The sequence below is a fragment of the Cygnus olor genome, chromosome 13 (assembly GCF_009769625.2).
Source record: "Cygnus olor isolate bCygOlo1 chromosome 13, bCygOlo1.pri.v2, whole genome shotgun sequence".
Lineage (NCBI taxonomy): Eukaryota > Metazoa > Chordata > Aves > Anseriformes > Anatidae > Cygnus > Cygnus olor.
Window position 1 is genome coordinate 10,485,217 of NC_049181.1, and position 57,085 is coordinate 10,542,301.

The window sequence follows — 57,085 nt, forward strand, 5'->3', positions numbered from 1 at the left end:
TCCCTTGAGGCTCAAGCAGGTGGTTAGCCATGGGAGAACAGGGATTAACCAAACAAAAACTACAGCTTACCGTTGTCTGTATTTGCAGACAACTTAGAGATATGGGTGCCCAACTTCATCACGCAGCCTCTGGTGCTGGGAACGGGAGGGCTAACAACATGTTTTTTTTGCAACATCGCCTTCAGGTCTGCTAAGTCATTGCGAGCGTTACGCACATTACCTCCAGCTACTCTGACCTGGGTCCACAGCTCTGTTCTTGTGCCATGGATCTGCCCATCTCCTCTCCCCAAGCAATTTCAGACTTGTTTCCCCACTCCCAGAGCTCTCTAAGCAATTTAATTTGTTTTGGCAGAATTTCTTAAAAAAAGGCAGCTGATACGATTACGCTGTTTGCAGCTCCTTTCCCCTCCCACTCTCAGTAACTTCTGAGCTTGGTGGTTAATTACTATGAGACCTCTACGCCTCTATCAGTGTTAGCTGGAATTATGTTTTTACACCCTGCATGTCAAGAAGAAACTAGATGGAAAAGAAACCCACTTGTGCTCCTACAACGGGGGAAAGCAGGGCATGGGTTCTGGCTCTATCACAGATCCAAATCCACAGGGACTACGGCCGCAGCCTGCTTCTGCAGGAGAGCTCTGACCACCAAGGTCTGCGCTAGGTTCTCCTGCATCTAAGTGCCTGTATCTAAGGGTTGGAGATCTAAGACCTAAGCTGATAAGAGGCAGAAAGAGAAAGCAGAAGCAGGCCTGCTCCTTTGGATAGCGAAGGTCTTGCTGCAGACCCATGGCAGAGTAAGTCACAGATCCGAGTTCAGGCTCCTCTTCCTTCAAGAGACACAGCAGTGTGAGAGAGGACAAACACATCCTTGTGACTGGAAAGCCACATGACGGTGACGAGTCTGCTTCTGACTCACAGCAGAAGCGGTGCTGTAATATGGCACCGCTGGCCTGCTCCGACCACCCCAGTGCCCAGGCAGAACCTAAACATTCACTCCAGGATCTCCTTTTCCCACCAGAAGAGCAACTCCAAATCACACACTAGCTGGTAGAAAAGCAGACGCTGCTGGTTTCAAGAATGCAGTCTTCAAATTCCCTTGCTTTTGTTGAAGAAACCCCAGACCAGGTGGTTTTGCTTCAGACTGAATGAAGGATTTCAGGTTGTGGGAAACAACATCACAAAGTTTCTCTGGGCAAGGAAAGAAGGACTCGGAGTCTTTACCTCCTCTCTTTGATCCAAGTTGAATGTTACAGTTGTGCTGCTGGTCCGGAAGGGGTGAAAAGAATCAATTTACTTGCAAAGCCCAATTTACTATTGGGCAGCTATTCACTGGCTGATACGAAACAAGCCCATTTGCACTTGGAAAGGCTTCCGCATCCCAGAAGGCACACCGACCATCAGCTGTCAGCCCCAGCAGCAGTGCCAGCAGCTGACTGCAGGACAAAGAACAAGCTGCTTTCCCGGAGCCCCCATGCCAGCGGGCTGCTGCCCGGTCTCCAGGGCCAGGTGCCGCGAGAGGAGGCAAAGGGCTGGCCTCAGCTGCTGGCCTTGGGGGGCCTGAACAGCTCCAAGCCTCACCAACTCACGCATCAACACTTTGTCCACTCAAGCATTCTTTTTTTTGCTTCTTTTCCTTTTTAAAGGGCATATAACTAGCAAGTAGGTTCTCTCTTTTGAGAGCTTTCCTCCATTTTTGCCACAACGCTGGACGCTGGCTGTTACACAGAGCACATCTTTGGAACAAGGAAAACTATAATAAACTGATACGTAAGTGGTATTTAAGCTGGTCCACAATGCTTCAAGGGAGAACAATGCCGACAGAAAGAAATCTAGCTTGGTAAATGCTGCCCAGGAACATCCCCGACCATCCTTCCGCTGCACTGCACAGCCTTCATTAACTTACAAATGAATTCCTCCTGCGTCTCATGGCTTTCTTCAGCTGTTATTATTCCAGCCTCCAAGGACATAAACAGTTCTCTTGATTTAAGGAACTAGCCTGAGATGCTGCTCGACTATGGCTTGGGGAGGGGCAACAGAATTGGAGAAGATGTTTTATTCAGGAAAACAAAAAAAACTACTTCCAAATAGAAGCAGAGGTCTTATTTAAACCCACAGAGCATAAGCTGGGGAATTCACAGTTACAGAGAGCAGCAGAGACAGGGTGTTCTCATTCAGTCCCCACAGCACAGCAAACAGTTGATCAACTTCATCTCTCTCTTATCTGAGTGCTGGTCCAGACAACCTTCTGGATGATGAAACCCTGGCTCTTCATCCAGGAGACATCCTGGCCCGGAGGTAGCACCTTGCTGCAGAGTAAGAGCAACTCTAGTCTCATCATTTATCTCAGATTATTTTATTTATTTATTTTTTAATTAAATACAACCAAAACATGCACCCAACAACAAGATGTGCTCTAAATGGGGAAAAGAAGGGAGCCAAGAAGGCGCATACACGGTCCTAGACGCAGAGGTGGCATTCGGCGTTGCAGCACGGCAGCTGACGCCACATACTTCACGCACTAACTCTGCTTACCCTGAAACAGCCGCAGCAAGGACGGCACAAAGTCAGGCTGCATCTGTGAGGGTTTGTGGTCTGCGGCCACGTTTCCCCCTCCTCCCGCACCAATTCCCCTTTCTTCCCGTGCTGATGAAAGTAATTGCTGTGTGCCACCTTGAGCTGACCCTGGAGCGAGACAGGGTTCCCGGCTCAATAGATCTGTGCAACCTTAGCTCTCAGCTTCTCTTGGAGACCTCATAGCTGTTCCAAGCACACTTCCCTTTCCACAGCTTCTCTTGGCTCAGTATTTCTAGGGCTGGTGACACTCTAACAGAGGTACTTAATCTGTCCTGAGCTCTGTCTGCTCGGACCTTTCCCTTCAGCATAGTGGTTTTAAGGAACCTCGATACTTTCCCTCCTCTCCCTACTGCGCTTTTGCCCAGCACACCTCACTTCCCCACCATCCCTGTCTCTCTCCATCACCACACACCATTCAGCCTGTTGCTCGCTGCCTTACAACACAGTTTCGGCTCTACATGACCCCAGCCCTGACTTCCCACAAGGCCTCCAGTGCCCACATCCTTGAGCACCCCCCCGCACAGATACACCCTCATCCAGGCCGGGTGGCGAGGTACTAAAGGCAAATCACGATGAGGGTGGTGCTTGGTGGCACACTCAGTGTTTTGTTGAGGCCACCAGAAGCCACGCAGCCCGCTAAATCACACTGACACTCAAGCCTTCTTGCAATGCCCGTGACACAGAACAAACCAGAAACATTTCTCACCTTGTCAGAGCTTCCCACATCCGGCCATCACCCAATTACTTCTTGAATCACCCCGGGCACAATGCAGACAGCCCCAAAACCAAGACAAATCACATATCTTCCAGCTACCTTACTGCTCCTTGCACAGCAGTCATACCCCCTTTGTTTTTCCCCTCCATGAACACAGCACGGGCTCTTCCTGCTAGCTGTGCACTCGTTTAACCCCCCGGATGGGGCCCTTTGACTCCCAGGTAGCTGGGATCAGCTCAGGTGAGACCAGGCAGAGCTGGCCATCCCAGGCGAAGACAACCCCTGCCTCCCCTTTATGAATTTGCCTGCTTGCCTCAGTGCCACCTGGGGCTCTGCCTGAGGGATAGAGCTGCAGGAACCTTGGGGTAGAAAGTTGTTGGTCAGGAGAACCCATCGCCTGCGTCCCCAGCCTGAGAAAAAGGCATAATCTCCTTAAAATTTAACGAAATCCACTGTATCCATCCCCATTCCTATCCCTCCCCTTTTTATACAGCTTTCCAATGGGTGAAGAACTTTCCAGAAGATTTTTCTTCTCTGCCTTGCAGCTGCAGGAGACAGGCGGCCAAATGCAACCGAGCTGCCTTAGCAACCTTTGCTGGGTTGTGATACCACCAAGTTAAAATAACTTGGATTATCAACATCAGAAGCAAGCTGACAGGCTGCTGGGATCCACAAAGGAGGCTAATAATTAAAGAGAGATGGTCTCCAAGGATTGTAGGTGGACAGCATCAGCTAGCATACTGGTAAATTCCTATGATCTTCTCTTCAGAAACGAGTGCATGAAGACAGGAAAGAGATGAAAAGGAGACCTTGAGTTGAGAAAGGCCAAAGTGGTCAAAGATTTCATTGGATTGAGAGAAATATTCCAAAACCAAAGGCGTTCCTGTGTTGTCTGTGTCACTGTTGCCGTGGGCTGGATCTCAAAAACTTCTTTAAGTACCCTGCTGGGACACGCAGAGACATATCAGGAAGCAAAAGGAAACTTTCAGGCTTTGGGAAAGGCTGAAATGCTGAACGATTCTGGCTTTTTCTGGATGGGCTCACTATTTGCACCAGGGCGGTGTGGGGCTGGTCGTGTTTGAGGAACAGACGCACGCTAGGCTTGTCTGTTAGAGGGGCCCCTTCCCATTTTTGCCCAGGCTCCTTGCACAGCTCTGCCTTGGCCTGCAGCCTCAGACCTTCGATGTAACTGCCTAATGCACTTCGGGTTCTGACCTGCAGTGCTGCGGTGCCCCCTGCACGCATGCGGAGCAGACGCAGAACAAAGCTTCAGCCCTGCGTTAGGCTGGGCGAGGAGAGGTGGATCAGGCACTTCGCCAACATCTGGCACGTCCAGCCAGGGTCAGATGTGCCGAATGCCACCTGTGGGGAGACTGGTGAGACATGTCCGAATGTGAGGACAACTGGGGGAAGTGAGATGAAGCACTCAGGGGAGATCAGAGTCCCCTGAAATGAGACTGGAACAAATAACTGGGAGGGAAAGGGAAAAATGGGGCTGCTCGGCATCACAATCTGCATGTAAAATCTGCCTGAAGGAGACAGAATGAGTGAAGAGGGACAAACAGAGAAGTTGTCCCGTTTGTGCAGATTACAGGACAGAAACAAGCCACCCGCAGTAGATTCAAGGCACCTTCCCCGGGTCCAAGACAGCAGACTGACCAACTGTGCCTGGCAGCAGCTCCTGAAGGAGATCCCAGAGAATAAGGGTAAATCCAAGCTGCAGGTACCACAGAGAAGAGGGTAAAGGTCTGCTAACACCAGCAGGCCCAAAGGCACCCACTCTGGTGTGAGACGGTGCATGGGCAGTGGTTGTATGAGCGCTCAGCGAGCACGCTGGCCACGCTCAAGCCACTGCCTGCGTGGCTTGGTGCTGCTGCGTGCTCTTGCCATCAGACTGCCTTGCTGTATATCTGGGAGCTCAGGCTGCCAAACATCTGGAGTAGGTACTGCTAAAAGCAGTCCCCTGCTGCCTGAATGAGACAATCTGGGATGTCCTGGGGACAGTACTTCACTGAAGGCTTCCTTTGTGTATTGGTGTTCCTCTGCCAGTGCCGGCACTGCAAGCTGCGAGGGGCGCTGGGAAGCTCCTTCTGCCCCCAGGCGCCCAGTCACACACAGAGCACTGGGGGCCAAGGCTAGATGGGAGAGACGGAAGCGATACTGATCTTGTCTCCTTACCTTCTCCATATGCTGTAGGGGAGTGAGAGATCCGTCTGTATACCGAGTTAGTTATTAGATCCAGCTTAGCTATTTCAGATAACCTTTATCTGGTGGGAAGCAGATACTGATAAAACAGTGTGTCACACAAAGAAAGAAGTACGTAGAAAGTCTGATACAAACTTTATGCTGAACAGCAAAAATGTGAAGTAATTTTTGTTTTAAAACAAATACAAGGCCTATAGCATGCTGCTACCTGGAGAAAGATAGAAATGAGAACAGTCCAGAAGCTAGTCTGCACGTTTAAAGGAAAAATCTAAATTTAAGTTGTTGTTCTGTCTCAGGCACTTATACGGAACAACTCCTCTAGTTTTTCTGTTTCTCAGGCTGTAGAATGAAGAAGGTAGCTTTGCCTCAGAAGTTCAACATGTAGGCAAAAGTGAATGTGAGGAGAACAGAAACAGAGCAAGCTGGGCTGTGTGCTTTAGCACAAGACCGTGGTTCAGATGGAAGGCAGGAGCAAGTCAAAATGGGAGCAGTGACTCTGCCACCACAACTGGAGGACGCAATGCATGACCGAGGCAATACAACAACCTGCAGTTTATCGGAATGCTACTGTAAACAGCCTCTATCTCATTTCCACAGCTACAGTACCCTCTAGTTAACTGCAATACATTTAATCAAGATGTTTCTTAGGGAACCAAATAAAGCTTGATGATGCTTAATGGCTGGGGCTTAATGGCTGGGTTGTTTAACTGGGCTCATAATTTTGATTAATTAAGATGCCTGCAGGTGTTGGAGTGGTACTTAGGCAATAGCTTTGATGTTCAGAGGCAAAGGGGGTTTTGTATCCCCTTCAAAAAGCATTTCTACCAGAGCTAGTTCAGCAAAGCAAAATTGCCTTCAAACACTTGCAAAAAAGTTAACTCTCTTGTAGCCAGCTGTACCTCCCAATTTTCTGGGAAAGTTAGCTTGCATGTCCCTTTGACCACCTTCCTCTTGGGATGATCTGCAGAAAAAAAACTGGTTTTCTAGGGCAGCCTCTGTCTCCTTGATGAAAAGAAAGTAAGAACACAAGAGGATCTCCAGGTGGTGATGGCAGTTGACCTGACCAGAACAGCAATCTGCACATCTCTGGGCAGATGTTTCTACTGTCTTGAAAGCACAACAATAGTTTGTCCTTTTGAACACTGGAAAATATGAAGCCTGGCTTCTACTGAGCTTGTCCCCTGTGTTTGGATACCCTAACACTGCAGTTTCAGCGTGCCCTGCCCTGCAATATCCTCTCTATCCAGTTATGTCACCAACTCGCCAGCTTCCTCCCATGGACTGGTGAGGATGATCTATTGTAGCCTGGAATATGGGTGTAGAGTGACTGGCCAGCATATAAAAAAAATACAAGCCCCAAAATACACAAGAACTTCCCTTTAGGCAGAACTAAATTGTATTTCCCTCCCATGTATTTGTATTCAGCAGCCAACTTTCTTATAAAACATATGTACCTTTGAGATTTTTGTCTCTTGAATGCAGATGAAATGTACCCAGGTTAAAAAAAGATTTGGGGAGAAAACAGGACATGAATACCAGTGTGGCACATTCTCATTTCCTATTAGAAGGACTGGAAAGAGGCACAATGAGCCAAACTCACCTTTGTAGTCAGTATCGAGCACTAACATTAAATTATGCAGAACTTATGATTGAAAGCTTAGGTAATTACTACATCCAACTATAAGGGGAATATTGCCTCGTGGTTGGAGGACTGGAATAGGGCTCAGAAGAGCAGAGCTGTACTCTCTGCTTTGCCATGGACTTACTGAATGACCTTTGGCAAATGTTATGTTCACCTGTGTATAAAGACAGCGTCAACCTTCCATTTTGTAATGTACATAAAAAATCAACAGCATAACAGCATATTGTCTCAGTACCTCAAGGCAACCTTTTTTTCCAAGAAACAGCATTACTGTAACTTCTTGGCAACCACATGCAGTACAAACTGAGTCAGGAGGAATGATCTCAGCCTCTTCATACATCTGCATTGTTCCCCTCCACCATGGCTTCCCTGGAGTACGAATAAGAGACATTCAAATGCAATTTATGGAAACTTTAGCAAATACAAACTGGAGTAGCCCCTTAGTGTTGTCAGCATATCCAACTGCTTTTAATGAATCATAACAACTGAGGTACCCATTTTCCATGCAATCCAGTGCATTAACACTAAAGCAGAGGTTGAGCAGTATTATTCAGACCCAAGGAATAGGTCTGCTTTAAGGGAAGTGGTTGAAGCATACAAACATCAGCTAACTTCATCCTAGAGTTATAAGGAAGTATATTACAAACAAATTCTGAAAATTCTAATTGACCAAAAAGATGTCTGAAAAAATCACCATCAGTGTCTTTCATCCATCATGAAAAATTCATCTTCTCAGTTGTCTCAGTTCTCAGTCACAAATTTCCTGTCACAAATATAGCTGCATAGATACTATCCACAATCTAGCTAGTCTTTATTTATTTATTTAGTTATTTTTATGCCAGGCAAATTCAGGACCCAATCTATTTTGTCGTTAAAGTGATTACAAGATTTTAGTTAAGCGTGCTTAAATTCCATCAAAGTGTAAGTCCTGTTTGTCCTCACCTCTTTGATCATTGAGCAGATATCTTTGCTTGCTGCATGACTAACAATGCTAAGTGAATGTATTTGCCCAGAAGCTGGTAACATCATGGTTACTCGTCTCTGTTGCTCTAGATTAGACCCAAAGGCCAAAAGAAAAGCTCCTGTGCACTTCTGCCCTTTAAGAAAGTGGTACTTTGTTATGCAAAGTTCCTCTCATTCCACGTTTAGAAGTCTCTCAGGACATAATGCGGAGAAGGCAGAGTGAAAGGTAACTGGAACAGTTCATTAGAGCACATTCTTTTATTAATAGAAATCAGAAGAATAGCTGGAGGGGCAGCAGATGACAATAGATGACATCGAACCATACATTGTCAAAAATTGTTCGAAAGAGCCAAGTTGTTCAGCAACACAATTGTAGTTGGTTACCTTGTTCTGCCAGGGTAAAGAAGCCTCGGAGGTGTGGATACGGATTCCTGAAGAGCTTTGATTTTCTCACCAAATAGCTAAGAGTGGGTTCTGAACTGGTCCCAGTGCCAGTACTGGAGGCCAAACAAATATCACTTGCAAGTCTTCTAACAGTAACTAAGAACCAGCGTCAATGGCCAGGGCACCATTGTGCTACTTATCAGCCATAACCAAAAAAATACTTTCCCTGGCTTACAGAATTTGTAATCTCCTATCTTCTAATTCACAGAGCCTGTAACAGACTGAAGGAAGCAGAATACTAACCAGATCAGTGCAAGAGCCAGACAGCTCCAGCTTACAGAACCTATGGGTGCTATAAATAAGTCTTTTTTCCTCCCGACCTACTGAATTTATCCAAGGATGTTCCCCTTGGACTGTTCAAGGGGAACAATCTCCTATTTCAGGACCACTTAGATTTTGCGAAGACTTCAAATTTAGAGATTACTGTTTGAAAACTTTCTCCACTTCTCTATCCGTCAGGCAAAATTGATGAAATCAAACTCCCTTGTCATCCTCAAGGTGACTTCTAAGATCTCCTCCTCAGAGAGGAAACGAGCTTTACCATTCTTGCTGTCTACGGGGCAAGGGAGATGCAGCAGCAGCTTCCTGTAAAAGAGGACACTGAGTTTTAATGTTCCAAACTATGTGAGCAATTAAGATGACACTGAAAGTTACTCTTGCAATTCACCAATCAGTATACCAAGGAAAGTCCATTCAGTATATCCTTCTCATGATTGATTGTGGAGTACCTGCAATACTTGATGCACAGCTATACAGGCCCTGGAATATTTCCAACGCTTCCTTTCTTTTCTCTGTGGCTACGACAAAAGCTTCCAATGACGGATTGTGAGCTCTCTCCACTGTTCTTGCTTATACACAATGCTGCATTTTAAATGCAGATGAAGAGCTGCATTGATAACGCTCTCCTGGTGGTAAAAATCTGAATAATGCCTAAAGCCTGAAAGTGTCTTTAGGAGCTTGTCTTATCAGAAATAACTAGCACAGCTGGAGATTCTGGACAGTCCAGTTTCACAAAAGATATATCTACAGTGCAAAACACAGTTACAAGAGCGAACAGAGTTGTAAAGCTGTTGAAATTCTTTTTTGTAACCTACATTGAAGATTAATTCAGTGATCCCCTACCTTTGCTCAGGCCCATACTACACAAAGGTTAGATATTTGACTCAGGAGTTATTTGACATTCCCTTGCTATGGCAGACATTCCTGGAATGTCTGACAATACTTCTGGTTTATCTCCTCATGAGGATGTCTAGGTCTGGACTCCTTCAACTCTAATAGTTCAAGCTTACTTGCTCATGCAGAATCTGGACTCTTTCCTCTTTATCACAGGCTTATCTATTAACGATATGAATGATTGGCCAGTCTTGAACCTCCACTGATTTGATAGTGCAAAAGAGAAACAAGTAGACTTTAGAATAAAGAAATTTGCCCAGCCAAACACTATAAAGCCCTACAAGACAACATGGTAGCCTGGATAGGGGTTACTTCAAACTGGGGTTTAAAATCATGGTGACTCTTCCAGACCTTTTCATCTGTGTAACAGCAGCCATAGATGAAAGCAGCACATTCCAAACATCTTTGCATCCCACCTACTGAAGGCAACAAGTTGTTATAATTTGGAAAAGTCCTTAAAATCAGCTGGGCTTAGAATCAACCCCAGGACTACAGAATTGGAAACAATTCCTTTGAGCTTTCCCATACATCCGTGAGATCACAATGTTTTTTGGTATGGAGAACTTGAAATCTTATTTGTTTCTTTCATACTGAGAAGATTTGCACTTAAATTTACAAAAGCAGCACTGGCTCAGGCTGTACCCAAGCAACCATTAGATTTACAACAAACTTTGATTTGCTAGGCTTGTGACAGCTGGATACTAAGATAATGGCAGATCTGAGTCACCAAAAAGACAGAATTGCAAAAGAAAAAGGAAGCTGAAGCTTTCCTACATCTGCAGTATTGCATTAAGCTACCTCTTTTAGTAACTACAGGTCATGCTAGTTATTAGCTGGACAATTATTCCTCCTGCTTTACCTGTTTCAGAGCCAGAACTTTCAAGCATTCTTTTAGTACTGTTGCATCTTCAGGTTAAATTCATGCAAGGGGTAACTGACTCAGGCTGGTTTTGTCCGTGAGAAAAGTGACTTTTCTGCAGTTAGTTCTCTAGGGAGAGAATTTATTTTGGCCTTAATCTATGGTGCACACCTTGAACTGATTTGCAGGAAGCTATTCACATATGAATCTTCCCACATCCCATTCAGTGCAGAAAGGTGCAGGTAGAGGGTCGAGCTTTCTTATGAAAACACTTTATTGTGAAGAATTTAGAGCAGAACAGACATGGCAATTACCTGTGCATCTCAGGCAGGGCAATTGCACAGATGGAAATATGGAGGAAGATTGTGAGAAGCCTGAGTATAAGTCAGTTCGTTATCTTCATAGTTTTGAAATAGCTAGTCCTGTAACAAACTCAAAGGGAATCTCTTCAGGGAAACCTTGTACCACTTCCATGTCTGCATCCATGCCTAGTTATGTCCAGAGTTTCAACACCTGAAAGTGTCTGCACATTTTTGAGCACCTTCAGTTGTTCATTTGTACAAATTAGTATTTAAAAAGCTAATTCCCAAGAAGTCCTTAAAGACTGGGCAGTTTTTTTGCCAGACATTTTGGGCCCTTGAAGCCCTACTGCTTAGATAACCAAAAATCTGTTTTAAAACTATTTTTGCTTGAATAGTATCACAGATTTAAAGCTAGCAAACTATAGACATAAGGGTGAAATATAGTTGTTTATTTCTTCTGTGTAATTAATAATCCCATCTTTGTCTCTACCTTTGATTTCCAGCATTCTCTGGAAGGCTTGGTTAATCTTCCTTTCAAATAATATATTACTTGTACTTCTATCAATTATGTTTCACTTACTTTTGGGGAGTTCGAAGGTCAAGAACCTTGTCCTGGATATCTAATGTGATGTCTGAGACCTTTGTCTCCGGCAGCTTGATTTTAATCTGAAATGACAGGCAGAGGCAAAACTGTGATTAGAAATATAGACCTACAAGCCATAAAATACACCATCTCCATGAACATTTTGATGCTAGTGTCAGAGCAACATTCTGAGTAGGTAATATGTATTAGAGAAAATATGACAAAGCGATAATTGTTTTCAATAGCTTAGTGATGTGTGTTGATACCTTAATTTTCTACAAAATCCTGGGCTGATAGTATACTTGGCAGGTATTCTTTACCCACCAAAAGCCCCTGGATTTGTGTATTCCAAGGACAGCTTGCTTCAGCGAGAAAAATTGCACAGCAGTTATACCAGTCATGAAGTTCAGAAAGCAGGGAAGTCTTTGATCATATAATAATGGGACAGAATCTGTTCCCTGTAACTTGAAAAACTGTCAGTACTGTAGCATTGTGCTAACGCACACACGGTAATAAATGCAGACAGATGAAAACTCTCAGTCCCTCTCCACCCCAAAACTGTGTCCATGATGAAAACTCATTTTAGAGTTACTTTCATTTCCCTCTAGTCTGTGTGGCACACACTTTAGCACAGATTCTCTCGGACACACTAGGTCCTTGAGGAGATATACATGAGTTCCTCAGGTTAGCAAATGTAAATATCTACAGATGCTTAGATAACTGTAAGAAAATCCTACAGGAAGCCAAAGACAGCCATACAGCTTGGTGTTTACATACTCTCTCTCAAGAAGAAGGACAGACTGAAGACAACTCTTCAGAGAAAGGGCACAAGGAAAGGATGGGAGATACAGGTTTAGCTCACCACCATATCTTCACAGCAGGCCGTGGAAGGGTCTTTCCTGCTCATCCCAAAGAAGACATCTTCTGTTCCAACCTGCTGTTTGAATAAAATCTCATACCTGAAAGAGAGAAGTAGTTGCCTAATACCAGAGAAGAGGCAGGAAACCAAAGGAGATTGTATTTCTCCGGGGACCATAAACCTTTGTATGAATGCTGATATCCTTATCACATTTCCTCCTACTTTTCAGTCTCCCTTCAAGCCTTCAAGCCAACCGCACTGGAATTCTGTCCAGAGTCATGACAGAGTTAGCTACAAGACATGTGAAGAACATTCACTCCATCTTTTAGGATAGTCACTTTGCTGTCTCTACTTAACTAACCAGCCTTTGCAGGATCATGGAACAGAAAATGCATTCCAAGTGAAAATGATACTTATCAACTAGTCAAAACCCAAAAACTCTTGAGAAAAGGCTTTGAAAAGGATGCTGTCACAATTACACGTGTTCTGTTCTGTCATTCAGCCTATTCTTGCAGCCCGAGAACACCACTGTTATCTTGTCTAATTTTAATTGCTTTGCATTTGGCCAACATCGATTTTCTTCCCCTCGAAATCAATTTGTTTAATTTAGAACCCTACAAAATCTAGAATCACATGTTCCCTTCCACTTGATATTTAATGAATGAGGAAATGCAAACTAAAAGAATGTATTTAGAACATATTACTCCTGCTAAATTGAGCAAAATAAATGGAGTCGCTTCTCAAAGCTGTTGGAAAAAGTGTATGGAAAGTCTTTTTCACATCTCCAGTGTTCATGTGCATATGTAATAATTCCTAAGTCAATGAGAAATCTGTCTAACCACTCTGGATGCACCTCTAACCATCTGTTTTCCTTTTGGGCCTTTTTCCATGATTTAATTTGATCAACTATTACAAAGTTTTATATTCTCTTCTCATCTGCGCAACACAGGACAATTACTTGAGGCTAGAGAAAGACCACACTTTACCCAGCAGAGAGGGGAAGGTCAAAAATAGCATGAGAAAAGCCTCTGTTGTGCCCCCACACAAAGAAAACATGTTCTGTACCTCACAGGTGACAGTTTCAAGAACAAGCACACAACAGTATGTAAGGATGCAGCTGAAAGCCAAACCATTTTTGGAAATGCTGAGCCTAACTTCAGACTGGGCTCAGTCCAGTTTTTATATCAGGAAATTGAAAAAATAATGGCATGACTTATGTGCAGAGAAAAGTGATGATTCTGGACTACGATCTCGTGTGCAATATGCAGCTTCCTGGATTTCAGTGCATCTGTTCTGACATCTCAAACTCTGGCACAGTGCATCAGAACACAATGATTATAAATTCAAAGTCTTCTTTGTGAATTACTTGACCCTGAAGGCTTTCTGACCTCTACAAACTGCAGCATAACTTGCCTCACTACCTATTTCAAAAACATTGTATTTCTATGACCAAAGGAAAAGACTGGTTTTAGGCTGTCCCTTGACAGACTATGATTGAATAACAAGATTTTAAAAAGTTTAAAACTGCCTGCATGTAGCCTTCCTTCCTACTGTAGTATTTGTCTCTGAAGAGTTTAATTATTTGAAATATGAACATGAGTTTTAGTATTTTATGAATTTGAGAATGAAAAATGAACATGTTTCAGTTGCAGCAGGAAGAGCCAGGTATTTCACACAAACTTGGCATGTTTCAAAGATAGTAAATCACTTTGCTGGTCTCCTTCCCCTCCTAATCCCATTTGGTACAAGTATCTGACACTGCAAATAATCTTATGACAGCAAAAACCAACTCTACATTTCTGTTACGAGATCAGAAGGCTTCCAAGGGAGAAGTTAAAATCCTTCCTCGCTTGTTGCTTTAGCTGAAACACTGATATCATTCCTTTGCCCTTTCATGACTAGCTTTTCAGACTGCTATTTTTCACTCACATTGAAGTTAACTCATTTTTCCAATGAAATTATGTAAAACCCATGCATGCCGTCTCAACTGACTTACTCTGGCTGTTCTCTAGGATCCCAGGTATCATCAAATTCAGATCCTTCTGGGACCTCCTCTGTATTCCAAATAGTTTTCTTGTTTTCAGATTTCACTTCAGAAGTACCTGTAAATGATGAGAAAAATCACACTGTCATGTTTTATAGAATGTCTGTTTCTCTAGGTTTTCAGCAAACTTTCATTTTTCTAGACTTAAGAAAAATCTTTGTATCAAAAAAAACCCATTATAATTACTGATTACAGTCTCCTTCCCCTTGATATGATATGAATCAGAATTTGCAGAGGGAGGATGTTTTCTATTCTATTCCCTTAAATCTCCTTCACTCAACCTCTGTGTCAAGGAAATTGTCCTATCAGGCATGAAATATCTAGTCCTTCAAAATGTGTAGAAGTATGAAGTATTAATCTTTCCCCATGCCCCTGACGTGAGATTTTAAGTGAGCAGAGTCATTTACAAAAGGATCTCTTCCTCACATATAAATCCAGTTCTTCCCATTAACTATTGAGCACAGCACAGATAAGGTACTGAAGGCTCATGAAAGTCCATGGGAAGAATAACATGGTTTATACCTATTCCACAACGAAAAATACATTTTCTAGTTAGCTGGTAAATCTGCAACCTGGAGGTTTTTATAGTAAAATCTCTGGTTATTTCTGGATTCCAAGCAAAAACTGTTGGTTGCATTTACGACAGTTCCTTTCCTGTTAATTTCATCCCGGTCCTTCTTAAACTGTCTTACGGGTTTAAGCTGTCCAATTATGTGACACTGTTAGTCCCAGGAAGAACTTCACATTAACTTTGCTAAGACTAGACTTGACTTCTTTTCTCTCCTGAGTACAATTCAAGGTGTTGACACAAATTTATGAACCTTCAGGGTATTTGTTCTCATTGTCGGAGAGTCCGCCTTTCTATAGGATGCCAGAACACCTGGAGTCAGATAGCGAATTTAGTTGAACTGGGTTTCAAGGCAAAGAACAAGGTGCAGTAAGGAAAAAACTGAAAAACAGCTTTCGGTTTGTTGAGGGCAGCCCTGAACAAAGCTTATTTTCCATCTCACGTGTTGTCTAAATAGGGTTGTGAAACTTTTGGGAGTAACAACGTGTCTGTGTTTCATGGTATATTTCATAACTCTTTAACACTACAAGCACAGACTCAGTTCCATGCAGTTTACTCCATGAAGATCCTTTAGGATGAGTACTGAAAGTCCATCTTCCGTGTTTGCTCTAAGTAAGAAATAACAATTCCATGAGAGTGCTTATTTGGAGCCTTTTGCTGCTCGGTTATGACTCACCCCCCCCAGCCCATGACCAGGCTGCGTTCTCTACTCAGGTTATTATCACCACTTGAGGCTGGTACCCTCTAGAGTTACCCTTTCTGCTGCTCTTTGTATGCTTTGTGGTTAAGTTTTCAGGAAAATGAGAATTTTAGCGTAACCAAAATGCAGTGCTATTTCCATCTCAGAAGTCCACCCACTTACTGAAGCAAACTATTTGTGGTAATTTACTGCAGCTGTTACAGTCTGCTAACACGCAACTGAACGCTAAGACATACAAACACTCCTTCTTACCAGAGGTCTCTTTCTTTACTGGTCCAATGCTACCAGGAGTCATAGCACTAACAGAACAGCGTGGCTGCAAAAAAAGCCAAATTGAACTCCAATTAATTTTCATAGACAGCAGCCCCATAACAATGAGTATGTATGGCAGTAAGTATAACATTATCTGAGGCCAAGTAAATCACTGCTAGAAAAAAAAAAAGAATTCTCCCAGTTTCAAGCCTGAATCACTGAACATGCCCTCTTACTCTCACTTTGCGGAGAGGAGCTTTGATAACTAACTGGGTTTAGACAGGACTCCCAAAAGTAGCGTTAAAGCCAGATGTGCTTCTTGAGCATTAGTTTCTATGGCATTTTGACAAAATTGTCTTGCTTTGCCTGCCATGAAAATATTGAGTGAAAGCAAGGGGGCTACATGCAAATCCCATCATAGCATTTAGATTCCTTTTAACAGTAGAGATCATATGAGGCAACAACATTTTCCTCTAATTATGAATCAATTTAGTGTTAATAGGCCAATGTGAGGCATATCTATACATAGAGAAATTCCTTGGTTTGATAAAAAGTGCCTCATATGCACAGAACATTAAATTAAATCAAAATAAAGATTTCAAATTACCCAGATTGACTCAGACTTAATTGACATCACTTGTGGCAATTTTCCATTTCTGCCTCTGAAGTGTCATTCATTTTATTAATAAGATGTAAACAAATTCTTTTAAAATCAGGATGTTTACTGCAAAGATGTACAGCAGTAATGCTAGCTTTAGAAATCAAGCATTAAAAGCTGAAGTGTAGCTAGAGTATGATGGACCACATCTATCATCTACTGAAAGAAACTTCAAGAGATGCATCTCTTTTCCCCCAAACAGTCCCATTGCCACTACTAGTGCACAACTGCTGGGTCAGCCAGCTGGCTCCTGGAAGAACTGATGCCACAGAGGAGCACTAAGACTTTTGCCAATTTTTGTTATTCGTGTCGCCATACAACTTGTTGAAAATCCTCAGACTTGCCAAAGTTTTGAGCTTTCACTGAGGCCGCGCACATTGTGATTGGTGGTACCTGTGGTCTTCCCTGCGCATGACAGACCTAGGTATTTCTCCCCAGCACATATACATGCCTAAATTAAAGCAGCAGTTGTATATTGCAGGAGAAACAGACATTTTTCCAAAATATGTGATTTTCTTCTAGTCCTGAGGTGAACTAATAAAAAAGAATAGAGATATTTCTCTCATTAACCGTTCAGATCTTTCATCTTAGCATGGTTACTCACTCTACCATATTCTATCATCTCCAACATACCTACTGTACTTCAGTGATCAGTTATCTCTACAGTCCTCAGATGTCAGATTTAATGCATTCAGTTGCCTCTGGATGTTTTAGTCTTTATGCAGAAATTGAGAAGCAACTTTTTTTTTTCTTCATATGAAATCCTAACCGTAATTGCCTTCACCTCTAACAGACTTCAGGGAAAAGTAGGTGGAAATCTAAGTAACTATAGGTCTCTCAAGTACGTGTTCTCATTTCCTTTAGGATGAAAAAAGTGAATATCCCTCCCATTCTCTGGTCACAATCTCTCCTCATACTCCTGGGACAGCATCTTCCTTCAAGAGCGTATTATGTTAAAAATATCTCCTATCTGTTTCAGTCGCTCCAAAACCTTCTAAGGTTTTAATTCTCTTTTTACTCAGACTGGGAAAAAAGGGATTTGCATCTCCGTAGCTACCACGGATCGGCTGCGGTGCACCAGGTGGAAGAGGCACCAGTTCTCGTGACAGACTCACCCCTTGGTCGTCGTCATCATCATCGTCGTCAGGTGCATCACTGAGCAGTTTGGCGAGGGCCTGCAGGGACGAGGCTGAGGAAATACAGTCCAAGTCCATAGCCGCTGCTGTAGGCAGAGAAAACCACGGGTCAGAGACGGAAGGAGCAGCGCTTTGTTCTGTACCGTCACTCCTCGGGGGCTTTATGTCCTAGGGGCATTGCTCTTGATTTAAATATTGTGTGTGTCAATACACGCATAAGGGGACCCGATCTTTTTTATGAGGGACCCAAACTGCAGGTTTTTGCCCCCAAAAGGCTCTCTGGCTGCAGAGAACAGGGAGCGGCCCGGGCCGGGCCCAGCAGCACCTCACGGCCCCCCCGCGCTGAGGCCTGCACAGCGCCCCCGGCCCCGCGTCCCCGTCGCCATAGCAACCGCTCTCCAGCTCCTCCCCGCTTCTTCCAGCCAGCCAATCCGGCGTGGCGACTCAGGAGCGACGGCAGGCTCAGCCAGTAGAAAATGAAGGCGGTGAAAAGCTGGGCGGCGATTGGGAGGCTGGGCGAGAGGGGCGGGAGCAGGGACTCGAAAGCCGCCGGGCGCGTGCGCGGAGCGCGTCATCAGCGCGCGCGGCGGGGCCTGGCCGCCGGTGGGTGCTGCGGGCGGGCTCCGTGACGGGGCCGGGGGAGGCCGCGGGTCCCTCCCGTCCCGCTCCGCCCGGGCCGCTCCGCCATGAACCAGTTCAGCTTCGGCTCGGCCTCGGCCGGCGGCGGCGGCGGCTTCACGTTCGGCACGCCGAAGACCGCCGCCACCACGACGGCCGCCGGCTTCTCCTTCACGCCCGCCCCGTCGGGGGGCTTCAGCTTCGGCAGCGCGGCGCCGACGCCCGCCAGCAGCCAGCCCCCGGCGCTCTTCTCCTTCAGCACGCCCGCCACCACCGCGCCGCCCGCAGGCTTCAGCTTCGGGACGCCTGCCGCCGCCGCGCCGGCAGCCGGCGTGTTCCCAATGGGGTGAGCGGCGCTGCCGGGGGCGGGGGGGCCCCCAGCGGTCGCTTTGGTGCTCCGGGATCCGCCGTGCTTACTGCGAGCGGCGAGGCCTGCCCGCTGCTTGTCAGTACCGGTGCCCGGAGCTGGCTTTAAGAGCTGCTCGTTCTGTAATTCACCCTGCCGTTGAGTTGTGGGAAAGAGGGCTAAGGCTTCAATTGTGAATATAAAACGTCTTTTGTGATCCGTATCTGAAGCATTGAGTGCCCCCTTGCTCAGGTGGGGCTGTTTTCTCCTGAAGGTGACTGCCGAGCTTTGAAATGTTTCTTCTGATTTATTGTTTCGGAAGCCTGCTACGTCACAGCGGTGGGAAGGGAGCTCAACTTGGGGCTAGTTGTGATGCGTAATTACAAGAACAGGCTTGTGTGGAGGAAGTGGAAAAGACGCTTAAAAGCTGAGAGAATAAACAGCTTTATTACGCTGCTCTAAATGTCTTATAGCGTATTGATAGGCAGAAGTAATTAAGGGGGTGTCAATATAAGGAGACTTAACAGTATTGCAGTTGACAGGACTTATAATACAATCTTTGTCAAAACAGAAATATGATCCTGGTAGAGTGCCTGTCATTTTCAAAGATGCTTTCTGTTGTTTTGTCAGCAAACGGTCCGTAAGAGAGCTGACTCAGTATTCACTGGATGTGTCTTAAACAGCCTGACTCACTACTTTTTTTTTCTTTTGTAGGGGAAATGCACCCAAATTGAACTTTGGAAGCAGTAGCACAACTCAGGCTACTGGAATCACAGGGGGGTTTGGGTTTGGTAGCTCTGTACCAACCAGCACACCCTCGAGTCAAGCAGCAGCCCCTGCTGGCTTCGTGTTTGGAGCTGCTGCCGCCGCCACCACCACGACGACGACAACCACCACCACTCAGTCTGGGACAACCGGAGGCTTTACTTTCGCTAGCGGTACCACGACCCAGGCGGGAACAACCAGCTTCAACATCGGTGCTGCAAGCACCACGACTCTGCAAGCAGCGCCCGCGGGGCTGACCTTTGGAGCAGCACCCGCTGCTGCGGCCACCACTGCGGCCGCCTTAGGAACCACAACCCAGCCTGCAGCCCCCTTCAGCCTTGGGACACAGTCCTCGGGTGAGTGCCTGGGCTTGAAACGTGAGCTGTCTTTGGCGGAGTTTGTATGTGTAAGTGAACTAATGAGCTTGCCTCTTGGCTAACAGTGTGGCTAGCAAAGTATCTATGGAGAAGTTGCTCAGAATGGCACCTTGCTCTGGCTTTGACAGTATGTCTGGGCTGTTGTGGGTAGGGCTTGAGTGCCATGGATACAGGCTTCTAAGCTGAGTGGTGTTTTACAAGTATTACTTACGTGATGGGTTTGAAAAGCGAGGCTGAAATAATATTAAAAGGGTGTGTAGAGGTGCCAGCTCTCTTTGAAGCCTTATAAAAATGTTTTTGGTGGCTTTCCTAATGTGAGGGGAAAGGGCTGGAAGCAGTGGGGAAGGAGTGCTGCGGGGTGTGCACGAGCCTGTTTGCTTCTGTAGAATTGGCAGAAATTCAATTTGCAGCTTTTGATTTACTTGGTGATAGTTCAGGCCTCTGAAGGAAGATCTGGGGTTAGGATGATGTTCATCTGCATTAAATCATTTGTTAAAGCCTTTTAAGTAATCTTCCTAGCTCTACTTCATTTGCTGGATAATGCAGAGTATTCGTTACATTAAACATTAATGTTTTGCTTAAACTGTTACTTCTGCTGACTTGAATACTGTGATCGGTTTCTCTGTGGTAAGAGGTTCATCTTTCCTTTTCTATGTATCCTGTTTTGTTCCAGGTCTAAACTTTGGATCGTTGACTTCAACAGCAGCCACTAGTGCACCGACGGCAACTCAGACTGCTACTACCAGCCAGGGACCCACTCTGTCCTTTGGAAACAAACTGGGAGGTAGGAATAGATTTTAGGAAACGATTACTCAAACTCGGTGAATCTGTTGCCCTTCTGGGTATAGTTTTCTAAACTGGCTTCTGGAGGTGGTCTGGAACTGTTACTGTGAGTTTGCAATGGCATCAGTACTCTGTGAAAGCTCATTGAATGTAGTTACAAAGCTTGATTAGTGTGCTGTATTGTGTCCCGTGCAACATTCTGTTCTGCACATCTTTCTGGAGTGTAATGGAAGGGAACTACAAGTTTAAAGGGTACATTGGAAAAGAGAAAATGGAAGCAGAACACAGCAAAAATAATTTAAAATTCTCTTGTACCCATGCAAAAGATGGTCTAATTAGGCAAATTTGTGTCCCTCTCGTAGCGTGGTTCTTCTGAAATGTGTGAAAGCCCCAAGGGCTCTGCTTGTACAAAATCTCCACTTTTCTGTTTGTAGTAACATCCACAGCTTCCACAACGGCGGCTACCACCACAGCTTCCCTTCTTGGTTCAACGGGCCCTACTTTGTTTGCATCTATAGCAAGTTCTTCAGCACCGACCTCATCTACCACCACAGGCCTCTCACGTGAGTCACAGTATGCAGATCTGGTGTGTTGGGGGAATAAATGACTAGCATTTATTGATGAGGTGCTGTCTGTCTGTAGCGAAGCATCAGTTGCTGAGATAATACGGGACAAGGCTCTTCTTGCTGCTTGGTGCCTTCCCTCTTTAAATTGTGGCAAAACTTCTTCAGTAGCAAGGCACAGAAAATTTTGTACGAAATAGAGCACGCTTTAGATTCAGTGGGCAAAGCAGCAAGTGGGAATTTAATCTGTACGTGAATTTTTGTCTGCGTAATACCACAGCTGAGCTTTCTGGTGATGCTGCCGTTTTCCCAGACCAGTGCCTTGAATCTGGTTACATCCGCCTTTGACTCTTGTATTAGGTGCTCACGCTTAAAGAGCAGAGTGGCCTGCGACAGTGGAGGTGCAGTGTGGTAAAAACACACTGTATTCATACAGCTGTACATGTACAAGTTCCTCTGGTAATAATTGACTTGTTTCCTCTTGCAAAATTATTTTTGGCAGGAAATAGTATCTGTTTTCCGACAGCTTCAAGGCAGAAGCTGAAGTTTAAAGTGAGTCCTAACAGCTTCCGTTCTCAACCTGCAAGGACATGTTAACACTGTGGTTTCCTTTGATTATGGAGACTAGCTACAGCAAATGTTAATGTTTACTAGAGTTAATACAACTTTTCCATATAATAATACTGCCTTACACCTAGCTCTGAAAACTTAGATGCTCCCAGGGAGCTTCAGAAGTTTTGTTAGTCGTTATTTTTAATTAATCAGTTGTAGTTTGAGTTAAATGTCAGATAATTCAAAGTAAGAGAAATGGTTGTAGTTTGACAGCTGAGCTAGTAGTTTTCTGTAAGTATCATAAGAACAACAATGCCACTGGCTATTTTATGACTTCAGCCTACCTCTTTTCATGTGTCTGTATGATCCTCCATGTAAACAGTGATCATGGCTAATGCAAACAGAAGACCCAGTGAAGGTGGGTGGACAGGCAGGGTGGTTTTTCAAAGGGGAACTGTATTTAATGGGACATGCAAACTCCTAATGTTGTCTTCGGTTCACAGTTGGTGCTCCTTCCACTGGTACAGCTGGTCTTGGAACTTCTGGATTTGGCTTAAAAGCTCCTGGAACAACAGCTGCAGCAACAAGCACAGCCACAAGTAAGTAGATGCTGATAAAAGATGAAGAGAAGGAAGCCTGACTTCCTTCTAGGAGTGGTGTAAAGGCCCATGCTAGTGTAGCAGCACAGCAGTGCTAATTTCTAGTGTCCAGTGACTGAAAGTAATACAATATTTCTTTGTGATCCTCCTTTTCCATATCCACAAGTCCGCAGTTACTTATGGCTTCTGAGAGTGCCCACAGCAGGGTGTGCGTGAAGGCCTTCAGGGCTTTGATGTTCTAGTCTGGAGTAAGCAGGTACATTAGCTGCTTCTCCTCTAGCCTGTCTGTGTAGATGCAAAATTGCTTTAGATTTCTCTATTTCGGATAGAAGGGAAGGGAGAGGCCAAAGATTTGTGGGGAAAGTTAGGGAGAAATGTTTTATGTTTTGATTCTGCCCTATTAAGCTGTTTTTTCCACATTTTAAGTTTAAAAGCATAGGATTTCACTAGCTTTTCTTCCCAAAAATGTGGTGTTAAGTGCTACATTGAAATGTTGACACTCATGTGAAGATCTGCAGTGCTGCACAGTGTTAGGATTCAGGACTGAGCATCCTTTTCGGGCTGCAGTTACCTGTCAGTGTTCACTGTAACAATATGGATGCTGCTCAGCTCAAGGCATTTCTCAAGCTTGTTTCTAGAGCGACTGAAGAATTTAGTTCAATACCTAAAGTGTTGTATGACTGGCTGGCGGCAGCATCTGATAAATGTTCCTTAGCTTTGTAAAAACAGAAATCAGTCTCCTACAAAGCGCACTCTAGCAGCAATGGTTCAGGGCAGGAACTGGATGTGCTGATGGATTTTAGATCTAATATTGAAACACAGATTGAGAGGGGTGTTGGCTCTGTTTTTTTGAATAATGCACAGGTTAAGGGCAGATCGTCAGTTCCTCATTTGACTAGATCTAGCAGTCAGGTATTTACAGTCCACTGTTGTTAATTGTGTCAAGATGTGCTTGGTTTCCTTCTTGACACACGCAGGATTTGCTTTTTGTTAAAGGGACATTTGAGCTCATAAAGCATTGCATTAGAGTTGTGTATTGGATCTGTTCTCAGTTTGTTACCGGATGTTCTCTTTTGTTGTTTGACCTGAATCTCTTCATTCAGGCACTTCTGCTTCTAGTTTTGCTTTGAATCTTAAGCCATTAACTACAACGGGTGCTATTGGAGCTGTGACTTCTACAACTGCTATAACCACCACAACAACCAGGTGAGTCTTATTACAACTATTTCCTGACTGGGACATGAGTCAGTATTAATGCTGGTATCTGGTGGAGGAAGGGGAAACGGGCGTTACCACACTTGGACTTTTTTGATCTTATATTCTGTACTGTCTCACGCTTCCTCTCAGTGCGCCTCCAGTGATGACTTATGCCCAGCTTGAGAGTTTGATAAATAAGTGGAGTCTAGAACTGGAAGATCAAGAGAAACACTTTCTTCATCAAGCTACACAAGTTAATGCCTGGGATCGGACACTGATAGAGAATGGAGAGAAGGTAAGGTGATATCCAGTGTGAACTCATTTTGCTTGCTTAGATTGTTAAAGGCATTGTGCCACAGATGCAGCAAGCCCTCTGGTAAGACTTTCTGCTTTTAAAAAGATAAATGTGAAATGCCTTTGAAAACCTCAGTGTCTAGTCTTTATTTTTTTTATAGCCAAAACTCCATTAGTAAACTTTTCATCTGTAAACATTGGTGCAACTGTTTCGCTTTTCTAGTAGATATTTTTATGATAATAGCTTTCTCAGTTCCACTCATTTTCTTTTGAGATTACTTTTTGAGTATTCCTGCTATAATTGTCTTCTGCTTACAGATTACTTCATTACACAGAGAAGTAGAGAAAGTGAAGCTTGATCAGAAGAGGTAAGAAACACTTGAGAGAATTTTTTCACTTTTTTGCATCACTTTGCATTGTGTGGAAGTTCTAGAATGTATATAGCCTCTAAGCCTGTTCTAAATTGTAGGTCTTTTTTTCTTTTCAGATTGGATCAGGAGCTAGACTTCATTCTGTCTCAGCAGAAAGAGCTTGAAGACTTGTTGACCCCTCTGGAGGAGTCTGTGAAGGAACAGAGTGGGACTATCTATTTGCAGCATGCAGATGAAGAACGGGAGAGGACGTAAGACAAAAATCTGTTTGAACATGTGCTAAAACAGACTAATATGATGATGATCAATCAGAATTATAATTGGGATGCATGATAATACATAACTATCAATGGCCTTTTTCAAATATGTAATCCACTTTTACGCATGGCAACTTATATTTTACGCATTAGAAATATGAGAATTGCAACTGGAAGCCCCTTAATGAGCATGAAAAGAGCTTTGTTGGATGTTCTAATCAGCTGTCTGGGGAAAGGTTTCTAATTTAGGCTTAATCTCTAAAAATTAATGATTATTCAGTGATAAAAGTGATGAGAACAGAATGCACTATGTGCAGCTCAAGCTTTCTTCTAAGCATAAGTGTTGAATTTTAGCAAGATAATTAAAGAAGTGTTTTGTTCAAGAGATAATCTCGAAGAATCTGGACAGGTGGTTCAATTCTGACAACCTTCCAGAAAGAGCTCAGCGGTTTTGCATGTCTGTCTCTCTATATCTTATAGAGTGAAATACATTAGGAGTTACTTCATCTGTGTAATAAAATGCCTCTCATGGTGTTCTTCGCATATCTGCTATGCCCTGGTTAAAAGGCACGAATGCTAGTTCTGATTGACTGAAGTTAGTGTGATCGGTCGTAGGTCTGCTGAAGTACACTTTAAATGTTCTGACCTTGGTTCCCATGCATTTCGCAGCTATAAGTTGGCTGAAAACATAGATGCTCAGTTGAAGCGTATGGCACAAGATCTCAAGGACATCATTGAGCACTTGAATACATCGGGAGGCCCAGCAGACACCAGTGACCCGGTAAATCCAAGCTTGATTTTTTTTTTAATGCTGGAAAAGAGTCACGGGATATTTAAACAGTGCTAACTCTTCATTTGCTTGCTCTTGGATACTCTGCTTTTAGTTTCAAGCTAGGTAACGTATTTTGTTTCATCTTTCATTTCATTCACTTCTGGTAAGACTTGCATTATAGCACAATGCAAGCCAGCCTGGCTTGCCCACTTAGTCTGTGATTGTTAGCTTTCAAAGTATCTAATTCTGGTGTGAATTTTTTTTCCTCTTTTGGTGTAATATTGCCTAAATAACTAGTTTGAGACCTTTCTTGACTTTTATTCTGCTACCTGCTCCTCCATTTTATGAGATGCAGTAGCTGTTGAACTTTCTGTACTACTTTAGTAGAAGACCAGAATTGCTAGCTTCCTGATAGGTATTAAATTGATCTTGTTACTCCTTGCATCTCTTTACTACAAGGCTTTTTTCAGTAAAAATTTCCATTTGGTGGTTCAGACTGAGTTTTTTTCCCTTTTTTTAACTTCTTCCACCTCAAGACTAAGATTAATGATGTGGTGGGATCTTATGGTTGAATTTGGCTAAAACTAAGCCACAGGCATACACTCAGTCTGTTTTCTTGATGTCAAGGAGAAGCAAACTAGCACAGTCGCTGCACAGCAAAAATGACTGCTGTGTTAGTGGAGTTGTATGTGTGAGAAATATTACTTCTATACTCCGAAGACGGGGACAGGAAGGCTGTCTTTTACTGCTGTTAGTTTTAATGTACTGTAACAAATAGCTCTCACCTTCTCTTTCTATTCAGCTTCAGCAGATCTGTAAAATTTTGAATGCACACATGGATTCATTGCAGTGGATTGACCAGAACTCAGGTGAGAGTCCATCTTGCAGCTTTGGGGGAATGTAAATACAAAGTGTGTAGTGTGTATGCAAGTGTACCTTGGATATAAGTGAGTTCCTGAAGATCACTGAGGAATCTTCTCCTCCTTGTCTTCAATTACATTGTCCCTTCTCTGCTTGAATCCTCTTGATGTGCCTTGAGGGCCTCTGCTGAAAAGTGGTTTGTGATAACAGCTGGTATTTTATAAAAAGTACTGTTTGAAATGCATCAATGCAAAGCAGATGATGTGAAAAACCTTATCCTTGGTTCCACCATAATGAGGTTAAATATTTCAACTTCTGAAGTGTTCCTGGATTCTCCTTAGAAATAAGAAAATGTATGTTTTGAGGGGGGTGGAGATAGGGGAGGTTAGTGTTAGCAGCATTCCCCTGTGAACTGTGGAAAAGCCAAATCAAGGCAGGACTGATCTGCATGTGTTTATCTGCAAGCATGGTAACTGGAGTAATAGTGTGGAAATGTCAAAATAGCAATCGCTTGAGAATTAATGCAGGGCAGAAAATGTGCTCTATAGTGAAAACTTGATAGCGTAGTTACTGTTATTTCATGTTCTGGATTCACTCAACTAATATAATGTGGTGCTTTCAGGGCTCAACACTGAAAACAAAACAAAAAACAAACGAACTCTTCTAATAGGGACCGTGTCCTTGTGAGGGGTTCAAGAATTCTGTGGCTTTGCTTTTAACAGATGTTAGCAGCCACAGGAGGGCATTGCAGAATAAAGCAGTGCAGCTCTCACCAGTACCAAATTGTGGCTGTCTGACTGCAGGGCTGTTCACACCTGCTGTAATTCTTGGGTGAAAGCAGGCATGCTAGTAATTTCTTTTTAAATAGCGCTATTGGCTTGCTTAGGTCTGGATTAAATTTGCCTTTTTCTTCTAGAAGACAAATGCTAGCTTTCACATTCCCGACATGCCTTTATCATGAAATCTGGTATAGCTCCTCTGGCACCAGAACGCTGACTCTACAGAATGTTTGAAAAAAGCAATCTGTTTCATTTCAACTTTACTAGAAAGGAGATAATTTTTTCAGTCATTCTATACTAAAGTAATTGTCTTGTCAGTTAATCAGAATTCACTATCTTTACTGATAAATGTGCATTTTCTAAAGAAACAATTCAGCTTCAGTTTATCTTCAAATAAGAAGCAAAAAGCCTAAGAAAATGCAGTTAAATTAATATATCTGTTTCTGTGGAGTTCTTGGCAAGGAGGAGAATTCCTGTTACTGCAAGGGGGAGGAAGATGCAGTTCTGAACGTAACCCTCCAAGCAGCTCTTGTCATTAGTAATTTGAGAGTAGGCCTGGGAAAGATCCATTTCTTAACATTCTTTTTTAAATCAAAAATGAATGAACGAAACAACTGAACTCCACAAAAGAAAGACATCTGTTCTATAGGTAGTGTTATCAGTTTTATTTCCCATGAAACACCTTCGGGGCTGTCTCACAACAGCCAGTGATCTTTTCTAGGCCGGTGTGTACACAGCGGTTATTAACTTGTCTGACGTGTTCAAGAATTATGTGGAGCTGGGGCACTTTAATCAAACTACTGTTAACTTGTCAGTGTAACAGAAGCTGAACATGAATGGACTTGCTGAACATGGATACAGGGGGATGTTCCTTCCATAAGGTGGCCTCAGTGAAAAGAGGATTTGGACAAAACCTTGTTCTGAAATTTCCTTTTCCTGAGGAACAGGAATTCTTTTCTTAGTTACAACCGAGTTCTGAGTTGAGATGGTGAAGCAGACTGTCATTTCATGCCATGATCATTTTTGCACAGTGAATTTTTGAAAACTGACAAACTGCAATGTGGTGTTTAATATGTTACTGGAAGATTCTGGGTTTGGCAAACTCTAAAATTAAAACTTAAACTGGAATATCTCCAAGCCACAGACTGACATAATGCCGTAGCCCTGTTGAATAACTTCTGATAAGCTTTCATGAAATTAAATTAAACATTGCTCTAGCTTGTGCCAAGAATTTTTGTATGTTGCAATGCCTCCTGCATTTAAAGTTGATAGTCAATCAGTAGCTTATTTGCAGATCACTGATTTGGAAATATATATAACAGGTTATCTGTACTGAGACTGCAAGTGATCCACAGCTCTTCTGTATGATTGCACTCTTTTCTGTATTTACAGTTAAAAGCTTGTTATGGCTGTGTGATATCCTGCAGGAAAATATGTATATACTTCAAACAGATTGACTAACCTGTAATTTGCATAATTCAGAAGTAGTTTAGCATGAGGTGGGCAGGGGAAGTTCCTTTATACAGCAATTACTTCCTTTCAAGCTGCAGACCAGCTTGCAGCTCCTCTTCAGGAGGGGTTTGCTCTGCTCTCTGGTGCTGTGCCCTGAAACTACAAGCTGGCTCAGCAAGAAGTGTCAACAACATGTCAGGTTTTTTTTCTGATTCTGCTTGCTAGTCCCTGCCACAATACTTTTTGGACAACCTTTAAAGGCCGGGGAAGGTTAGCAGTGCTTTGTGTTGTTTTCCTGTTTCACTGTGCACTGTCAAATCCCAGTGAATGTTAAAACTGAAAGTGTTTTTCTTTCTCTTTCCCCAGGCTTAACTGTGCAGGGTTATATTTTAGGATGATTGTGAAATTGATCACTTTTTTCTTCTTTCCCCCAGCCTTGTTGCAGAGAAAGGTGGAAGAAGTGACAAAGGTTTGTGAGAGCCGCCGCAAGGAGCAAGAGCGCAGTTTTCGGATCACTTTTGATTGAAAGTCTCAAATTGTGAATATTAACCTAATATCCGCATAGGAAAGAGGCTGGTGGGGACCTATGTCTAAATTTGTGATCTGCTTTTCTTTTTGTTGCAATAAAGCTTGTTTTTACTCCAAAGCTACTCTTTGCAGTGTCTTTAGAATTCACCAACTCTGCTCTAAGAGCCTGCATGAAGTTTGTGCTCAAAGTATATGCTTTTGTTTTGTTTTTTTATAGCTGTGTGCCGATTGTTAGATACAAAAATGCTGTGCTTGAGGGATTTGAGCACTGTGTGACTTCACAACTGACCTCTCCAGCTCTGTACTTAATTGTAACTTAAATATTTTCTATCAGAACTTTATGAAATTTATTCAGAGCCTTACAGAGGTGGTTTAATGAACAGCTGTCCTCACAAGAAGCTGTAGAAGTCTGATAGATTTACAAACTGGAGGTTGCTTCTACTTCACAAAGTGGGCCTCATTTCCTGTAGTTTTTAGATGAGCTGCTTTTTGCTTTGTGCCTTCAAATGGTCCAGTAAGCAGGATTTTTAGTTGAAAAACATTAGGTATTTTTCAAGTAAACATTTAGTACCAAATTCAGTAGTGGAACATGTTCAGTTGCAAGGGTGGAGGAGAACATGTTAAAAAATCTGCTGTGAAGACTTAAGATGAAGGGTATTTTAATAACAATGCAGTTTATGCACATTCCATGGTGTTATTTACTCATTTACTGCATTAGTAATCGTGTATTTAGCAGAGCTGCCCCCAATTCTCATTTGCCCTTCATGCAGTGGGTGTGCTTTATATCTTTATATTTACTTTTTCTCTTCCCCCCCTCTTCCGTACATAATTATTCTCTGAAATAAAATGGAAGGGCTACCTCACTGTGATACTTCACTGATTTTATCGGAATCGTCGCTTTTGTCCTCGGGCCTGTTCTGCGCCGCGGCTCTGCCCAGGCGCCAGGCGGCGCTCGGTCCTCCCGCACTACGATTCCCAGCAGCCCCCGCGCGGGCCCGCCCTCCGCCGGCCGGCACGGCCGCTCGCGGGGGCTGCCGGGAGTTGGAGTCCCGGGCGGGAGGCGAGAACCGCGGCCATGCGGAGGTGAGCGGGCCGGGCCGGCCGGGGGGGAGCGGGTCGGGGGGGGGGTGGCATGTCGCTCCGGGAGCCGTGCCGGTGTGCGGGGCTGCGGGTGTCCCCTGAGCGCTGCCTCTGCTCCCCAGGGTCAACAGCAGCCTGGCCAGCGATGAGGTGCTCCTGGAAGACTTGGAGACGGAAGGCGAGAGGCAGCTGAAGAGCCTGCTCCAGCACCAGCTGGACACCTCCGTCTCCATCGAGCAGTGAGTCCCGACCTGCCCGGAGAGCCCTGGGGGGGGGGGGAGGGAAGGGTGGCCGTGCTGGGGGACAGCAGCGGTGTCACCTCGCCGGGGTTGGGGACCCTAAGGCGCTTCTGCCTCTTCGGGTTGCAGGTGCAAGTCGAAGCGGCGATGCTTTGCCCCCGCGGCTTTCTACAAGCCTTTTGGGGAAGAGGCTGCAGGAGCCCTGACCCTGTCGCAGTTCCAGGCCTTGCAGGAGAGCGACAAAGAGACCGCGGCTCTCCGCGAGCTGGGGCTCTCGGACCCGGAGATCCTGCTCTGGAAGAACCGGGCTTCGGCGGGGAAGGTGAGGCACGCTCTGCTCCATCCAAACGTGGTCAAGCCTCTCTAACCCCACAGAAAACCCTTTTCTACACCCTTTTAGAAAGCTCAAGTTCTTTGTAAGTCCTTCGGTGAAGGATGGCCACTCCGTGTATCTCTTGCCTGTAGCCAGCACTATCAGGCATTTTTTCTGGCCTGTTTTCTTTGGTTAAAGGGTCTGCGCTAAAAGCTGTGGAGGAAAGAAGAGTTGGTTCTTTGCACCACAGCAAGACCTGACTATGTTCCTGTCACAGGCCACCCTGATGGCCTTGAGCAAATCATTTCAGCTGTTCATACGCCTGAAAGACGGATTTAAAGGCTGGACCAAAGCAGGTCGTCTCCTTCCCCTGCCTTCGCCTCTTTCACATCCCAGAGACAAGGTGCTTTGGGGGTTATTCTGTCAGGTGTACTGGAGTGTCTTGCTCTTAATTTGGTAAAATAAAAGGTGCAAAATAGGACTTGGGCTGATCCTTGGCTTCCACCCATCTTCTACTCCTCCTCTTCCTGATCAGTAGCCATGTGCAGAAGGAAGCTGTCTGCAGTAATCATGGGTTTGCCTCTCTTCAGCTGAAGTCATTTCTTGCTTTGGTGTTTAAATGCAAACCCAGCCATGGTGGAGCCTGCGTTTAAACTTGGGTAATTTAAGAGTGAAAATAAATATCAGTGCTACAAGTTTGTTTGTTGTATTTGCTATAAAATTGGTTCTGGGGTGTTTAGAAATAAAGAATAGAATGGAAAACAGTACTCTGACAGAAGGAACCAGTGACATTAGAGTACGTTCTCTACAGCTCGTGAGAGGAGAAGAAAATGTAGAGAGCTCAAGTCCAGTAGAGATGTGCAGCTTTGTATGTGGAGGCCCCGAGTGAAAAGATTCCACCAAGGAGGAATCAGCTGAGACAGAGGACTCCAGATTGCCTGTGGAGCTCTCAGCAAGGTATCAAGTGTAGGCTGCTGTTACTTTCAGCTGCTAACTTGCAGATTTTTTGAAAACGAAGTGCTACAAATGATTTCCCAGAATTGCTATTCCATATAAATAGCCTTTTGTGCCCCAAAGAAGCCGTGAAACGGTGAATGGAAGTAGGGCAGATACTGGCCCAGGCAAGGAGGGAGAGAGAGCCATGGGAAGGTCTTTTAGGTTGTGAGCAGTGCAAGGAAAAAGCCTGATTTCTTGCCTGAAACAGAAGCATTTGCCACTAATTCTTGAACTGAATTTGAGAAAAGAAAATCCAGCTACAACCTCAGAAAAATGTATCCTTGGGATTCTGATAGAGATTGAGGTGGGGGCAGAAATGCCCCTCCAGGTGTTGGGGTATGTCACTGGGCTTTGGAGTGCAAGTCTGGTGAATCTTAGCAGTGCCCTGGCGCCATGTAAGGAGGTTTATTGTTCATACAGGAAGATTTAGTCTCAGCTAGGCTAGCTAGTCCAGCGTCAGAGGTGCAGGATCGGGATGGTTACTGAAAGCTGGCTTGTGTGAAGCTGACCAGGAATTTAGTCCTCAGCGTAAACCTTCCCTCAGGTGCCAAGCTTGGGGTCCACCTCTCAGCAGACAAGGTTCTCCAAGGGATGTGGGCATCGGACACCAAAAGCTTTGTGGAGGTTTAGGCTTGTGGATGCTATAGCTGTGGAAAAAGAAATGCCAAAGAGGAGTTCGTGCAGTTACTGTAGAGGGCTTTAGAAAATGCATGTAGCTGACAGAGATGGGGACTGCTGGGAAAGAGGACACAGAAACCGTAAGACTGAGGCTGGGGAAAGGAAAGCAGATCAGAAAGGTCGGGAGATAGGGGCTGTTTGTCCACTTCTCTCAAGAACTGAGGCTTTCTCAGTGCTTGTATTTCCGTCCTAACCTTGCAGTAACAGGACTTCTTGGTGAGCTGCAGTTTGGGGGATGGTTCCTAGCTCCAGGGCAGGAGAACGTGAAGGCTGGCTGCTGAACCAGCCTCTGAGGAGGAGGCACGTGCTGTGCCTGAGCAAAGCTGTGCCTGTCTTCCAGGGCTCTGGGCTGGGAGCGGCCCCGGAGGCCACGCAGGACCGACTCCATGCCATCCAGGAGAAGATGGAAGAGCGTCGGCGCATCCTCGCGCTGCCCCAGAGGTTTGCTGGCAGCAAGCAGTTGAGCCGGCGGGAGATGGAGATTGAAAATGCCCTCTTTCAGGGAACGGACCGCCACTCCTTCCTCCGGGCACTCTACCACCAAGGTTTGTGTGCTGGTGGCTGTTCCTGTCTCTGCTCCAGCAGGGAGAGATGGGTGCGTGGGGGTCCGACACATTTCCGTCTGGCTTTATGTCCCTGAAGGTGTTCTGTTTTGGCACCGTATGGGTGGGGGTATTTTCAAGGGTAGAAGAGAAGCAAAGGCACAGAGCAGGAAAGAGAAGTGACTTGTTAAAGGCCCTTCCTGGTAGCCCAGTAGCAGAGGTGGAAATGGAGGCCAGCTGCTGATTCCCAGTACCCTGACCATTGCATGACACCGCTTCTCACCTCAGCAGTGTTGTCTCCGAGCCAGTGGTTTCATTTGGCTTTCTGGATGGAGAGTCTGGTGTTGTTCAGAGTTGGTAAAAGCTGCTCCAGTCTGCTTTAGCTGGAGAAATGTACAGGCGTGAACCCGCTGGGATTTGTTTTTAAGACAAATAACAAACAAGATGAGGAGGAACTCCTAAACTTCATCTCCTATCTCCTAAAACACCACTTTGGTCAGTGTTTGCTCTATAAAGTACAGGTGCCCCAGCATCCTCTGTCCCCTTCTCCCTCCTTTGGTGTCAGTGTTGTGGAAGTTAGCAAAACTGAGAAGTGGCAAAGCTGAGGCTGGTAGGCTGGGAGATGTGCCCCTCATTTCCATGCAGCAAGTCCGTGGGATGGACTTTCTTTAAACCCAGGAGTTTAACGTGGTGTTGTCCCTAGAAACCAAATATTTATATTCCAAGTAACAGCACAGAAAGGTAGCATGGCACATCCTGGCCGTGCATGCAGGAGGAGCCAGGGTGTGGTGAAGGAATCGCTAGAATGTGCTGAAGTGTGGCTGCAGATAAGCTGCTGAGGTCAGCTCTGGAAGAAACGAGTGCTGCACCAAGCACTAGTGGTGGTGCTGCTCCTGTCTGTGGGTTTGTTCTAAGCAGGGACACCAGCACCTGCTGCCTGCTAGGGCTGCCCTTCCTATTTTAATTAACCCGCATGGAGGCTGGTTCAGGATGGGTTTTTTCCTGTTTTGCGGTCCCGTCTGTGTCTCTTTTGCAGTCTGCGTTTTGCAGGTGTTTGGTGGTGGTCACATTGCCGTGTTTCTCTGTTGCGCATTAGATGACACTCGGAGGATAACAGATGAAAAGGACCCCATGGTTCACCTGGAGAGTGTTTACCAAGAGCTGCTGAGCAAGCAGCTACCTGAAGAAGTCCAGCCAACCAAGAGTGACCCATGCTTGCTCCCTTCCCCGGCCCCACAGCATCCTGTGGTCGAGGAGTCATCGCTTCCAGACCAGGAAGAGCAGACAGACCAGGAAAAAAGTCCCAGCCTTCCTGCAGCAAAGCCCCATCAGTCCCCTCCAAGACCTGTGACTATAAAAGAGCCAGTGGAGTTCCTCCCAGAGGAGGAGATCTGCAAGAACCGTCTCTCAGAGGAAGAACTCCGAAATATACCCAGGTTTGCTTCCTACCATCCTGGAGAGCCCAACAAGGTATTTGGAGATGAACCATGATTTATTCACCTTCCCAGCCAGCATGCCCAAAAGCTGCTTCAGCAAGCAAAAGCTCCTCTTCGCTGCTGCATGGCTGCTGCCTGGAGGGTGCTTGCTTGATCCTGCCTGCCAAGGAAGAGCAGGGGGCTGCTGGCTCTAGTGGGAGGTTACACAGCTGGCAAACAGCTGTGCTGCAGACGCTAGCCCCTCCTGGCTCTGGCATGTCCCTAGACAAAATGTCCTCTCCCTCTCTGAGCCCTTCGGAGACTGGCTGTGACTTTATTTAAACTGTGCTTAACTGGTAGCTGGTGCTTGTGTTGTTTTATAAATATGGCAGATGGTTTATAAATACGGGATGGCAGAGTGGCTGAAATAATTCATACGTTTGAGGTGTACAGACTGGGAATGGGCTAAAAAGCATCTGTTGGCATGGCACAGGCCAGCTGACCCTGTCTCTCTCTGTTGCAGGTGCTGTATTTGAAGAACCTGGGCCCTCGAGTGACGATGAAGGACCTAGTGTCGTTGTTTGCTCGGTTCCAGAAGGAGAACAGCCCGCTGATCCAGTTCCGCCTGCTGAGCGGCCGGATGAGGGGTCAGGCTTTTATCACCTTCCCCGGTGAGTCGCTGCCTCCTGCCTCTCGGTTCTTCCCTGACTCCTGAAGGTGCCACATCTTCCCACCGGACCCTCGGCTGGTGCAGAGTCCTCTCTCCATGGAGCAGGAGGGGACTTTGCTCCCTTTCCTTCATATCATGGCATAGTCTTTGCTCTGGGCTGGGGGAGGATTCATCAAAACAGCGGGGATGCGTTCTGCTGCTGTATTTATTCAGCTGGAGAACCCCAGAACTGCGCTGGGTCACGGTGCAGACTGACGACGTGTGAGCACTGTGTGTGCCTGTGTCAGAACCTGCTGTGTCATCTCAGCCCATTTTGTTCTTTTCTTGCAGATATTCAGTCGGCCCAGGCTGCGATGCTGTTGGTGAACGGGTACATTTTGCAGGGGAAGCCGCTGGTGATTGAATTTGGGAAAAGCAAGGGGCAGCTGACAGAGGCAGACTCTGCCGCCCCCTGCTCCTCTGCTGGAGAGACCCCCCCCGCCAAGTAAGGGATGGAGGAGCGGGGACCTTGTAGGCTTGCATGGACCGTGGGAGCTTCTTGGTCATAACTGGGACAGCGAAGGACTGTTGGGAGTTAACGTGGCAGTCTGTAAATCTCAGAGTGGGGAAGGGAGAGAGCTGGGGATTTAGGATTTTGGAGGGGAGAAGCAGCTCTGTCCCAGCCTGAGCCAGCAGGGATGGCTTGGGGTGTTGGGGCTGGACTTGGCCTCTCGGAAGGGTGCTGAGGAAGCGTGGCTTCCCTCTGCCTTGATGGCACACGAGGACTTTCGTGAGGGCCTGGGCAGCGTGGGGCCTCCTACGTGCAGTCCTGTCACCGTCTGTACGCTGTTGGGCTGTGCGGGCTTTTTCCTCCCGTTCTACCTTTGTGTCTGCATTCTGCCTTTTGTGGCAACGAAGGGGAGGGGAAGCCACGTAAATAAATGCATTTATAAGGTATTCCTCTGAGTGCTCATTTACAAGTCACTGCAGCCACGCAGGGGCGAGGAACGTTCTGAGGCCCCAGCTGTGGCTTGGCGCCGGCCGCCGCCATCTTCTTGTACGGCGCTGGGCGCCGCCATGTCGCCCCGCCGGGGGAAGGAGGAAGTTAACGCTTGGAGCCGCCGGCCCGCGGGGGGGCCGCCATCTTGCCGTACGGGAGCGCCGCGCGGGGGCTGCCATCTTGTGGCATGCGGGGGGCCGTCAGGGTGCGGCGCGATGGCAGCCGCTGCCAGCCGTTACCTGCAGGGCTGCGGCTCCAGCCACGCGGGGCCTTTCAGCGCCGTGGCCGAGCTGCTCGGTAAGCACCGGGAGAGGAGCCTGGTGCCTGCCGGCGGTGCCTTTGGGCTCGGTTTGTGTCGCTCACCCCCCGTACCCCGGCGGTGGGGGCGCAGCTGTTGGAGCCCAGCCGCTCACCGGTGTCGCAGTGTCCCCCTGTGCTCCTGCCCTGTGGCTCTGGAGCAGCTCGGCCTCAGGGGCGGAAAAGATGTCCCTTGTCAGCAGTAGGGTTAGCGGGTGTGCCGCCCCTGCTTCCCTGGTGGTTGGGAGAGGTGCGGTCGGGAAACTGACCCGCTGGAATTGACCGGAGGGCAGGCAGGGTTTGGGAGGGAAGAAGGGCAATGTCCCATACCGCTTCCAGCCTACGTACCGTACTTCTCACCGCCCGTGGTTCTTCCTTCCCTAGACAGTGCTTCAGATCCCGGTGTGACAGCTAAGCTTCTCTGCATTGATGTTGTGAAGCTCAAGGGTCACCTTTGTTTAACTTTTACGGATAACGGGGCAGGAATGACTCCTCACAAGCTCCACCACGTGCTCAGGTAACGAGCCGCAAGCCCTCCCGCATCCAACTGCTGGGCTGCATTCTCCCAGCTGTCAGCATCACCACTGGCCTTTGGCTTCCGATTGTCAGCATCCAGCATAATGTGTGCACACGCAGGGAGGACGCTAGGTGCTACCCGTAGTGAGGAAAACACGACAGAATAAGTGTTCTTCTGAAGTCAGTCACAGGACAGCAGAAATCTGTTTTTTTCCTTTAACTGCCTCTTTCATGTTTTTAAAGAGGCTGCTGTGTTGCTGGCAGGTGCCCAGCCTGCACCTGAGGTCTCCCTTCTTGCTCTTCTGTCAGGCCCACTTCCATGTTCCTGGTGTCATCTGCATCTGCAGCATCTCCTTCCTCTCCCATGTCTGTCAGAAGTGCCCATGTGCACAGGGATGTCTCCTGGTGGGGGACGATCCTCACACCAGCCTCACACCAACTCACACATGGTTGTCTCCTGTCCCAGAATTGGTGCTGCTACAAAATATCCTGGCTTTGATTTTCCTTTATGAGTTGCTCCTTTTCTAGCTTGCTCTGTAAAGCATGGTCATTTCAGGGTTGGAAGTGGAGGGGTTAGGACCTGGTTATTTTTTTCTCTGACAATTTGATTTGATATAAACAAAACATGAGGGAGCAAAGCAGAGAAACTAACCTTTCTTGAAATGCAGCACACGCAAAGTCCACAGTTCTTCAGAAAAGCAAATGGGTTTCAGGAAATAAACAAAAAAATCAGGCCATGTCCCCTTCCTGCCCTGTATTGTGTGGGAAGGAGGAAAGAAATGCCCTGGGCTTGGTAATTTTTTCTGTACTTGCCTGTGAATCGAAGTGGGGGAGGGTGACAGAAAGCTTCAGGAAACCTGAATGAGGTACAGCAAGAGCAGATGGAAGCTCCTTGCAAAATCTTTCTTTTTTGGTAAGAGAGCAGAAAGCTGGTGATAGTAAGAAGGCAGGGAGGGAAGCAAAGCATTAAAAGCTGCTCTGGGGCAAACATGTAGTGGTCTAGGTTGAGATGTGGCAGATCCACAAAATAACAGTTTACTCCTTCCTGTGCTTTCAGCTTTGGTTCTACAGAGAAGACTGAGAAGAGAGACCACCCAACCTCTGGATTGAATGGAAATGGCTTCCAGTCTGGCTCCATGCGGCTGGGGAAGGATGCCATTGTGTTCACCAAGAATGGAGGCGCTCTCAGCGTGGGGCTCTTTTCCCAGACCTACCTGGAACTTGTACACGCTGAGGAAGTGATCGTCCCGCTGGTGCCGTTCAGCCAACAGAACAGTATCCTTCCTGGCCGAGTGGCTGAGCTGCTACTCTCATCCAAAGGGGCACCGGGGGGCAGCAGCACTGCCATGATGTTTGGAGGGATGGGAGTAACTGTAACAGCGCTGTACCTGGAGAATCCCTGCAGCAGGCCTTGCAGTTAATACACTGCCATCCAATATCGTTCCCTTCTGCTTGGGCTGGAACTTGTCATGTGTCTGCCTGGGGGCATCTGCTGCTAACCTGGCTCCTGGCAAGCCATTGCAGTCCTGCTCCCAACCTGTGGACTATCTGTTTCGGTCCCTTTTCCCCCATACAGACCCATGTATGCATGCCCTGCCCAGGAGCTATGCTCTCTGCTGCTTTTCTGCACCCATACTGGTGCTGCCTGGGGAATGCTAGCATATTTCTGGGCTGTGTTTCCTTCGTGCTGAAGGCATTTGATAATACACAGCTCCCCGGCACTGCTGGTACAGCCCTGCTTGTACATTGTCAGCTGGTATGGCATTATTGCCTTATGTCTGTGCCCTACCCTGCTTCAAACTTGTGTCGATAACACAGCTTGATGAGTGTTTTTCTTCAGAGCATCCTACTGTCATGTCTGTCCTGGCTCAGTCTTTGTCTAAGACCATCCTCCTGTAGTCTGCGTTGCGTCTCACATCTCTGAGAAATCAGGCCTGTGGCAAGCTCTTTGTAGCTGATTTTTTATTTTTTTTTTTGTCCTCCTGTGGCAAAAGGGAGATAGGTGGAGAGGGCAACTCTGTTCTCCTTGACCGTGTGGCTTCTAGAGAAAATAATTGTTACTGAAGACTCTCTGCTCAGCCTGGAGGCCATCCTGGAGCATACCCTGTTCAACACTCGTGAGGAGCTGCTGGCACAGTTCGATGACATTCCAGGCAAAAAGGGCACGCGCGTCCTCATCTGGAACATTCACAGGTATGGGGCTGGGGTGCGCGGTGAGGCAGCAGTGCCCCCTAAGCATGGGGAAGAACTGATAGCAGAGGCAGCTTCTGGACAGTCCTTGGCCTGGGTGGTCTCGGGCTGCTTTCATCCAGTCTGGCTGCTGGAGGAACAACTGCAGGGGTTTCCCCCTTCTCCATCGGGATGACTGAGTGCTTGGGATGCCCCGCTGTGAGTTAGAGGGATGGCTCTAGCTGTCTGTCACACCTGTGCAATGGAAAACCTTCATTTTCTGTGTGCCAAGACTGCTCTGAAGTGTTCTGCTTCTTTGGTGTTCTGCACTGAAACGTCTAATTAAACAATTGACTAATGAGATCCGTGGGGCGTGGGAAATAAGCTGGTTTATCAGCTCCTCAGGAAATTCCCTTGGGACCCTGATACGGAAGAGCAGACTGGGGAGCTGATGACTGGAGAAGATTGTCCTTATTTTTGTGTCTGGTGTTTTTCAGAAATAAAGATGGGAAGCCGGAGCTGGATTTTGATACAGATAAGCATGATATTCGCTTAGCTGACTTCCTTGCAGACGGTGCAGAGATTCCAAGGAGAAAGGGGCTGCGCTGTCAGGAGGAGGTTCAAGAGTTTCCTGCCCCGGAAATGGAGTACTCGTTACGGGTAAGTTGATGAGGGCTGAAAGGGAGCAGGGCGGCCTTTCCCTGAGCTTGTTATGCACATGAGCTGCAAAAACCATGAAATCCAAACTAGATTTTGGGTTCACCTGGAAAAGGTTACACGAGACTAGAATTCTGCTTCCTGTTGCGTTGTGCCGTCCCTTCTCGTAGGCATACTGCAGTATCTTGTACCTGAAGCCTTGTATGCAGATCATCCTGCGGCAGAAGAAGGTGAACGCTCAGCTGATCACCAAAAGCTTGGCGAACACTGAACACGATCTATACAAGCCGAGATTCTCTGTATCCTTCCTGACGCCTTTTGGCATTGCTCCCTCAGTACATGGTGGCAGTTTACCCCAACGTCATGGCTAGGCTTAGGCCTTGTCTAATGCATAGAGGAACTCAAGAGTTAAATGAACAGAGAGGCTGAATTATTTTCTTCTTCCCATCTCCTGGTCATGTTTGAGAAGCCAAGTCCTGATGTGAAGCTTAGAAAGGAGCTTTCAAAGCTGCTTCGACTGGAGCCGTGGATACCAGGGCTGAGGGGTCAAGCTGCATGTCAGCCGGTTCCTGCTGTACCCCAAAGGTAATGTCTTGTGGTAGGGCAGAATGACACGGAGAAGGACTTGAGGCTTCTTCTGCCTGGTTAGTTCTGCTTTGAAAATACCTTCTAAAAGATTGATGTGCTTTTGGAGAACAGTGCCCACAGAGCACAGACTATTATCCCCAAGTCAAAGCCAAGTGCAGAGAAAAATTTTCCCTTCAAATCTCTCCCAGAAAGAACTTTGCATATTTTTTTTTTTTTCTTTTCACTTTATTTTGAATTACGTCTGAGCATCTTTTACCCCCCTTCCTCCCACGTGCTTAACTGGTGGTTTGGGGTCCTGAATTTCTGTGCTTACATTAATATGAAAACATTGATCAAATATGAAAAGACTTTATTTGCTTAAATTCTCTACTTACATACTTGCTTCAAAGGCGCTTTGTCCTTGCATAACCAATGTGCGTGAAATAACAGCTCGTCACGATTTGGAGTTTAATATCTGCTGTGTACGTATGAAGTGGCATTGTACTGAAAAGCACACGATGACTATGTACATTGCAAAGACATGAACTCTGACTTTAAGAAATAAGCAAATTAGAATGTATTTAGACAAAAAAAAGGACAGCTAAATATTTTAATCCTAATACCACAGTTCCCTATCCGAGAGCAGTCTATCTGGAACTGAGTTCATGTAACTGCAGTCTGCTGAAGGTGAGCTCTTCCTTCTTTGATGGACTTTGGTGTCATTATTAGTTGTTAAGATTTCTGCAGCCCTGACTGAATGTGCTTGTTTCGTTTTGTAAACACTGGTTGCTTATCTTTTAATCGCAAGTAAAATTACTAGTCATTAGTTATCTTGTTTGTGATATACTCAGAGGCAGCTTCCTTGCACAGATCTGCCTGTTCTATTATCAGGGCAATGTAAATGACTATCAGAGGTTTTATTAAAGCTATAACCAAAGCATATTTTGACTTGGCAGGAACAAAGTGACTCCACTCAGTACTGCTGTATCCAGCTCACCTTCAGTCAGTTACACTTGTTCTTATCTGATTGTTGGCTGCGTGCACGAGGTGGTTGTTGGTAGGCCGAGTGCTGTTTTCCTCCCGAGGAAAGGAGGTGGCGTGCTGAGGAATGCAGCGTGGGCTGCTCGATCCTGCAGCCTCTCTGGTGTGCTTCACTTCTTCCTGCGGAACTCATGTGCATCTCCCCTACTCCTCCTCTAGGGCTTGTTGTTTCTTTCTTCCTTGACATGTTTTCCCTCAGAGCGAAAGGGTGAAGATCACCTTTGGATTCAACTGCAAGAACAAAAACCACTATGGGATCATGATGTACCACAAGAACCGGCTCATCAGATCTTATGAGAAGGTGGGCTGCCAAAAGAAGGTGAGTGGCTGGACTTGTCTTTTAACCCTTTTTATATGGGAGAGGGGGGAAAAAAAAGGCTTGAAAGCAGCCTTGTATCTACTTTGCACAGTGTTCGGAGGTGAACTAAGGGACCTGATGTCAGAGGCCATGTCCCTAGGATCAGATCAGTGTGTGTGTCTGGACAGCAGGTGGTTGTCCAGGTTTTAGTTAACTAGGAATGTCCTGCTGCTGTTTAATACTGCTGTGGCTGGAGGTGCTACCAGAGGACAGGCAGGCTTGCCTGTCTTCCAGGGTGGTCCCCAAATGGTGATCTGCTCTGGCAGGATAGCCTGCACCCCATCAGGAAGCTGTCTGGGGAGTACTGAGTTCTAGCTGTGGCCTTGCAGCAGTATCTCAGAGCTATGGCACACCTTGGAGATGACCGTCGTAGCCTTGAAAGTTCTCATCTGTCAGTTAAGCCAGCATGTGCTTTCCTTTCTGGAACAAAAAGCTTCAGTATATGCTCAAAATACCCTTATGGCATGGGGTTTGTACCTCATACGTGCTGCTGGCCTGCAAGACACAGGCCATGGTGTTGCCATCAACCTTTGTATCACAGGATTTGGGGCATCTGCACTCCTCAAAGGGCTACTTTCTTTTTCGTTGTGAGCAGAACTGGCTAAAGCAGTCCTTTCCTTTTGTTTCTGTCCCCCAATGCAGGGGGAAGGTGTAGGTGTGATTGGGGTAATTGAATGCAACTTCTTGAAACCAACACACAACAAACAGGACTTTGAAGAAAGCAAGGAGTACCGGTAAGACAGACCTTTGCCCGGGGATGCTGCTTGGAGAGGGCTTTTCTGTGATACAGCCTTTGTTCTGAGCACTGCACGTGTTCTTAGGTCTGTTTATTCTGAAGTAGCTCCAAATTAGACCATTTTTACTTTCCCTATTATGCCTAGAGATCATGGAGAAATTTGTCCCGGAAGTCTGGTGCAAACATGGAGCCCTGGGTTGAGGAAAGGACACGGTGTCTGTGTTCCGTCAGGTCTGGCATCCATGCTTGTTCCCCCACAGGAGTCCAGCCTTGCAACTGGACTCTGTTTGGAACAAAATAGAGTTGAGTGGAGTCTGTGACCATGTTCACTTTAGCAGAGCTGCCCAATCTAGGAGCAGACCTCCAAAGCCAAAAAAATAAAGTTGGATGCTTTCAGGGAGCCTCCAGTAAAGGGGTGCAACAGAAGGAGGCGACATCCTCCCTCTGGGCACCAGCCCCTGCTCTCCTGGGGTTGCAGCACTTTGGGAAGTGCTGCGCCTGGGGAAGGGGACTTGTGGCAACTAAAACTTGTGACAACTTTAAGCAAGACGGGGGCAGAACAGGCCAAAGTAGGTTTGTGCAGAACTAATTGGGGTGGGTCTAGCCAGGCCTCCTTAGTTGCAGAGGTGTGGAATGGCCCTTTGACGCAGTCTAGCATGTTTGTGCTACCCGCAGGTTTGTGGCCAGAGGGAATGGCTCCCCGTGTGCTGTGCAGCCCATGGGTCCCCAGGGAGGCCAGGTTTTGCTCTGGTTTTCATGGGAGGTGTATGTGACTTTGAATACCAAAACTGACACACCCCAGAGAGGATCAGGAAGGGTTTGAGGCAGTGGAGCAGCTCTCGGGGATGGCCTGATATTTTTTATGGTGATATTGGTCCATTTTTGGCAAGTGTGGGGTGGGTGACAAAGTAGGGTCAACCTAAAACCTGGAATTGCAAGTCTGAATCAAGACCCTGGGGAAGGGGGTTGTTTTTGCCCTGGTTGTTCCTTGTTCTGCCCATTGTGCCAGTGGGATTTGTCCGACTTCTTATGGAGTTCTTCCTTCCAGACGGATGATCTCTGTGCTGGGACAGAAACTCAACAACTATTGGAAAGCAAAGATGCAACAGATGAACTTGGGAAACGTGGATGCAGCTTGTGTAATAGCATAAGGACCAGCTTGCCACTGCTCTGATCTTTTCCAGCATTAAAAGCCCCGTGTTTTCCTCAGCCAGCACGAGATGGGGATGTGCCACCCGGAGGGACAGAGGCTGTGAGGGGGTGACAGGACCCCTCCTTCCTGTAGGGAACTGAAATGTGAACCTGGGGAGTTAGGCCCTGTGGTTACTGGGGGGATATCACACCCTGGGCAGGCTGTCCATGGGAGAGCAGAGGCGTGCTGGCTGCCCCAGACCATTCCATGTGCTGTGCTGGGATTGCCTTGGGATCAATGCTCGTTCTGAGCAGCCTTTCCTGGTGTTTATTCTGCACTTGAGATACTCAGACTGAGTGTTGGTTTTTGCAGAGACAGACCAGACCAGATATGGGTACAATGTGAAGAGTGTCTGAAGTGGAGGAAGCTCCCTGACAGAACTGACCTTACATCGTTTCCAGAAAAGTGGTTTTGTCATCTCCATCCCCTCCACAAATACAGGTAAGGGACTCGCAGGTTGAATCCTGAGTGACTTTTCTCCATGCCATCACACATCTTTGAAATACAAATGGTTTCTGCCAAATGCACGAGTTCCTGCTTTCCCTCCACATACCTGTGAATATACGTATTTCTTAAAACAGACGGTGTTAAAATAGGAACCTATTTCAGTACACGCTTGCTATGGTCACTGTCTGATCTCTTTTTCCTGATGCATTTAAAATGAGACTGAGCAGCGGAAGCTGGCCATTTAAATTAAAAGCACTTCTGTAGGAGTGGGTGGGTTTTAGTTAAATGTACTGATTGAATTACAGCCAAATGTTAAACCCGCTAATAACAAAATATGGTTTCTCGTTGAGATCTGCTGACCTATTGGAAGATAAAAAAAGCTTCGCCTCCTTGCTAAGGATATCAGCTAAAGTGCTAAGCAGAAAGAACTGATAGACTTGGGACTGAGACCAACTGTCTAGATTTTACTGAAGGAACATCCTTTCCTCTGATGAACAAATTCTGGAGTGCAACCAGTTTAAATGGCTGAACCGCCTTTACCCACTGAAATTTGGCATTCCACAAAGATAAATAAGATAGCCTTCATAATATTGTTATGGAAATCATTTGGCTTTGGAGGGAGAGGGTAAGTTTTTATGGCATAGGAAGTAGATAATAAAGCCACTTTTCAACAGAGAAAGCTAATAAAGGAGTGGCTCCGTTTAAAGCTGCTTGATATATTAAAAGTCTGTGATCTGGGAGAGGAAGCAGCATAGATTACAGATTTGAGACAGTTCTTTGTCAAGCCATACAAATGGACTGTGGGATTTGTGAGTACCTTCAGAACGACCTGGTTCAAGTGAGCAATCACACAGCAAGGTAGTGGCAGAGCAGAGCAGGCAAGTAAGTTACTGTGGAAGGAGTAATTAGGATTGCCTAGGTGTACAGATCATTTCTAAATTAGCGTTACCGGCTGAGGAGGGAGACCTAAGAATGTGTTTAACAGTTCAGTGGAAGCATCTGTGCACTACTTGCGACTGTCACAAAAGTGATGCTTACATTTATTTTTATTGGCTTTGAAAATCTGTGTATGCAGAATTTGTACCCTGTGCTTCGGGACATCCCTGCAAGCGCATAGCGGTGCACAGAGGGAACTTTCCTGTTGTCCCGTGGCTCGTGACTGTGACAGTTTCTCTCCTGTGAAGCAGCTGCTATTAGTGGTCTACGCTGCCCACGCTGGCTGTGATGCATTCCTCTGTCAGCTCGAAACCGAAGCAGAACTGGCTGGCATACTATATAGTGGGCTGAACTCCATCTCGTAGTCCGTACTTTATTGCTCTTCATCTATGTTATTTTGTGACTCAAGTGGCTCTTTTCCATTTAGCGTTTCAGCACAGAAGCATTTAACTTCTTCAGTTATTCTCTTGATCCTCTTTTATCTGAAATCCTAAAGGATTAGCGATGTTGCTGAGCTGTCCAAACAGTGGAGATTTTTGATGGCTGAGGGGAGTCAACCCGTTCTTTCACACACTCAAATATGGTTGACCGGTTGACTGCTCTTGTAGAAGCTGTTTGGTGCCCGAGGAACTGGAACACAGTGATGAGAACAGCCCCAGATACAGGCAGAAATGCAGGAAGCGGTGAGTATATCCAGTTCTACTTTGCAGCTCAGCTACCTTGAGCAAGAAGTGGGGAAAGGGAGGCATTGGGTGTCCCTTATGCAGCAGTGGCACATGGTTCTAATGTGGGAGATGTCTGCTGCGTTCCTCCTCTATCCCATTCTTCTCCTGGCAAAAGAACGTTATACTCCTCAGTATGACAGCAAGAAGAAACTTGCTTTTTTTCCCTTCTGTGTTCTAGGGAGCAGAGTGGAGAGGAAAAGAGAAGGTCATCATTGTCTGAGGAGAGTGTGGAACAGCAGGTGAGGCAGGTGGGAGAAGGCTGCAAGAACCAGCACAGGGAAAGCCTTTGTGCTTGATGCTCTAGGGCTTGGCAGGTTCTTACCCCTGCCCTGCTGTTGTTCGCATTCCCCCAACAGGAGAGACACCAGCACGTGATGTCGGAGCATCGGATAAAATGAGACCTTAATTTTTATCTGCCTACAGCGTAGAAGTGCTTCGAACTCTTAACAGTAACAGGGACCAAGGCAGTTCCTGACCCTGTCCTGCCACTCCTGTCTGGAAGAGGAGAAACAGAGCAGAAAGCTTCCTGCTGCTTTTTCTGGGGTTGCAGGACAGGTTCTGTGTGGCCTCCTCTCCTGTTTGCAGGTTAACTGGCTACATAAAGACTCCGATGTTTTGAGTTTTCCGGAGAACTGTATTTCGGACACGGCTGCCCAGAATGGGTTCTCTGGGCAGCTCTGGACACTGCAGCATGCGATCAGGTTGGCCATCCTGTAGGGACAGCTCCCTCCCAACACTCACCGTAGTGTTCAGATGCCTTCCTGTAGCCCTGCAGCTCCAGCCCAGTCCCTCTGTGTGCCGTCTTCCCAAAGACACCTTCATGTCCCATGCCTTCAGTTCTGCACACCTTCATGTCTTTTTCTCAGTTCATTGGAAAGGGCAAACCTGGTAAGGACAGGGGATTTCTCTTCCTCCTTCGCACAAACCATTTTTCTGCTGTGCACCATCTCTAATAAACTTGCCTAGTGCAGACCACTTATGTGAATGAGAGTTCGTTCGCTGTCATAGAGAGTCTGCCCTGATTTGAGCCTTGGAGGGTTTCTGGGAGTAACTCTGTCCTCACTCACGTTTGTCGTCTCTTCCGTGTTGTGGCATCCGGTTCTTCTTTCTCCGCTTTGCTCACGTTTCCTCCACGACATGGTAATTTCATGTTATTCCAGGTGCATGGATGTAGAGGCAGTGTGTCTGTTGCACGTTTGTCTGTAATAAGCGTGAAGGCTCTCACTGCACAGCTGCAAGTGCTTTGTCAAAGCACAGAGGAACTAACACGCTGTTCCCAAATCAAGGAGATACGCTTCTGCAGCCTGAAACACCACCTGTGCTTCCGTGGTACGGGGCGGCGGGGTGGCAAGGGAGCGGTCATTACTTTGTGGCCAGTGACTGCATACATTCGTCATGAGTCAGTTAACTGCAAGGAGGCCAGGTCGCAGCTGGCAGAGCTCCTTGGAGTGGTGTCTGTTGGGAACAAGACCGGCCCCCCGTAGCCAAATGGATATTAGAGGGACTGGAAACTGATCCTTCCTGGCTGAGTCCCAAGGATCGTTGTTGCTGGGGTGTATTGATTTTAGTACCTGTCTGGTGGAACCTGCTCGGAAGGGACTTGGTTGTCTCACTGCGCGTCTTTCCTCTTGGCTAAGTTTTGGTTTCCCCCAGTGCAGCTGATGTATCGAGGGCTGTTGTTTTACACTTCTCAAAGTTCATTTCTTCCCCAGGTGTCACCCCCTGCATCAGTGTCATTGCCTGCTAAAACCAGCAGTTTCACCTGCGCCGGGAAGCTGGAGCCTGGGGAAAAGGACGCTCACGGGACTGATGCCTTTTCCCTTCCTCTCAAAAAGATAACCGCAGTCCAGGGAGAAGATGGACCTCGGGAGCGAGACAGCTGCTTAACAGCAGGGTAAGTGGTAATCGGTTGCGTGCTTCTGCCCCACCCGTGTTCTTTCTTCTGCCCACGTGTTGGGATCCATTCTGAGGTCAGCGTGGAAGGTCTTGGTGAGGTGCAGTTCGTTGGAAGTAGTGTGCTGGCCAGAGCCAGTGGATCTGTCCTTATCTGTCCTCCCTTACTGGGAGACTGGTTTGCAGGGCTCAAACACTCCTTCATCCTCCTGTATCCCCACAGAGAAGGTGAGCAGGGAGGAACTGAGGGAGGATCAAACTGATGGTTTTAAATCCTCCAAGTTTCAGCTCGGCCAGTGGCCTGTCCATGTCGGTGTTAACACCTTCACACCCCTTGGACTTAAATTAATTTCCGTCTTTACAGTTCTCCAGCCCCATGTTCAGTCTGAGTGGCAGCTGATGCGACTGCCAGAGCCAGAGCATTCAGCTCTAGGAATCGCTCTGTACAGAGGATGTTTCTGTCCAGGGGAAGCTGAAGACCACGTGGCTTCCAGTACGAAAGAAGGTTTCTGGAGAAAATAATTTCTCTAAGTCTCACATTCTCTTAAAGTATTTTTATTGAGATATGGTTTATTTATTTGTATGTTTTCGAATTATCTTCCTTACCCGCTCCCGGGCTGTTTGTAATTCTGTAAGTGCTGACACCGTTAGTGCCTTTCAGGAGGGAGCAATGTGGCCTTTTTCCCACACGGTGGCACTGCCAGCCTGCCTCTGCCCCGGGTGGCAGCCTGGCCGAGGGGCAGCCTCGCCACGTCCTGCATTTCTCCCTGTACGGCCTCTGGGCTGCATCAGGGCAGTGCCTTGGGGCTGCCGGGGTACTTTTAGAGAATGGGTGCGATGCGCTGAAGTGGACCCTCACATTTCTCCCTCTCTCTGTGGGATCGTTTGCACGCGACGCAGCTGGTTAGAGTATCGCGGATCCGGCTGGCCTTATGCTTTTCTGTGCTGGGATCTCTGGGGGGGAGAAGCCCAGTAGATTATACCAGGTTTGAAAACATTGTTTGATAATAGTCCCGCTCATCACTAGCTGACTCCGAGTAGTAATTCTCAAAGCTGCCTCTCATTGTGGGGCCAAACGCCTGCTGCTACTCCAGTTATTCCTGTCTTAGCTATTCCCTGGCCCCTCTTATCTCTCCACTGCTGTCACATTGAACTGTTTTTTCCAGACAAGCTCTCCAGAGCACCTCTAACAAGCTCCACCAACATCTTTGCACTCCAACCCTGCTCATGCCTTCCAACATCCCTTTTACCCTCCGCTCTGCTTTTTTCTGAGCTCCTCCTTGTGTCCACATTACCTGTCCTGTCATCTGTTTGCCCAGCGCTGTTGGGAATCCACCAGAGGGCCTGGGACGTGTCACAGACTCGCGAGTAGACTGGCCTTTCCCTTCCTGAATTTGGCTGTGTTACAAACGGGTCGGGCATCTGGGGCTTCGACAGGTGCAAGATCTGGTTGGGTTTGTGGACAAACGTCCTCCAAATGATTTTATAGCTGGAGAAACTTAGAGTGGCAGCCCGTTGGGAACAGACCTGCCTGGCATGTGAAATGAAACGCATTTGGCAAATGAATTTCAGGTAGGACGTTTAGCACACTTCTGAATTGCTTTTTCCGGGGACCACAGATGGGGGACGGGCAGTGGGGCTGGCTGGTAGGGAGCCAGGATCTTTCAGCTCCGTAGGCCTGATGTGTCCCCTGCTTGAAATGGGCATGACAGCTACCAGTTGTAAGGGGAGAGAGGGAGTGTGAGGAGCAGTATGGTGTGAAAGACAGATACCACGAGTTTTCCTTAGCGGCGACGCCTTGTACTGGGCAGCAAACACCTGGCCAGGAGGAGGATTGATCCCCGCAGTCAAGAGCTTGATAGTGTGCTACAGTTGCAGCAGCTACTGAGGTCAGCTGTGCTGTGAACTGGAGACGCTCCTGCCTGCTCTCACCCCCGTTTTTTTGTTTTCCAGCAAATCCAAGTTGACCAAAAAAGAAGAAATACTGGAGAAGTCTGAGAACATAGTGGTGGTTTCACCCCCAGACCTGACTTCTCCTAGCCCCCGTTCTTCCTCTCTTCAGAAGAGCTTTGTGTTACCTTACCGAGAAAGGGAAAGCCTTTTGTGCAGAAAACAGGAGGATGTGAATGTAGGTGGCAGCTTGCACACTTGTGTGCTTGAAGAGCAGCTGGGCACCAGCCTTGCTAACAGTGTGTCACGCTGGGAGCGATGCTGCCTTGAGGCATTGCCCAGTAGCTCAGCAGAAGGTAAGAAGAAGACTGACGTGATCCAAAGGGGGCAGAAAGAGCAAATGCCAAAATTGAAAGCGAAAAGACGGTCTGCAGACATGAGTGTTTGTGTCAATGCATGCAGGAGCGCAAAGGGCGTAGACAAGAAACCTTTTGTGCCAGTTGTCAGTGTTTTGAAGGCTGCTACGGGTGGTGGAGCTCCCATTCAGCTCTGCCCTTTTGGATGGAAGCAGAGACTTCACAAATTAAAGGTGGAGAAAGCCCCACACCTCAGTGATGGAGACAGAGGAGGAGAAGAATTGCAGGTCCTCAACACCCAGGAGCAGGAGGGTATAACAGAGCAGGAGGATGTGAGAAGAGCAGCGGAGAACACCTCTGTGGAACTGAAGAACATTTCTGCGGAGAGGGATTTGCTTCGGTGCAAGGTAACGAATATGCAGCTGTGTATCCCTGCTGGTTGGGAGGGTTTCGGAGAAGGTGGGTCAAAGAGGAGTGAGGAGGAGACATGACGTCTGCATAAAGAGTGCATTGGGCTTTGTCCTTGATTTGCTGACTCTTAACTCTTCCTTCGGGCCTGGCAAAACTCATTTTACCTTGCTGACTGATACCATTCCTGTGCGTGCACCCTCCTCGCATTTCAGGTGGAGGAAATTGAGCGTGAGAAGTGTTGCCTGAAAACAGAATTATTGAAAAGCCAACAGGAACTGGCAACGCTCAGACCTCAGAAGGTGGAAGGCTTGTACTGGGGCGAAAAACACACGGGTTACTGCCAAGCTGAGCTGCAGGAGCTGAAAGCAAAGCTGGCGAAGTCCACAGAGGAGAAGGCTGAACTGATGGAGAGACTCAAGGATACAGAGAGGCACTTAGAGGCGCTCAGGGAGGCACAGGTTTCCTGCAGGGGCCCAGAGAAAGACGATGTGAAGAGGTCAGAACAGTGGGCTGGCCCTTTGGCAGTCCCCATCATCCCTAACGTGGGGGGAGAGGGCAGGAGTAACCATGGGCTGCCATTTCCGTGGGACGCTGCTGCCCTGATACTCGTCACGCTGCTGTGTAGGTAACGGGATTATAGCTGAGGATCCTGCTGCTGTGAGGAGGTAGAATCAGCAGAGGAATCCACGTAATTTGATGAGGCTTCAAGGATGCCTTACAGAAAAGTGCTTTGTCCATGCAGTGTCAGCGCTACACTGTGGCGCATTGTTGCTGGATCCCTCCCACAGTGTTGGGTCTGTAATGGAGATAATTATGGGATGGAGCTGGAAACCCCAGTGCTCGTGGTACTTCTAGCAGGGAAGGTGGCAGCTGTGTCTGCGATGGGAGGTATCGGATCCAGGCGCTCACCTCTGACTCCTCTCTTGGCTTTTCTCTCGCCCACAGTGTTACGGAGAGACTTAAGAACCTGCGTAGGAACGTGAGCTGGCTCCTCTCGCTCATCCTCCCCCACTTGGAGCTCCGGGATATTGACTTTGAGTCAGATCAGGTGGATGAGATCTTGCAGACCATACTGGAGGCAAACCGCACGCAGGAGTAGCCATCTCTCTGCTGCCGCTGGGCCTTTCGTACATCATCAATAAACCCCTGGTTTCTTCACTCGTGCTCCTGGTGGTCATTGTGGTGGGGCAGGAGGTTCTCTTCCTCACCCTCCCCTGCTCTGACAGGACCTGCTTTCTGCTCTCTGTCGCTGGAGGCTGGGTTTCCTCGGGGGCTGGGAACCTGGAGGTGTTGTGAGCCGTGGGGATGGCACAGGCAGGGCTCTGAGCACGGTTAGCGGTCGGACACTGCCGGGGGACAGCGTGATGGCGAGGTTCTGGGCCCTTGCACTCGGGGAGGCGGCCTTGAGTCCGCGCTCTCGATCAGCCCACGCAGCAGCTAAACTGGGTCCCTGCCTGCGTATTCCTCCCGAGTGCATCTGTTTGTTTGTTAAATAATGTAGCAACACAAGGTTCCTCGAACTAAATTTATCTCTGTATGTAGCTATGGGAACAGTTGGTGGCATGGTGACGTTGGGGCGTGCAGTCAGATCTGCGAGGCTCCGGGCTAGCGTGGCTAAGGCAGCTTCTTTCAGCAGTAGCTGTCCTGTGGGGGGAGCTTCTCCTTTAAACTTTCTTTTCAGGCCTGCTTTCCTGGCTCTTTTTTAGCCAGCTGCACGTCCATCCTTTTGGCTCAGGGAGTGCAGACGAACATGATGCAGACGTCGGTTTCGAGAGCAGCCAGGTACGACGCAGGAGAAGGGTCACACGGACCAAAGGATGCTGTAGCTCCCTGTCCTGCCTCCAGCAGGCTTCAGAGGAAGAAAATAAGGGCAAGTGCATGTGGCAGTCCGTCAGTATTGTTCAAGCCTGTGTTTATCTCCGGTTGAGAAGCTTCCCAAATCAAATGTGGTGTCCTGCAGGTGTAAAATGACTGGCTTAAAGGAGCTGAGGAGAACCCCTCTCAAATTCCCGCATCCCCTGTTCTTGCTGAAGGACACATCCTTCTCGGGCACATTCTCTTGGTGGGCCTGGAGGCCAGGGCGTGTGTGTGTGTGTGTGGCCAGCACAGCTTTGCTCTTCTGACATGGCTTAAGCACTTCATTTATCCTGCGAAGGCGTGAGACCACATGACAGAAACTGCTCAGGTGGTGTCACCAGCCACGTGGTGTGTGTTGCCTGAAAGTCAGGAGTTGAGCAACCCGGCTGTGTGCACACAGCGTGCCTCATCCCGCGTGCTGAGGACTTTGCTGCCTCCTTTTCCCCTATGGCTGGGCTTGCATGCAGTACTGCACAACTGACTTTCGCTGTTGCTGGTGCAGGCAGAAAGGATGTTATCAATACAACTGTGGGTTTTTTTTCTACAGTCAGTAGGTACTGTGCCTGTGTCTACGATTTTTGATTTCCTGTCCTTGTGTTTGAATCCTGCTCTGTTTCTAGCTCATGTTTCCAGATCTCAGATCGGCGTCTATGAGCTGTCTTGACATTTTCAGATTGAGCCGTCTGCTGTGTTTTCAGGTCAGTCCTGCAGGTGGTAACACTTGAGTTTGAAGGTAGCTCCCTTATCTCCCTCCATTCATGGTTTGAAGGCAGCGTTTCTTATCTCCATTTATGTTTGCTTTTTTTTTTTTTTTGTTTTGACATCTTGCCAGCTGGTCCTCAAACCACAGGATAACACCCCCATGGCATTTAATCTTCAATAGAGCTATTGAAGAGATCAAATCTCCACCGGGATATCACAATGAATTGAAGTTTCCTTTCACAGCGTTTGGGACACTTGCATGAATTTTACAGTTGCGTGGAGTACAGTTTTGCATAGCCAGAGAGATCGTGGGGAGCTGTCATGCTTCTGGCCGTGCTGGGAAGTTTTATACCATAAGCTAGTCATCCTTTGAATCATCTGCCGTGGGAAGGGGAAGAAACGGAGCTTTATTTTCTTCTCCAAAGCTGCTGCTAAAGCAGGAAATGTCTACACCTCCATTAGGCTTGATCTCCGCATGTGTTAGCTAGTAATCTTAGTTGCTGCTGCTCTTTGCATCTTTTTTATTCCATCCCGTTATAGCTAGCTCTGGATCTGAAGTTTATCCCCAATACTACTTGACCTTATTTCTTTACGAGATTATTTACAGACATCCCCGATGTTTGTCGTGCCTCGTGCAGCTGTACCCTGTCTCCAGGATCTTGGCTGCTGCTGTGGTGGGAGCCGTGGCAGAGCCTGAACAACTCAGAGCTGCTCCTGTTTAATTCCTGCCACCCAGGGAACGGAGACCGTACTTGCATGACATACAGAAATAAGGCGCTTGGGCGTTAGCGATAGGAACGAGCTTTTCTGAATGAGGAGGTGGTGAGTAAAGGGCAGCTTTGATGCAAGCATCGATCGGCAGAGATCTGTGCGCCTACAGAAACGTTTAACAGCTTGTGAACAGTTAGCGGGTTTCGTATTCTTACCTCTGTGTCTCGCATTACCAGCAAGGCAAAATACAGGCTCTCTGCAGTAATACGTGGGTCTTTGACATTTCTTGAGCTGGTTTGTTTTCCTCGGAGTAAAGAAATAACACAGAAAATGGTTGTGCGATGGATCATTTCCTAAATGGGTATAACTTGGCAAACAGTACAGCTGTTTATTTTCCTTAGATAAGCTGATATCAAAGTACCTGATTTTGAAACTTGGCACTTCTCTCCTGCATCCCTGAAAGCACACTGAGTAGCGCCCGTGCCAAAAGCTCGCGGTGCCGTAATGGTTTGGGGGAAGTAAGTTGTGTAGTGAAGATAAATACTTATTGCAGGTGAGGAGGTCAGTGAAGCATCTCCAGAGATAAGACCACTTGGCAAAGCTTTCTCGTCCTAGAGCTCTCCAGGTCCTCCCTATCAGTACCATGCCGTGTCTCATGAAGCCTTGGAGCTGCAGCAGGCAGCCCTGGCAAGGCTCAGTGGAGGAACGCAGCCTGTCCTCCTGCGCTGCGTGGGAGGCGTGCAGGTGCCCTGCTGCAGCCTCGGAGCGGTGCGAGGAGCCGGGGAAGAGCAGGGCTGCGTTTCCCCTCGGCTCGCGCTGCCGAGAGCAGTGCGGCTTGCTCCATCCCACCCGCGAGCTGGGAGTCTTAGCGCTGCGTTTCGTGGGCAGCTTCCCTCTGTTTTACAAAGATTTCCCATGGGAAGGGGTAGCTGCGCTCAGGGACAGCCGAGGATAAACTTGTCTGTTCCGACATGACGGAGCTGCCGTCGGAGTGCCTGAGGGCACGATCATTCCTTTTGGCAGACTTTTACTCAGCCAGAAGTCCCAAAGCTGGGGGAATTAGCTGCACCTGCCTGTAACACCAGTAACAGCTGTGCGCAGCTGCAGACTTACAAGCCAGGGGCGTATATGGGATGCTCGGCGCTATATAGTGCACTTGGGAGGGAGGCTACTTCGCTTTTGGGGAGCAGGCTGTAAGGCACAGCAAGACCCTTGTGTGCAAACAGGCCCTGGGACATTTAACCTGCTTCGGCAGGGGGTTTGGACCCGATGATCTCTTGAGGTCCCCTCCAACCCCTACAATTCTGTGATTCTGCTTCTGTGATTCTGCCGAGGGCTTGGCTTGGGAGCAGAGGCCATTGCCCTTGTTGAGGAGTGCAACAAGGGGACAGTCCCCAGCCCTGCGGTGCCCGCTCTCCTTGCCTTGAAAAGAAGGAGTTAATTATTCCTGCCATCTGCAGCCTCTTATCTGTGCCCCCTGCCCCAGATGCCGCCATGGAGATGGAGAGAGCAGCCTCGCGGCCTGGCACCACCGTAGCAGCGAGGTGGGTTGGGAAGAGCAGGAGGCTAATGAGGAAGTGCGCGACGGCAGGAAAGGTAGGGCTGATCAGAGATTAATTGATCTCTCCCCCGCACTCTGACAGCTGTCCCCTGGCCTCTGCTGCAGCCAGGGAAAAACTGAAAGGCAAAGGGCAGCGTGGTCTTCCCAGTACAGCCTTACTGGAAGAGCTCAAAGGGCACGGGAGCATCAAGGTTGTGGAGCCGGTGGTGGCCTCAGCTCTGCAATGCCTGCAGAGCTCTTGGGTGTCTCTGTGGCTTGGAAGAGCTCTCTTCTTGCTTCCACCCACCCCATAAAAGGAAAAGGGCTGAAAATTTGGGTAATAATACATCCGTTGTAGCAATCTTGGGAGTGTCTGCCAGGTGTAGCTGGTGTTGTGGGACTTTGCTCTGATGACCTGAAGAAGAGGTTTTCTAGGGAAACAAGTTCAGTGTAGTCATGCTGTTTTGTGACGTGGGTTTTGTCCTGGTTTTAGCCTTTTTTAGCAAGCTGGACATCCCAGAAATAGAGACGGTATTGCAAGTTCTGTGAAAAAAGGCACCTGCTCAAGGAAAGATTAGTTCCCCGGTGTGGGAAAAGCTTCTTTGAAGCACACCCTTCCTTTGAAATCCTAAGCAGAGGCAAGAGGCAGCCCCGGGGCTGGTGAAGCCTCCGTGGTTCCTGTGCTTCTAGGATGACTTCCAGGGTCACGCAGCGCAGCTGAGAGCCTGGAGGGGCTCGGCTGCCTCTCGGGCTGGGTGTCTTCGAGGTACAGACCTAGAAGTTACCTACAGAAGTTACCCAGAAGTTACCTACAGAAGTTACCTAGAAGTAACCTACAGGTTAGCAGCTGCCAAAATAGGGGTGCCCCTGGACTGCAGCCCTCAAATGTCCCGGTGTATCCTGAGTATGGGGACAACAGGCTTGCTTGGGATGACTCTGCGGCCTGGTTAACGTGGTTGCAGCTCGGTTTGTTCATGTAAAGTTTTAGGACCCTCTGGCCTCGCTCTCTTCCTTGCAGCACGCTGCTGGTTAACCAGAGGTGGGCAGTGGAGCTGCCCAGGGTGCGGCACAACTTCTCTTCAACTCTCCAGGCACTTCCCAGTTCTCCAGGATGGATTTTGTCTGGAGATGAGTCTGCTTTCCCTGGAACAGGCTGCCCAGCGAAGCTACTCCATCCCTGGAGGTGTCCGATACCAGCTTGGACGATGCCCTGGGCAACCTGATCTGGTGGGCGGCATCCCTGCCATGGCAGGGGGCTGGGACTGGGTGGGCTTTACGGTCCCTTCCGACCCAAGCCATCCTGTGATTCTATGACATTTCTGTAAAGTCCCTGGTGTAGCTTCTATTTACACTCCTGTACAAGTGTTTCTTGCTGATAAAGCTTGTTTTGCTGGCTCAGTTGGTGTAGGCTGCACTGATAAAGATTGTTGCTGCTGCAGATTGCATGCGTGCTGGCTTTGCTGAGATCGCTAACCTGGAACTCTTCTAGGGTAGATTAGACTTAAATTATGGAAAAATGTGATTGTGATATTAACGTAATGCCATGAAGATCGAACCTCTGTGTCCTTTTCATGGGTCTAATACCTGATTTTTCAAGGTAAACAGTTTTTATAGCTCTCCTGATAAATTTCTGAGCTGTTGTTCGACCTCAACCAGGAAAGTGCTTTCTAGGAGTCTGCTCTGGTGCACCCAAAGGTCCACTTCCCCTCTGTGTCATGGAGTTTGTTCCGCCTTGCTTACCTCATATTTTTCTGTCAAGAGCAAAAGATCCTTTAAGGCTCCTCTGAAAGCTCACTTTTCAGAATATGGGTAGCCGCGAGGCGCAGGACAGGCTTTTCCTCCGACTGAAGGTGTTCCCTGAGGAGGAGCTGGTTTCTCACCAACCCTCACCCGCAAAGCCTCCCACTAAAACCAGAAGAGCCGGGCACCGCCGGCCTCACCTCGGTGTCCCAGTTCTGTGGCTCCAGCCAAGGCCGTCCCCGAGGTTTTGGGAGGGCAGGAAGCCTTTGGAGGTGAGGTACGAGTGCCGTTGCTGCCGAGGGGCCGGGAGGCTGCAGCGCAGCGCGGGAGGCAGCTGGGGAAGGAGGAGGGCAGAGGAATGCGGAGGCCGTCTCCGAGTGCCTCGGCCCATCAGGAACTTGGCCTCAATTTTCTTCCCCTCCCTTCTCTCCTCTCTGAGTGCTTCCCTGGGTTGCACTGGGGGGAGAGACGGTCTCCCCCAGCACCTAGCCCAATACTCCTTAGAGAGCCTCCGTGAATTATTTGCTGCTTCGGATCCGCTGTCCCGGCAGGGAAGGAGGCAGGTGTGGGGTGGCAGAAGGAGCTAACCTCCGCCTGCCTGGAGGGCTCCTCGGTGCTGGGGGATCCTGCCAGGGCTGTCC

At 47.4% G+C, this 57,085-nt stretch overlaps 4 protein-coding genes across 5 annotated transcripts; 3 read left to right on the forward strand and 1 right to left on the reverse strand.

Moving 5' to 3' along the window:
* Positions 1–8,347: 8,347 nt before the first annotated feature.
* DNAAF6 (dynein axonemal assembly factor 6) lies at positions 8,348–18,014 on the reverse strand. Its single transcript, XM_040572362.1, has 6 exons — positions 17,657–18,014; positions 15,884–15,947; positions 14,316–14,421; positions 12,323–12,419; positions 11,458–11,543; positions 8,348–9,128 (listed from the first exon to the last, which is right to left on the reverse strand). The coding sequence occupies exons 1-6, from the start codon at positions 17,753–17,755 to the stop codon at positions 8,999–9,001; spliced, it is 582 nt and encodes a 193-aa protein (XP_040428296.1). The 5' UTR covers positions 17,756–18,014; the 3' UTR covers positions 8,348–8,998.
* A 227-nt stretch (positions 18,015–18,241) lies between these two features.
* NUP62CL (nucleoporin 62 C-terminal like) lies at positions 18,242–28,909 on the forward strand. Its single transcript, XM_040572361.1, has 12 exons — positions 18,242–18,641; positions 19,356–19,762; positions 20,457–20,567; positions 21,001–21,129; positions 22,185–22,280; positions 23,384–23,486; positions 23,628–23,772; positions 24,090–24,139; positions 24,259–24,393; positions 25,069–25,180; positions 25,974–26,040; positions 28,698–28,909. The coding sequence occupies exons 1-12, from the start codon at positions 18,364–18,366 to the stop codon at positions 28,787–28,789; spliced, it is 1,725 nt and encodes a 574-aa protein (XP_040428295.1). The 5' UTR covers positions 18,242–18,363; the 3' UTR covers positions 28,790–28,909.
* Positions 28,910–29,612: 703 nt separating this feature from the next.
* RBM41 (RNA binding motif protein 41) lies at positions 29,613–35,660 on the forward strand. The gene is made up of 7 exons (XM_040572365.1): positions 29,613–29,874; positions 29,994–30,110; positions 30,240–30,432; positions 32,438–32,642; positions 33,736–34,109; positions 34,578–34,725; positions 35,055–35,660. The coding sequence occupies exons 1-7, from the start codon at positions 29,867–29,869 to the stop codon at positions 35,210–35,212; spliced, it is 1,203 nt and encodes a 400-aa protein (XP_040428299.1). The 5' UTR covers positions 29,613–29,866; the 3' UTR covers positions 35,213–35,660.
* Positions 35,661–35,861: 201 nt separating this feature from the next.
* MORC4 (MORC family CW-type zinc finger 4) lies at positions 35,862–51,049 on the forward strand. 2 transcript variants are annotated; one of them, XM_040572363.1, is made up of 16 exons: positions 35,862–36,000; positions 36,385–36,517; positions 37,574–37,791; positions 38,562–38,709; positions 39,183–39,345; positions 39,513–39,641; positions 41,150–41,269; positions 41,951–42,042; positions 43,093–43,191; positions 43,549–43,677; positions 45,228–45,302; positions 45,523–45,583; positions 47,057–47,238; positions 49,191–49,890; positions 50,107–50,390; positions 50,840–51,049. In XM_040572363.1, the coding sequence occupies exons 1-16, from the start codon at positions 35,919–35,921 to the stop codon at positions 50,991–50,993; spliced, it is 2,769 nt and encodes a 922-aa protein (XP_040428297.1). In that variant the 5' UTR covers positions 35,862–35,918; the 3' UTR covers positions 50,994–51,049. The 2 variants fall into 2 exon arrangements, with proteins under 2 accessions (XP_040428297.1, XP_040428298.1); XM_040572364.1 differs by lacking the exon at positions 50,107–50,390.
* Positions 51,050–57,085: the final 6,036 nt, after the last annotated feature.

Excerpts from the sequence above, each read along its gene's own strand:
- DNAAF6 (XM_040572362.1), bottom strand. The coding sequence starts at position 17,755 with ATGGACTTGGACTGTATTTCCTCAGCCTCGTCCCTGCAGGCCCTCGCC. Across the intron at positions 14,422-15,883 it reads AGTAAAGAAAGAGACCTCTG|GTACTTCTGAAGTGAAATCT; the intron begins GTAAGAAGGAGT and ends CATCATTTACAG. Across the intron at positions 12,420-14,315 it reads GATCCTAGAGAACAGCCAGA|GTATGAGATTTTATTCAAAC; the intron begins GTAAGTCAGTTG and ends TCTCTCTTTCAG.
- NUP62CL (XM_040572361.1), top strand. The coding sequence starts at position 18,364 with ATGAACCAGTTCAGCTTCGGCTCGGCCTCGGCCGGCGGCGGCGGCGGC. Across the intron at positions 21,130-22,184 it reads TACCACCACAGGCCTCTCAC|TTGGTGCTCCTTCCACTGGT; the intron begins GTGAGTCACAGT and ends TTCGGTTCACAG. Across the intron at positions 24,394-25,068 it reads GATGAAGAACGGGAGAGGAC|CTATAAGTTGGCTGAAAACA; the intron begins GTAAGACAAAAA and ends TGCATTTCGCAG.
- RBM41 (XM_040572365.1), top strand. Across the intron at positions 30,111-30,239 it reads ACCTCCGTCTCCATCGAGCA|GTGCAAGTCGAAGCGGCGAT; the intron begins GTGAGTCCCGAC and ends TTCGGGTTGCAG. Across the intron at positions 32,643-33,735 it reads CCGGGCACTCTACCACCAAG|ATGACACTCGGAGGATAACA; the intron begins GTTTGTGTGCTG and ends GTTGCGCATTAG.
- MORC4 (XM_040572363.1), top strand. The coding sequence starts at position 35,919 with ATGGCAGCCGCTGCCAGCCGTTACCTGCAGGGCTGCGGCTCCAGCCAC. Across the intron at positions 43,678-45,227 it reads CATCCCCTCCACAAATACAG|AAGCTGTTTGGTGCCCGAGG; the intron begins GTAAGGGACTCG and ends CTGCTCTTGTAG. Across the intron at positions 45,584-47,056 it reads AGGAGAGTGTGGAACAGCAG|GTGTCACCCCCTGCATCAGT; the intron begins GTGAGGCAGGTG and ends TTTCTTCCCCAG.